Below are 59,095 nucleotides of genomic sequence, written 5' to 3' on the forward strand. Positions count from 1 at the left end.
AGAAAACAAAGATGCTAAACTGACAGTTGACAGGTAGAAAACAAAGATGCTAAACTGACAGTTGACAGGTAGAAAACAGAGATGCTAAACTGACAGTTGACAGGTAGAAAACAAAGATGCTAAACTGACAGTTGACAGGTAGAAAACAAAAATGCTAAACTGACTGTTGACAGGTAGAAAACAAAAATGCTAAACTGACAGTTGACAGGTAGAAAACAGAGATGCTAAACTGACAGTTGACAGGTAGAAAACAAAGATGCTAAACTGACAGTTGACAGGTAGAAAACAAAGATGCTAAACTGACAGTTGACCGGTAGAAAACAAAGATGCTAAACTGACAGTTGACAGGTAGAAAACAAAGATGCTAAACTGACAGTTGACAGGTAGAAAACAAAGATGCTAAACTGACAGTTGACAGGTAGAAAACAGAGATGCTAAACTGACAGTTGACAAGTAGAAAGCAAAGATGCTAAACTGACAGTTGACAGGTAGAAAACAAAGATGCTAAACTGACAGTTGACAGGTAGAAAACAAAGATGCTAAACTGACAGTTGACAGGTAGAAAACAGAGATGCTAAACTGACAGTTGACAGGTAGAAAACAGAGATGCTAAACTGACAGTTGACAGGTGGAAAACAAAGATGCTAAACTGACAGTTGACAGGTAGAAAACAGAGATGCTAAACTGACAGTTGACAGGTAGAAAACAAAGATGCTAAACTGACAGTTGACAGGTAGAAAACAAAGATGCTAAACTGACAGTTGACAGTTAGAAAACAAAGATGCTAAACTGACAGTTGACAGGTAGAAAACAAAGATGCTAAACTGACAGTTGACAGTTAGAAAACAAAGATGCTAAACTGACAGTTGACAGGTGGAAAACAAAGATGCTAAACTGACAGTTGACAGGTAGAAAACAAAAATGCTAAACTGACAGTTGACAGGTAGAAAACAAAGATGCTAAACTGACAGTTGACAGGTAGAAAAAAAAGATGCTAAACTGACAGTTGACAGGTAGAAAACAGAGATGCTAAACTGACAGTTGACAGGTAGAAAACAGAGATGCTAAACTGACAGTTGACAGGTGGAAAACAAAGATGCTAAACTGACAGTTGACAGTTAGAAAACAAAGATGCTAAACTGACAGTTGACAGGTAGAAAACAAAGATGCTAAACTGACAGTTGACAGGTAGAAAACAGAGTTGCTAAACTGACAGTTGACAGGTAGAAAACAGAGTTGCTAAACTGACAGTTGACCGGTAGAAAACAAAGATGCTAAACTGACAGTTGACCGGTAGAAAACAAAGATGCTAAACTGACAGTTGACAGGTAGAAAACAAAGATGCTAAACTGACAGTTGACAGGTAGAAAACAGAGATGCTAAACTGACAGTTGACAGGTAGAAAACAGAGATGCTAAACTGACAGTTGACAGGTGGAAAACAAAGATGCTAAACTGACAGGTGGAAAACAAAGATGCTAAACTGACAGTTGACAGGTAGAAAACAAAGATGCTAAACTGACAGTTGACAGGTAGAAAACAAAGATGCTAAACTGACAGTTGACAGTTAGAAAACAAAGATGCTAAACTGACAGTTGACAGGTGGAAAACAAAGATGCTAAACTGACAGTTGACAGTTAGAAAACAAAGATGCTAAACTGACAGTTGACAGGTGGAAAACAAAGATGCTAAACTGACAGTTGACAGGTAGAAAACGAAAATGCTAAACTGACAGTTGACAGGTAGAAAACAAAAATGCTAAACTGACAGTTGACAGGTAGAAAACAAAGATGCTAAACTGACAGTTGACAGGTAGAAAACAAAGATGCTAAACTGACAGTTGACAGGTAGAAAACAGAGATGCTAAACTGACAGTTGACAGGTAGAAAACAGAGATGCTAAACTGACAGTTGACAGTTAGAAAACAGAGATGCTAAACTGACAGTTGACAGGTGGAAAACAAAGATGCTAAACTGACAGTTGACAGGTAGAAAACAGAGATGCTAAACTGACAGTTGACAGGTAGAAAACATAGATGCTAAACTGACAGTTGACAGGTAGAAAACAAAGATGCTAAACTGACAGTTGACAGGTAGAAAACAAAGATGCTAAACTGACAGTTGACAGGTAGAAAACAAAGATGCTAAACTGACAGTTGACAGGAGAAAACAAAGATGCTAAACTGACAGTTGACAGGTAGAAAACAAAGATGCTAAACTGACAGTTGAAAGGTAGAAAACAGATGCTAAACTGACAGTTGACAGGTAGAAAACAGATGCTAAACTGACAGTTGACAGGTAGAAAACAAAGATGCTAAACTGACAGTTGACAGGTGGAAAACAAAGATGCTAAACTGACAGTTGACAGGTAGAAAACAAAAATGCTAAACTGACAGTTGACAGGTGGAAAACAAAGATGCTAAACTGACAGTTGACAGGTAGAAAACAGATGCTAAACTGACAGTTGACAGGTAGAAAACAAAGATGCTAAACTGACAGTTGACAGGTGGAAAACAAAGATGCTAAACTGACAGTTGACAGGTAGAAAACAAAAATGCTAAACTGACAGTTGACAGGTGGAAAACAAAGATGCTAAACTGACAGTTGACAGGTAGAAAACAAAGATGCTAAACTGACAGTTGACAGGTAGAAAACAAAGATGCTAAACTGACAGTTGACAGGTAGAAAACAAAGATGCTAAACTGACAGTTGACAGGAGAAAACAAAGATGCTAAACTGACAGTTGACAGGTAGAAAACAAAGATGCTAAACTGACAGTTGACAGGTAGAAAACAGATGCTAAACTGACAGTTGACAGGTAGAAAACAGATGCTAAACTGACAGTTGACAGGTAGAAAACAAAGATGCTAAACTGACAGTTGACAGGTGGAAAACAAAGATGCTAAACTGACAGTTGACAGGTAGAAAACAAAAATGCTAAACTGACAGTTGACAGGTGGAAAACAAAGATGCTAAACTGACAGTTGACAGGTAGAAAACAGATGCTAAACTGACAGTTGACAGGTAGAAAACAAAGATGCTAAACTGACAGTTGACAGGTGGAAAACAAAGATGCTAAACTGACAGTTGACAGGTAGAAAACAAAAATGCTAAACTGCCATTTACAGGTGGAAAACAAAGATGCTAAACTGACAGTTGACAGGTAGAAAACAAAGATGCTAAACTGACAGTTGACAGGTAGAAAACAAAGATGCTAAACTGACAGTTGACAGTTAGAAAACAAAGATGCTAAACTGACAGTTGACAGGTAGAAAACAAAGATGGTGTTCAAATGAGCGGACTGTTAAAAATAGGAATCGGGGGATTACTTTTCACAAGTAAGATTTAACTTGAACGTACTATTGGTTGTATTTTGTGAAAAGAATATTAGCACAGAGTTGAGAAGGAGCAAATATCTTCAATAGTACTGAAATCCTAGCTGCTAGCAAACAAGAGTATGACCATAATAGAATTGCTTGTCAATGAAATTAATTACATTTAAAAATGTCATTCTTGAATAACATAAAGTTGAAATAAATGATGAAGATAAAGATTGTAAAAGCCAACAGGGGTAAAAGTTAGGAGCACAGTCCAGATTGTGTCGGGGGTGTAATATATGTTAGCTAACTAGACAATCAGATGGACAGTGGCTATACAAGTCTAAATTTAGTCTAGCTTTCCAACCCAATTTTGTGTAGCCCACCTTCGTGAAATGTGTGGGACTTTTATCCAAAGCGACATACATAAAAAATACATATAAAACAATCACTGTAAACATTATCATTTAAGGGAAGAATGTAATACAAAATATCAATACAAAGTGTCAAGACAGAATAAACTCTCTGTTGCTGCAGCAACAGAGATACAGTCTATAGATATCTAATGTATTCATACATTGTTTATGTAGCATGTATATATAACCTAATCATATTGCTTCTTAAATTTAAAAATAGCTGACCCTTCTCTGTAGTTATATTCCCATTTTTGATCTGGGACGTCTGGTCACTTATAGCATATAAGAATATTATATCACTGTTAAGCAAACTATGAATAATAAAACATGTGTCCTTTATCATAGCTACACGTATGACAAAAAAACACGTGAAAATCAGTGGTATTCAGTGAGGTAAGATGAATTAAATGCGCTGACAGTTCATTGCTCCTGCCAAAGGAATTGTACTGAGTGGAGCGGATCACCACTCCAAGATGGCGGCCCCGCGTCTCGTCAGCGTCAGTAGGCAGTAGCGCTCAGAACATGTCTATGGCTATGGGCAGTGTCGCACTCACACGTCGGCTGCCACCAACGAAGAAGAATACTAGCGGCTATACGCTGAGGGGCAGTGTCGCACTCACATGTAGGCTGTCACCAACGAAGAAGAATACTAGCGGAAGTGTAAAAAAGGGCAAATAAAGCACTGGTCTATTTGCGCCGCGTCAACTTTAAAAGATTAATTTTTAAAAGAACATTTCATTTCATTTGTCACACTACCAAACCTTTCTTCGCCTCGGCCCCGACCCCTGCTACAAGATGGTTAACCGGCAAACAAGTCTGTGGATGGGTGATGTATGTTCCCTGTTAGCTAGCATGCTCACATCATTCATACTTCAAACTTCAGCAATTTCACATTCATTGCATACAAAGACCGTCTTTTCACAGACACCATAGTGGACTTAACTTTGGGGCTTTATCGTCACTCATAATTCAGCTACTTGCGTGTTATGCCCGCCGCTTCATGAAGACGCATCAGTCCTTCACTAATAATCTGACATTCCCCCGCGAGCCCAAAGAAGGGACAAGCGGTATATAATGGATGGATGGATTACTGTCATCAAATGTACTAAATATTGCATTCTCAATCACAATCTTTTTCCAGCCAGGGTCGCATAGAAGAACTATTGAAGGCTGCGGGGCCACTTCCATTAGCTTAGCTTTGTGAGTAACACAGCAAAGTCAACGTAATGATGCCTTAAATCAAGCATTTTCAAAGCTGAAAATACCTAAATGAATAAGAAATATCCAAAATACAGTAGGATTGGCCGCTATACGGGACCAAAACAATTAGGCCGCGCTGTTCAGTATCCTTGCCACTGATTGGCTCAGCCTCAGGAATGTTCAGTATCCTTGCCACTGATTGGCTCAGCCTCACGAAGCACGACTAACATTAAAATGACAACTTTTTTTTAGCTGATGTTGCATCACAGAGTCATATATGACACATGTTAACTGTTGGCATGCTAAGGTTAGAATTTAAGTTTGGCTCGCACATTTCTGCGTTTAGTTTTTTGTGTCTTGTTCTACCCTAACTGTGTTTATTTTCACTTGAGAATGTGTCTTGTTCTACCCTAGCTGTGTTTCTTTTCTCTTGAGAATGTGTCTTGTTCTACCCTAGCTGTGTTTCTTTTCTCTTGAGAATGTGTCTTGTTCTTACCTAACCGACAGGAGTTTTTGTGTAAAAGTAGACAGTTTTATGTCGTCCACAGCTCCTTTACCACATGGGGTCCCCCAGGGCTCAATCCTTGCCCCAATTTTATTTGCGCTTTACCTTCTCCCCCTTGGTTCTATTTTTAGGAAGTACAGTATTGCATTTCATTTTTATGCCGATGATTGCCAGATTTATTTTCCCATGGCACAAAATAACACGGTTCAACGTCTTATTGACTGCCTGCACGACATCAAAGTCTGGCTTTCAGCTAACTTCCTGAGCCTAAATGAAGATAAAACATAAGTTATGTTGTTCGGTCCAAGTCGCTCTCCCTCCCCCAACGTTGACCTCGGCACTCTGACCCCGTATCTCAGCGACTCTGTCACAAACCTGGGGGTAAAGTTTGACTCAGATTTTAAATTCGAAAAACAAATCAGCAGCGTCGTTCAAAAAAGCTTTTATCAATTACGCCAAATAGCGAAAGTGAAACCGCTTCTATCAAGACATGATCTTGAGAAATTAATCCACGCCTTTATCTCGACTCGTCTTGATTATTGTAATGCCCTGTATGTAGGCATTAGCCAGGCCTCCCTCGCCCGCCTGCAGCTCGTGCAGAACTCTGCTGCTCGTCTGCTAACACAGACCCGCAGACGTGAGCACATCACCCCTATTTTAGCGTCCCTTCACTGGCTCCCTGTGCGTTACCGAATCAATTTTAAACTCCTTTTATTTGTTTTTAAATGTCTAAACAACCTCGCGCCAACCTATCTCTCCGACCTCCTTCAGCCTTACTGCCCCACCCGATCCTTAAGATCAGCCGATCAGCTGCTGTTGACGGTCCCTGACACTAGGCTGAAGCTTAGAGGTGACAGAGCTTTCGCCGTTGCTGCTCCCAAGCTCTGGAACGACCTACCCCTGAGTGTTAGACAAGCCTCCTCTCTTCCTGTTTTTAAATCTCTCTTAAAAACATACTTTTATTCCATGGCTTTTAACACTGAGTGATATCCATCCTGCAATGGCGCCCCATAATACACCTGCTGTGATCCTGTTTTTATGTTTTTATGTTTTTATTAATTCTATTTTAATTATTTATTTTTTATCGTGTTCTGTTTGTGTTGTGTTGTGTTTGCTCGGTACTCGTTTTATCTTTTAACCTGTTCATTGTACAGCACTTTGGCTACCCCTGTGGTAAATTTTAAATGTGCTTTATAAATAAAGTTGATTTGATTTGATTTGATTTGTTCTACCCTAGCTGGGTTTATTTCTCTTGAGAATGTGTCTTGTTCTACCTTAGCTGTGTTTATTTTCTCTTGAGAATGTGTCTTGTTCTACCCTTGCTGTGTTTCTTTTCTTTTGAGAATGTGTCTTGTTCTACCCTAGCTGGGTTTATTTCTCTTGAGAATGTGTCTTGTTCTACCCTAGCTGTGTTTCTTTTCTCTTGAGAATGTGTCTTGTTCTACCCTAGCTGGGTTTATTTTCTCTTGAGAATGTGTCTTGTTCTACCCTAGCTGGGTTTATTTCTCTTGAGAATATGTCTTGTTCTACCCTAGCTGTGTTTCTTTTCTCTTGAGAATGTGTCTTGTTCTACCCTAGCTGGGTTTATTTCTCTTGAGAATGTGTCTTGTTCTACCCTTGCTGGGTTTATTTCTCTTGAGAATGTGTCTTGTTCTACCCTAGCTGTGTTTCTTTTCTCTTGAGGATGTGTCTTGTTCTACCCTAGCTGGGTTTATTTCTCTTGAGACTGTGTCTTGTTCTACCCTAGCTGTGTTTCTTTTCTCTTGAGAATGTGTCTTGTTCTACCCTAGCTGGGTTTATTTCTCTTGAGAATGTGTCTTGTTCTACCCTAGCTGGATTTATTTCTCTTGAGAATGTGTCTTGTTCTACCCTAGCTGGGTTTATTTCTCTTGAGAATGTGTCTTGTTCTACCTTAGCTGTGTTTATTTTCTCTTGAGAATGTGTCTTGTTCTACCCTTGCTGGGTTTATTTCTCTTGAGAATGTGTCTTGTTCTACCCTAGCTGTGTTTCTTTTCTCTTGAGATTGTGTCTTGTTCTACCCTTGCTGTGTTTATTTTCTCTTGAGAATGTGTCTTGTTCTACCCTAGCTGGGTTTATTTCTCTTGAGAATGTGTCTTGTTCTACCCTAGCTGGGTTTATTTCTCTTGAGAATGTGTCTTGTTCTACCCTAGCTGTGTTTCTTTTCTCTTGAGAATGTGTCTTGTTCTACCCTAGCTGGGTTTATTTCTCTTGAGAATGTGTCTTGTTCTACCCTAGCTGTGTTTATTTTCTCTTGAGAATGTGTCTTGTTCTACCCTAGCTGTGTTTATTTTCTCTTGAAAATGTGTCTTGTTCTACCCCTAGCTGGGTTTCTTTTCTCTTGAGAATGTGTCTTGTTCTACCCGAGCTGTGTTTATTTCTCTTGAGAATGTGTCTTGTTCTACCCGAGCTGTGTTTATTTCTCTTGAGAATGTGTCTTGTTCTACCCCTAGCTGGGTTTATTTCTCTTGAGAATGTGTCTTGTTCTACCTTAGCTGTGTTTATTTTCTCTTGAGAATGTGTCTTGTTCTACCCTAGCTGGGTTTCTTTTCTCTTGAGAATGTGTCTTGTTCTACCATAGCTATGTTTCATTTCTCTTGAGAATGTGTCTTGTTCTACCCCTAGCTGGGTTTATTTCTCTTGAGAATGTGTCTTGTTCTACCTTAGCTGTGTTTATTTTCTCTTGAGAATGTGTCTTGTTCTACCTTAGCTGGGTTTATTTCTCTTGAGAATGTGTCTTGTTCTACCCTAGCTGTGTTTATTTTCTCTTGAGAATGTGTCTTGTTCTACCCTAGCTGTGTTTATTTTCTCTTGAGAATGTGTCTTGTTCTACCCTAGCTGTGTTTATTTTCTCTTGAGAATGTGTCTTGTTCTACCCTAGCTGTGTTTCTTTTCTCTTGAGAATGTGTCTTGTTCTACCCTAGCTGGGTTTATTTCTCTTGAGCATGTGTCTTGTTCTACCTTAGCTGTGTTTATTTTCTCTTGAGAATGTGTCTTGTTCTACCCTTGCTGTGTTTCTTTTCTCTTGAGAATGTGTCTTGTTCTACCCTAGCTGGGTTTATTTCTCTTGAGAATGTGTCTTGTTCTACCCTAGCTGTGTTTCTTTTCTCTTGAGATTGTGTCTTGTTCTACCCTTGCTGTGTTTCTTTTCTCTTGAGAATGTGTCTTGTTCTACCCTAGCTGGGTTTATTTCTCTTGAGAATGTGTCTTGTTCTACCCTAGCTGGGTTTATTTCTCTTGAGAATGTGTCTTGTTCTACCCTAGCTGTGTTTCTTTTCTCTTGAGAATGTGTCTTGTTCTACCCTAGCTGGGTTTATTTCTCTTGAGAATGTGTCTTTTTCTACCCCTAGCTGTGTTTATTTTCTCTTGAGAATGTGTCTTGTTCTACCCTAGCTGTGTTTATTTTCTCTTGAGAATGTGTCTTGTTCTACCCCTAGCTGGGTTTATTTCTCTTGAGTATGTGTCTTGTTCTACCTTAGCTGTGTTTATTTTCTCTTGAGAATGTGTCTTGTTCTACCCTAGCTGGGTTTCTTTTCTCTTGAGAATGTGTCTTGTTCTACCATAGCTATGTTTCATTTCTCTTGAGAATGTGTCTTGTTCTACCCCTAGCTGGGTTTATTTCTCTTGAGAATGTGTCTTGTTCTACCTTAGCTGTGTTTATTTTCTCTTGAGAATGTGTCTTGTTCTACCCTAGCTGTGTTTATTTTCTCTTGAGAATGTGTCTTTTTCTACCCCTAGCTGGGTTTCTTTTCTCTTGAGAATGTGTCTTGTTCTACCCGAGCTGTGTTTATTTCTCTTGAGAATGTGTCTTGTTCTACCCCTAGCTGGGTTTATTTCTCTTGAGAATGTGTCTTGTTCTACCTTAGCTGTGTTTATTTTCTCTTGAGAATGTGGCTTGTTCTACCCTAGCTGGGTTTCTTTTCTCTTGAGAATGTGTCTTGTTCTACCATAGCTATGTTTCATTTCTCTTGAGAATGTGTCTTGTTCTACCCCTAGCTGGGTTTATTTCTCTTGAGAATGTGTCTTGTTCTACCTTAGCTGGGTTTATTTCTCTTGAGAATGTGTCTTGTTCTACCCTAGCTGTGTTTATTTTCTCTTGAGAATGTGTCTTGTTCTACCCTAGCTGTGTTTATTTTCTCTTGAGAATGTGTCTTGTTCTACCCTAGCTGTGTTTATTTTCTCTTGAGAATGTGTCTTGTTCTACCCTAGCTGTGTTTATTTTCTCTTGAGAATGTGTCTTGTTCTACCCTAGCTGTGTTTATTTTCACTTGAGAATGTGTCGCGGGCCAATTAAAAAAAAAAAGGAAAAAGAAGTATCTGCCAACTGTGCTTTGGACACCCTGTTAAAGGGGAACATTATCACAATTTCAGAAGGGTTAAAACCATTAAAAATCAGTTCCCAGTGGCTTATTTTATTTTTCGAAGTTTTTTTCAAAATTTTACACATCACGCAATATCCCTAAAAAAAGCTTCAAAGTGCCTGATTTTAACCATCGTTATATACACTCGTCCATTTTCCTGTGACGTGACGTCACATAGTGATACCAACACAAACAAACATGGCGCATAGAACAGCAAGCTATAGCGACATTAGCTCGGATTCAGACTCGGATTTCAGCGGCTTAAGCGATTCAACAGATCACGCATGTATTGAAACGGATGGTTGTAGTGTGGAGGCAGGTAGCGAAAACGAAATTGAAGAAGAAACTGAAGGTATTGAGCCATATCGGTTTGAACCGTATGCAAGCGAAACCGACGAAAACGACACGACAGCCAGCGACACGGGAGAAAGCGAGGACGAATTCGGCGATCGCCTTCTAACCAACGATTGGTATGTGTTTGTTTGGCATTAAAGGAAACTAACAACTATGAACTAGGTTTACAGCATATGAAATACTTTTGGCAACAACATGCACTTTGAGAGTGCAGACAGCCCAATTGTCATCAATTAATATATTCTGTAGACACACCCTCATCCGCGCTCTTTTCCTGAAAGCTGATCCGTCCAGTTTTGGAGTTGTCATCAGGCCAGGGAAGCTAGGGTCGATATTCTTCTCTTGATCATCTTCGGTGGCATAAGGGACGGTGTGAGCCAAGACATCCAGGGGGTTTAGCTCGCTCGTCTGCGGGAACAAACTTCCGCCATTGCTTGCCATGCTACCGAGGTCCTTTGTCCCTGAATTGCTCACACACTCCGGCAGATTCAATGGGGGTCTGGCGGCAGATTTCTTTGACTTTATCGTTGGAAATGCATCTGCTTTGAGTGTCGCAGGATATCCACACATTCTTGCCATCTCTGTCGTAGCATAGCTTTCGTCGGTAAAGTGTGCGGAACAAACGTCCAATTTCTTGCCACTTTCGCATATTTGGGCCACTGGTGCAACTTGAATCCGTCCCTGTTCGTGTTGTTACACCCTCCGACAACACACCGACGAGGCATTATGTCTCCAAGGTACGGAAAACACTCGAAAAAACGGAAAATAACAGAACTGATTTGACTCGGTGTTTGAGAAAATGGCGGATTGCTTCCCGATGTGACGTCACGTTGTGACGTCATCGCTCCGAGAGCGAATATTAGAAAGGCGTTTAATTCGCCAAGATTCACCCATTTAGAGTTCGGAAATTGGTTAAAAAAAATATATGGTCTTTTTTCTGCAACATCAAGGTATATATTGACACTTACATAGGTCTGGTGATAATGTTCACCTTTAAACATAGCTAACTGGGGAAAAAGTGCGCACCTGTCCTTTTCGTACCGATGAATACTTCTTGTTATGATTGATACAATGTTTGTACATGTGTTTAGTTGGAGCAATACATGGATGAATACTTCTTATTATGATAAATGATAAATGATAAATGGGTTGTACTTGTATAGCGCTTTTCTACCTTCAAGGTACTCAAAGCGCTTTGACACTACTTCCACATTTACCCATTCACACACACATTCACACACTGATGGAGGGAGCTGCCATGCAAGGCGCTACCAGCACCCATCAGGAGCAAGGGTGAAGTGTCTTGCTCAGGACACAACGGACATGACGAGGTTGGTACTAGGTGGGGATTGAACCAGGGACCCTCGGGTCGCGCACGGCCACTCTTCCACTGCGCCACGCCGTCCGTGATTGATACAATACTTGTACATGTGTTTAGTTGGAGCAATACATGGATGAATACTTCTTGTTATGATTGATACAATACTTGTACATGTCTCTCACTGTGTTTAGTTGGAGCAATACATGGATGAAAACTTCGTCAGGCAGGCCTTCCTTGCTATGGGAGAGTCGCCGTCTGGAGTCAGAATAATTGCTCACAAGATAACGGGGTAGGATTCCTTGCTTGGCCCCTTCTGTTGTCAAGCTGTGTGGAAGTGTAAACATTGACTGTGCATGAAGTACTTTCTGTTCTACGTTTTTTTCAACTGTCACGTTTTTCAGCGGTTCTGCCGGATACTGCTTTGTGGAGCTGGCAGATGAAGCAAGTGTTGATAGCTGCATCCAAAAACTCAATGGAAAAGGGATTCCTGGATCAAACCCGGTCAGTCATTGTTTACTTCTGACTTGTTAGTACAATCTTCAATAGAATACTGATTTCATGTCCAATAAGTGTATCTGACCTTCCTTGGGTTTATTCAACCTAATTATTCATTTCCAGAGAGCTAAGGACCGAGGGGCCGGACTTCTCCCTTCACTATTACTCTTTTTGTGTCAAAGCTCCAGATCATGAACACATAGTATTGTCTTATTCTTATTCCACAGTATTGTCTTATTCTTATTCCACTTTCAAAATGTTTGGTTCATTCGTGACAGGCGTATTCCTAAATAATCCCACATTTATTGGAATTCCACATTTTCCAGGACATTTTTTTACGTTCCAAATGATTGGGCAATTTTTTTAACTTTCACATTTCCACGAAATTTGCATGTTCCCTGCTAATATTAGTCAATTGCTAGCATACCAATGTTAGCATGTTCGCAAGATAGTATGCTAGCTTTTTTTAAGCTATTGTTTCAGGTATAACCCTCAGAGTCAGATATTTTGGTATTAGATGCATACTTATTGGTAGCATGCTAACATTAGCATGAAATATTTACCTCAGCCATATAATTTGGTACTTGACAGTATGTCATATTTTCTGTTACATTATGCTACCTGGCCAGCATGCTAACTGTTAGCCTTTCAGTTCAGATCCGGCTTCAGAATTCACACGCAATTTCTACTGAAATTGCAATTTCTAGTTTAGTATACTGTTTGTATTGATGACAAGCAGCGTGCTCTGCAGTGGATGTTTGACTTTTATATTGATGACAAGCAGCGTGCTCTGCAGTGGACTTTTGTGCGTATATTTTGTTGTACAGTTATGGCATTTGGAGGAAAAAAACCTCTACAGTATAAAACAGGAGTGATCTGCTGTTTTTAAAGACCCTGTTAAAGACTTCTGGTGTTTTTATGGAATCTGCTGCCAAAATGTTAGTCTGTTCCAAGTTTTTTCAACTGAACTTGCAAGGCCGTCTGATTCCATTCTTAGGCTGCTTTTGGCTGTTCACATCCCGCTGATGCTTCTTGTATTGTGTTGACATTTATTCTTCTTTTGTCAAATTATCAACAGCTTGTTCGACATTTGTTTATTACAAATATTTACCACTAATTTAAGCATATTTGAACATTTCAAATGACGGTTATTGTGACCAAAATAGGGTATTGTCAAATGTGCTGAAAAAGTACACACACTAGAATAAATAGACACGCTGTTAGAAAAGCCACTATTTTGCATATTTTGTGTTTCTTTAGCTTCACTGAAACCTTTTTAGTTTTAGCATCTGTTTTAAAGGGGAGCATTATCACCAGACCTATGTAAGCGTCAATATATACCTTGATGTTGCAGAAAAAAGACCATATATTTTTTTAACCGATTTCCGAACTCCAAATGGGTGAATTTTGGCGAATTAAACGCCTTTCTATTATTCGCTCTCGGAGCGATGACGTCACATCGGGAAGCAATCCGCCATTTTCTCACTTTGGTCGGTGTGTGTTGTCGGAGGGTGTAACAACACGAACAGGGACGGATTCAAGTTGCACCAGTGGCCCAAAGATGCGAAAGTGGCAAGAAATTGGACGAAATTTGTTCAAAATACGAGGGTGTGGGGAAAGCCGACGAAATGGTCAGTCGTTTGTTCCGCACACTTTACCGACGAAAGCTATGCTACGACAGAGATGGCAACCGTCCCTTATGCCACCGAAGATGATCAAGAGAAGAATATTGACCCTAGCTTCCCTGGCCTGCTGACATCAACTCCAAAACTGGACAGATCAGCTTTCAGGAAAAGAGAGCGGATGAGGGTATGTCTACAGAATATATTAATTGATGAAAACTTTATTCAATACTTGCGGTTTTACGTACATTTTTATACATAAACTGTGTTTACCAATAATTTAGCTTAAAAACATTACAACACTTAAAAACAAACACATACCAATCGTTGGTTGGAAGGCGATCGCCGAATTCGTCCTCGCTTTCTCCCGTGTTGCTGGCTGTCGTGTCGTTTTCGTCGGTTTTGCTTGCATACGGTTCATACCGATATGGCTCAATAGCTTCAACACACCGACGAGGCATGATGTCTCCAAGGTACGAAAAACAGTCGAAAAAACGGAAAATAACAGAGCTGATTTGATTCGGTGTTTGTAATGTGATTGAGAAAATGGCGGATTGCTTCCCGATGACGTCATTGCTCCGAGAGCGAATAATAGAAAGGCGTTTAATTCGCCAAAATTCACCCATTTAGAGTTCGGAAATCGGTTAAAAAAATATATGGTCTTTTTTCTGCAACATCAAGGTATATATTGACGCTTACATAGGTCTTTTGATAATGTTCCCCTTTAAGCCGCTGAAATCCGAGTCTGAATCCGAGCTAATGTCGCTATATCTTGCTGTTCTACCCGCCATGTTTGTTTGTGTTGGCATCACTGTGTGACGTCACAGCAAAATGGACGGGTGTATATAACGATGGTTAAAAGCAGGCACTTTGAAGCTTTTTTTAGGGATATTGCGTGATGGGTAAAATTTTGAATTTTTTTTCGAAAAATAAAATAAGCCCCTGGGAACTGATTTTTAATGATTTTAACCCTTCTGAAATTGTGATAATGTTCCCCTTTAATGGCTAAGCTTTTATTTTTGTAAATGTTGGTTTGTACTATAGCACTTTAAAGGAGAACTGCACTTTTTTACAATGTTGCCTATCGTTCACAATGATTATGAAAGACGTGACGACAGATGCATTTTTAAAAAATGAATTGTGTTGGCCCTGTGATGACGTGGTGACTTGTCCAGGGTGTACCCCGCCTTCCGCTCGAATGCAGCTGAGATAGGCTGCAGCGACCCTGAAAGGGACAAGCGGTAGTGAATGGATGGATGGAATTGTAAATATGAAATAAACATATACACAATGGGAGGTCCTCTATTCCGCCCATAAAAGGACAGAAGATGTCTGAGTAGGTATTCTGACAAGTTGGTACACTTTGACAGCCATTTAGGACCCCAAACTGAGGAGAAGGAGACAAAAAGGGCTTGTTCTCACCCTCCTGCACTCCCACCCCGTTCCTTCGCCAGGATTATGAGTCATTTTTCATCTAAAGGGGAATATATGAACATACTAGCAGTAATGACAGCAGCAGTAAGTGATGTTTTATCATGTTTGTTGGCTCTCAGGAAGTCCGCAGTGAGTAATAATCAGTGGTGAAGAAAAAAAAAAGCGAACTTTGTGATGCGTTTTTGAAATGATTGCGCCTCATATGCTTAAAATGATGAAAATAGGTCAATATTAAATGTTACTACATTACATGTATACTTAAATCATGTATATAAAACCTTAATGGAGGTGTTTGCATGTTTTTTCAAAGGCTTTATAGGTGGAATAGAGCCATTCCTAAAGGCTCCATTGTTAGCTGACTTTTGATTGCATTTATTTAATATTTAGAATGAAAAAAAACATTTGTTCAGCGGTCCTTAAACGCATCGTAAAAACATCTCCGTCTTCAGTACAGAAGAGCACCGCTTGTAGGTTTAATGTGCACAATGAAATATCTTAGTTGCTCAAACAATGTGTTTATATACGTTTATATGTCATTTATTCATGAGGAAAGACCTTAATGTTGTTTTTATGTTAACATTTAAGCTAGCGAGCTGGTGCCAGTTCGTCTGTGAGTTTATCAAAGTGCTGTACTCAATGACGGTTTCATTTAGTGGGGAGTTTTACCATGGCCATAATATTTACCGTTTATTGTTACATCCCTAGCAAAAGATAATGAAACACCAATTAAGCATCAGTGTCTGTTGCTGTGTTTGCGGCCAAGAGTAGACTAAAGGGCAGGGCACTAAGTTTATGATTGATTTTACAATGATTACATCCTTATTTTTATTCTGACAAAATATTTATTTTTCGTTTTTGTCAATGTTTACAAACTCAGGAAAGAAGTCACTGGCTTTCAGGGCAGAAAGCAAAGGAGTTAAATGATAGTAGTTTTTACTTAGTAGTTATTGTGGACTGTTGACTTGGTTGTGCTTAAACAGCTGTATGGAAAACATGTTGTGCTTAATCAGCTGTATGGAATACATGTTGTGCTTAAACAGCTGTATGGAATACATGTTGTGCTTAAACAGCTGTATGGAATACAAGAGAATAAGAAGTTAGATGAAATACTGTCTTGATATTGTTCCACTGTCAATAATACATTTAAAAATTGCAGTTTGGAATCAGCATCATTAAATATTTGTGGGAATCCCCTTATTATGATGCTAATAATTGCAGGTGTACTGTTACAATTACAGGTGGTATATTTGAACATGTAATAAATATATAGTTTTACAAATGTGGCCCGGGAGTTAAATGTAATGGCACTTGGTGGTGCAAAAATGTAGCGCTACTGAAATACTGTTGCTGTGGACCGGCCTGTATCTGTTGTACTTTGTTTGGAGAGTCTAACTGAGGAGGTATGTAAAGCCAAATAAGCATAATAACATCTCTCATGGTTCCCAGCAATATCAGAGTTATACTACAGGCCTTTGCTGTGTGTGTGTGTGCTTAACTGCTTTCTCTTCTCTTTAACAGCCTAGGAATTTTAAACTCAATTTTGCCTCCCATAACAAGCGCTCAGACGCAGGGTAAGTTCAACTTATGAGTCAAGTGCCAATAATCAACTACTTAGAAATATAGGTAACAGTTCCAGTCCAAAATGCACATACAGTACACTCCTCACTATGTTGAATGACTTCATATATTATTTCAACGCTTCTTCTTCCATGAAGTAATGTACAGTGGGGACAATTTAGTAATGATAACAATGTACAGTGGGGACAATGAAGTAATGATAACACAATGTACAGTGGGGACAATGAAGTAATGATAACAATGTACAGTGGGGACAATGAAGTAATGATAACACAATGTACAGTGGGGACAATGAAGTAATGATAACACAATGTACAGTGGGGACAATGAAGTAATGATAACAATGTACAGTGGGGACAATGAAGTAATGATAACACAATGTACAGCGAGGACAATGAAGTAATTATAACACAATGTACAGTGGGGACCATGAAGTAATGATAACAATGTACAGTGGGGACAATGAAGTAATGATAACAATGTACAGCGGGGACAATGAAGTAATGATAACACAATGTACAGTGGGGACAATGAAGTAATGATAACAATGTACAGTGGGGACAATACGCAGATTTTGTAAGTTCATCCTCTCACCACAGTGCTACTCAATTATTTTCAGTTAGAAGAAAACATTTGCCCCCCCAACTCTCCGCCGGGCCTATAAATAGTATAATGTGTCTATAGAATTGTTGTAAGCACACCTCTGCATTACACTGTATCCCAATTAACATTGTTTTTAGTCTGTAACAGAAAATATTTAAGATGCTTCCATTCACCTAAAAATGGAAAAAAGTAAATCACTCGTTATTTAAGCTGTAAACATTTGGATGGATGGCATTTGATAGTGAAAAATAAAATGAAGTAAAGTCAATAAATAATGACACGCCGCAGCAAAACCACAGAAAATATTCCAAAAGGCAAGACTAAAAGCACAGGCTTATATAGTGATTGCAAACAACACCACAGTTGACATACTTCACACAAAAGTCATCATTTCTCCCTATTTGTTGCTCCAAAGCTAATGAAGATTTTGGCAAAGTGAGTTTTTTTTTGGTGTGTGTGTATTTTGTGACATATATTCAGCCAGCGTGAGTGTGTCACTAAACAAGGCCTGAATATAGCGCCAATACGGCCGCAAATAAGCCCCAAAATGATACTTTGACGAAATAAAAGCATGTTTTATTGTAAGTTTATGAGCTGGAGTATCCTTAGAAGTATATTTCGACTATATTTTGGTTGAGTTTGTCAGGAAAAGTAACGGCAGAAGGACTGGATGGCATGCTTCCTCGGTAAGAAACATGGCGCCTGGTTGACTTGTCTTCTCAAGTTCACTGGGTGCTAGGAAGTCACTTTTCAAATGTTGTGTTCGGGACACTGAAAATAAAAATGTTTTTGCCGGACCTCACGCTATCACTAAAAGTTTTTATGCATGTTAACTAACCCAAAGATGCGATCTAAGTGAGAGAATAATAATAATAATAAAGAAAGCAATTTCAATAGCAAACATGACATTTCTGGACTGTTGAAAGCTTCCAAAATCATCACACATAGTTCCACCACACTGATATCAACATAGTCAATACCATGCAGCATATAAAAGTCCTATTAATTGCCCTCCTCTTCTCTCAGGCTTGAGTTCTCAGTGTTTGTGGGTGACTTGCCCTCTGACGCAAATGACTACCAGCTCCACCAAATCTTTAAGAAGTATTCCTCCTGCAAGGGAGCCAAAGTGGTCACTGACCAGTATGGCTACTCCAGGTATGGAAGCTTAGAGTTGTACCTAACATATGTGTATCAAGGCTTGCCAAGTGTGATAAACAATAATGTTTCTGTAGTTACTGGATATGCAAAAGGACATTGACAATTTTCTACATTTACATTCGCTAGAAGCCTGAAGAAATGTTTTCTTGTTTTCCGCTAAAACTATTGTTTTTCCCATATAGGCTAAGCCAGAGCAACTCACAATTCAAGTGATGCTACCTGATGTTTAAAGTAAAAGCACAAGTTTCAGTTCTACCATAATAATACCCATCTATATATATTTATTTCTCAATATAAGCTGCTATCAAATGCCTAGTAAGGATTATGCTGTGGTACGGCGAGGCAGTCTGACATTTCTTTGTCTGCAGAGGTTACGGCTTTGTCAATTTTGGTGAGGAAAGTGAGCAGAAGAAGGCAATCGAGGAGTGCCAGGGCACAACTCTTGGGGGGAAAGCACTCACTCTCAGCATTGCTTTGGCCAAAAGGTAAGATTATATGTGTGCTTTTTCATTCATGCTTATTCAACCAAAATAACAATTGATGTGGCATTTGAAGAATAACCTTAGTATTCTGTATACTTACCACATTTGATTTGAAATGAACAACTCTTTTGTAAAGTTTGTCTGTGACCCCAGAGATTGGCCTGGTGGTGGCTTTTAGTCTTAAAGATGTGGAGTGTTTAAGCAGGATATGTAAAAACACCTGTAAATGCTCTCATAAATCATTGTCCAGTTGCACCAAACAGCAGAGATTGCATACTGTACAACCTACTCCCTAGGGCCTATCAATATATATCGCCATGGACACGTAATCGTTATCAATTAAAAATGCGTTTGATAAAACGTTAGATACCATACCATACCATACCATACCATACCAACTTTATTTATAAAGCCCTTTAAAAACAAGCACAGTTGAAAAACAAAGGGCTGTACACCCCAAAGAAATAGAGGCAAAGGACAGACTAAAAAATAACATTTAAAACAGAAATAAACATACACATTTAAAAAGCAAATATAAATTACCCTAAGAACAGTTTGTTAGATAAAAACCATTTCAAAGAGTTAAAAGATGACTTTTTCCCTTCTTCGTCGGAAGAAACCGGAAGTTGCATGTAGAAAGGCACTCGCTCTTTGGTAACCAAGCAACGCAGGAAGTGGTCACTGATCAGTGGGAGTGACTGTCACGTTGTTGATTCTTTGCATGGAGCGAAAATAGAAAGTATAACTGAAGAAATTGTGGATAAAATAAATACCTCAACAGTATGGCAGTTTTTTTTTATTTTTAAAAAGGACCATAGTCCAATCCAATCCACTTTATTTATATAGCACATTTAAACAACAAAATGTTTCCAAAGTGCTGCACAACAATATTAAACACAATTAAAAACAGTATAAAATAAATATGATTATAAACAATTTTAAAGGGTAAAACCAATTAAAACAGTAAATAGAAATCAAAATTTTAAAACACAGAGGACAACAGAGGACCACACAACTCACGTAGTGTTAAAAGCCAAAGAATAAAAGTGGGTCTTAAGACGAGACTTAAAACACTCCACTGTGGGAGCAGTTTGAACATGGAGGGGCAGAATGTTCCAGAGCTTAGGGCCGACCACAGAGAAGGCCCTGTCTCCCCTGGTTTTAAGTCTCGTCTTGGACACCACGAGCTGGAGCTGGCTCTCGGACCTCTGAGCGTGCGCAGGATTGTAAGTTTGGATGAGGTCCGAGATATAATGAGGTACCAGTCCATGTAAAGTTTTAAAAACAAACAGCAAGGTTTTAAAATCAATTCTAAAATGAACAGGGAGCCATTGCAAACTCTCAAGGATTGGGGTTATATGCTGGCGTCTTCTGGCACCTGTTAAAAGTCCTGGACTAACTGCAACCGGGAGAGAGCTTTTTGGCTAATGCCAGCATAAAGTGCATTGCAGTAGTCCAGGCGACTTGAAATAAAAGCATGCACTACTTGTTCAAAAAGGTTAAAAGATAAAAACGGTTTTACCTTTGCTAAAAGACGAAGATGATAAAAACACGATTTTAAAACGCCATTGACTTGTTTGTCAAGTTTAAAATCGCTGTCTATAGTGACGCCAAGGTTGGTGACTTGTCAGACCAATGTGGTCTGTAAATAATGCTGGAATACCACACCAGCTGCACTCACTCTTTAGAGCACAGCTGTATCTTTTTTGCCCTAAACCTGCAGAAAATACTTTTTCTCTGCTTTCTGTATGTCTACATTTTCAGACGTTGAACTACTTTGTTACACTTTCTTAAGCATTTCTTACATATTCCTTAATTTTGCACCTTCATTTTAATAGGCTATTGTTAAGTGTTCAATGTGATTTACAATTGTGTTTACATTGAGTGTTTTCCATGCTTGTGTTGACATTTCCTTTCTGCCTTGATAGCTGAGGGGATTATAATCAGAGTCATTTTCTATATCGCACAGAGACAAACCCGCGATATAACCAGTATATCCATATATCGCCCAGCTTCTTCTTTCATTACAGCACGTCCCCTAAACGTTAAAACACCGTGAATGAGCACAACACCGAGGAGTTCTTAGTTTCTCTTCTCACTCCATGCAAAGAATCAACTGCGAGACAACAAGATGGCGCAACCAAACTGATAGTTGATACTGTTGGCATTACTCCCACTGATCACTTCCTTCGTTGCTCGGTAATTGATATTGTTTACAAGTCTATCACGATATATACTGGTATAGTTTTATCTCCCAACCTTAGTCAGAACTCATTAGATAGTTATCCATCAATTATTAAGTTAAAATCTGATTTTATAATCGGCCCTGAAACTTAACCGCAATGATGGCCCTGATGAAGCTTTGCCAACCACTTTACTTTAGATCTTGAGTTTCCAACCCATCCATAGGAAGAGAGAACTTGAGAACTTTTCTTGCCAATTGGGTGTACCTGAATAATACCACTCATTTGTTTTGCAGCCAGAAGACACTAGACACCAGAAACCTGACTCAGAATTACCAGAGCAATTACATCCAAACTCCATACAGTGGTATGGGGCAAGGTTACTACTCTCAGTGGGGCGGTTATGGTCAGTACAGCGGCTACAACAATGGCGGTTACAACGGGGGATACAACTACAACTACGGGCCCTACGGATACCCTCCACACAGCCACATGATGCCGCCGCCTCCTCCTCTGGGGATGCCACCCACATCTGCTGACATGACAGGGGGTGTAGAGGTTGGTGACTTGCAGTTACAATGCTGCTTAAATGAAAAGCTAACAATGCATTTGTACTGTATAGGCCAGGCACGGTCAAACTAGGGCCTGCTGGCCAAGTTTTCAAAAACTACAAATATCCAAGCAGTTAAAGACTGAATATGTACAATTGACTTCATCCACGGTACGGCAAAAGGGGAACCAGGACAGCAGGTCAATGTGGGGTGGTTTCATCATCAACCTTAAACCATGAGATGCCCAGGATGGTAGCTACTGGGAACAAGCCTTCGGGACTACTGTGCTTCGGTGTTCGTATTAGGCGCAGTATGACCGTGATGGCAAGTGGACTAAAGTACAACGGTGAGTCGCAATTGTCGCACAATGCTTAACCATATCGGTGGAAATACAACATTGTACACATGGCAACACGTTCACGCCGATGCAAAAACAAGGGAAACTCGACAAGAAGTACATGTGCTGGTCGTTCAGACGGCACATGATTCCATGAGGGGAAAACATTTATGGCGCTACCCTTTTTTATTCTGGACAATGCTGGATTTCAGAACATGCCTCGTTGAAAGGAATGTCATTTATTTAAAACGAAAAAAGGCATTATTTTTTGCATTGGAAAAAAATATAGAACTGTGACACTTAAAGTAGCAGTAGAGTGGAAAAACTATATTGAAGCTATTATCATATATATGTAATATAGGACTTCCAAAGTAAATGATATGATCAAAATAGTATCATTCTCATGAAGATTCCCCAGTCATTTTGAGAGCTAATGAGCTAGCCATTGTTGGCGGGGGACTCCCAACGACCTCACCACGTGTTCATTATTTCATCAGACACCTATTTCAATGCTCAATCAGTTACATTTACTTGCATCAACAATAGAAATATACTGCAACACAATCACCAAGCTCTTTGGATTACGTGAAGGCAAGAGTTACATTACTCAAAATCATTTTCTTTTGAAGCTCATACAGCAGGTCATCAGGTTCAGTAATGCTTACTACATTTCACTCTGATCTATGTGAAGCATTGCTGTTCAAATAAGCATCATCATACAACAGCTGTTCTAATGTTCAGGAGGCGTTAATAAGCATTCTAAGATCATCTCTACGTGTGAACACTTCATGAGTTGTTCAAATAAGCATCATCATACAACAGGAGGCGTTAATAAGCATTCTAAGATCATCTCTACGTGTGAATAGTTCATGAGTTTTTCAAATAAGCATCATCATACAACAGGTGTTCTAATGTTCAGGAGGCGTTAATAAGCATTCTAAGATCATCTCTATGTGTGAACACTTCATGAGTTGTTCAAAAGGCACAAGCTATTTTAAGAGATTAGTGAATCTAAAATGGTCCAAATCACAACAATGTCACGTCATGGCGTGACGTAGGAACCACAGATCCCTTCCCCATCAACAACAATACAAATCATGCAGACTTGGCGAGGGCCAACAACAATTACTTTGTGAAAAATTATCATCCATAAACTTATATTGTTGAACCTGAATATAAGGAGGATGATCTACAAGTTTTAGAAGCTGTGTGCTAAACAAATCCAGCTTTAGTGAAACACTATAGCATCATGTAGCAGTGTTGCTAAGTGCTGAACAAGGAATACAAACATATTTAAACAATATCTTACTGTACGATGTCTGCTCTCACTGTGATGACTGATAAGATGTTCATATCTTTCTGTTAATATCAAAAATTCATCATGATGCACACAAAGGGTTAACAAGGAAAAGTCTCTCTGTAGACACTGTCTTTGGTTTTGTGTGTTTGTTGTCACAGATGAACAACTGCTAGATTTATGGCTCAATCCTCCTATTATGCAGATGAGAGGCAATGTAGAATAACTTTGATGTTGAAGCAGCAGGACTCACAGTAAAGCAGCAGAGCACTACTGAGCTGTGTTATCAGTCTGCTACCGAGCTGTGTTATCAGTCTGCTACCGAGCTGTGTTATCAGTCTGCTACCGAGCTGTGTTATCAGTCTGCTACCGAGCTGTGTTATCAGTCTGCTACCGAGCTGTGTTATCAGTCTGCTACCGAGCTGTGTTATCAGTCTGCTACTGAGCTGTGTTATCAGTCTGCTACTGAGCTGTGTTATCAGTCTGCTACCGAGCTGTGTTATCAGTCTGCTACCGAGCTGTGTTATCAGTCTGCTACCGAGCTGTGTTATCAGTCTGCTACCGAGCTGTGTTATCAGTCTGCTACCGAGCTGTGTTATCAGTCTGCTACCGAGCTGTGTTATCAGTCTGCTACTGAGCTGTGTTATCAGTCTGCTACTGAGCTGTGTTATCAGTCTGCTACTGAGCTGTGTTATCAGTCTGCTACTGAGCTTTGCTATCAGTCTGCTACTGAGCTTTGCTATCAGTCTGCTACTGAGCTGTGTTATCAGTCTGCTACTGAGCTGTTATCAATCTGCTACTGAGCTGTGTTACCAGTCTGCTACTGAGCTGTGTTATCAACTTGCTACTGAGCTGTGTTATCAGTCTGCTACAGAGCTGTGTTATCAGTCTGCCACTGAGCTGTGTTATCAACTTGCTACTGAGCTGTGTTATCAGTCTGCTACTGAGCTGTGTTATCAATCTGCTACTGAGCTGTTATCAATCTGCTACTAAGCTGTGTTATCAATCTGCTACTGAGCTGTGTTATCAACCTGCTACTGAGCTGTGTTATCAACCTGCTACTGAGCTGTGTTATCAACCTGCTACTGAGCTGTTATCAACCTGCTACTGAGCTGTTATCAACCTGCTACTGAGCTGTGTTATCAACCTGCTACTGAGCTGTTATCAACCTGCTACTGAGCTGTGTTATCAACCTGCTACTGAGCTGTGTTATCAACCTGCTACTGAGCTGTGTTATCAACCTGCTACTGAGCTGTGTTATCAGTCTGCTACTGAGCTGTGTTATCAATCTGCTACTGAGCTGTGTTATCAATCTGCTACTGAGCTGTGTTATCAATCTGCCGCCAAAAAGTAGTTTGTTTGCGTTAGCGATTATAATAACAACATGGCTAATATTTGGTTAAGGATATGTATACAGGGTATTGTTGTGGGCGGAATAGAGAGCCCCCATAGACAAACTATTTATGTATTTATTTACAGCTCAAAAAGAAAAACGTGTCATATAGTTATGGTGAATGATAGACCGCACATTTCTCTCCAATGTTTGCAGTTTTTCCCTGTATGACTGATCTAATAACATGGTCAGAATGCAGAAGCGTTACTCCAGTGACGTCAATCTCCGGAATATTCCAAATGAATTTGTGGCATTTTCTGATGTTGAGACATAGTTTGCGGATTGTAAGCACAACTGGATATGTTTAATGGATACAATGAAAGACAATCAGTCAACTTGTTTTTCCACTCTACTGCTACTTGAACTATTGAATCGTATTGAAGCTTTCATTTTTGGTGTTGTTGCACCACTAATGTGCACTAATTGCTTTGTAAGTAGAAAAGTTTGCACGGTGAAGCAAATTCCTCTACAAGAAACAAGACAAATATGAATAATGGCTGCCAGCCTAGACAAAAGTCCACTTTCTAGTGGAGGTTTGTACATTTGGAAGGTGCTATGCAGTACTGTATATCAAACATGACTGTGTCCTTATTAACATGTTCATCAAATCACAAAGGGGTGTAATGTTAATGGAAGTGTAACTTCTTTAAAAAGTTGCCGTTAAATCAGCATTTAGGTGGCAACAATGAATAATGTCAGCTCGAGTTGATGCTAAGAACAACGTCTGACAATAGAACTTTCAAGTGGCTTGAAATATATCAAATACTTTGTACTGTGCAGTACTAAGACAGCTAGGTTCTGTCCTTGCTCATTCACACATGTTGCATCTTCCTCAGGTGTGGTAAATGTTGCATCTTCCTCAGGTGAGCCATGAAGACACAGGAGATGGAAATGGAGAGGGGGAGGATGCAGAAGGTAATCCGCCAACATTATGCAAGACATCAATGCTTGAGCTCATTTATTGATCCTTCAAAACAACTGTTTTCTATTTCAAATGATGCATATTGTAATAAGACCCTCTCTTAGGAGGAAATATACTTGTAATAAGACCCTCTCATAGGAGGAAATATACTTGTAATAAGACCCTCTCTTAGGAGGAAATATACTTGTAATAAGACCCTCTCTTAGGAGGAAATATACTTGTTATAAGACCCTCTCTTAGGAGGAAATATACTTGTAATAAGACCCTCTCATAGGAGGAAATATACTTGTAATAAGACCCTCTCTTAGGAGGAAATATACTTGTAATAAGACCCTCTCTTAGGAGGAAATATACTTGTAATAAGACCCTCTCTTAGGAGGAAATATACTTGTAATAAGACCCTCTCTTAGGAGGAAATATACTTGTAATAAGACCCTCTCTTAGGAGGAAATATACTTGTAATAAGACCCTCTCTTAGGAGGAAATATACTTGTAATAAGACCCTCTCTTAGGAGGAAATATACTTGTAATAAGACCCTCTCTTAGGAGGAAATATACTTGTAATAAGACCCTCTCTTAGGAGGAAATATACTTGTAATAAGACCCTCTCTTAGGAGGAAATATACTTGTAATAAGACCCTCTCTTAGGAGGAAATATACTTGTAATAAGACCCTCTCTTAGGAGGAACTATACTTGTAATAAAACCCTCTCTTAGGAGGAAATATACTTGTAATAAGACCCTCTCTTAGGAGGAAATATACTTGTAATAAGACCCTCTCTTAGGAGGAAATATACTTGTAATTAGACCCTCTCTTAGGAGGAACTATACTTGTAATAAGACCCTCTCTTAGGAGGAAATATACTTGTAATAAGACCCTCTCTTAGGAGGAAGTATACTTGTAATAAGACCCTCTCTTAGGAGGAAATATACTTGTAATTAGACCCTCTCTTAGGAGGAAATATACTTAAAGTAAAGTTAAAGTTAAAGTACCAATGATTGTCACACACACACTAGGTGTGGCGAAATTATTCTCTGCATTTGACCCATCACCCTTGATCACCCCCTGGGAGGTGAGGGGAGCAGTGGGCAGCAGCGGTGGCTGCGCCCGGGAATCATTTTGGTGATTTAACCCCCAATTCCAACCCTTGATGCTGAGTGCCAAGCAGGGAGGTAATGGGTCCCATTTTTATAGTCTTTGGTATGACTCGGCCGGGATTTGAACTCCCAACCTACCGATCTCAGGACGGACACTCTAACCACTAGGCCACTGAGTAGGTAATAAGACCCTCTCTTAGGAGGAAATATACTTGTAATAAGACCCTCTCTTAGGAGGAAATATACTTGTAATAAGACCCTCTCTTAGGAGGAAATATACTTGTAATAAGACCCTCTCTTAGGAGGAAATATAATTGTAATAAGACCCTCTCTTAGGAGGAAATATACTTGTAATAAGACCCTCTCTTAGGAGGAAATATACTTGTAATAAAACCCTCTCTTAGGAGGAAATATACTTGTAATAAGACCCTCTCTTAGGAGGAAATATACTTGTAATAAGACCCTCTCATAGGAGGAAATATACTTGTAATAAGACCCTCTCTTAGGAGGAAATATACTTGTAATAAGACCCTCTCTTAGGAGGAAATATACTTGTAATAAGACCCTCTCTTAGGAGGAAATATACTTGTAATAAGACCCTCTCTTAGGAGGAAATATACTTGTAATAAGACCCTCTCTTAGGAGGAAATATACTTGTAATAAGACCCTCTCTTAGGAGGAAATATACTTGTAATAAGACTCTCTCTTAGGAGGAAATATACTTGTAATAAGACCCTCTCTTAGGAGGAACTATACTTGTAATAAGACCCTCTCTTAGGAGGAAATATACTTGTAATAAGACCCTCTCTTAGGAGGAAATATACTTGTAATAAGACCCTCTCTTAGGAGGAAATATACTTGTAATTAGACCCTCTCTTAGGAGGAAATATACTTGTAATAAGACCCTCTCTTAGGAGGAAATATACTTGTAATAAGACCCTCTCTTAGGAGGAAATATACTTGTAATAAGACCCTCTCTTAGGAGGAAATATACTTGTAATAAGACCCTCTCTTAGGAGGAAATATAATTGTAATAAGACCCTCTCTTAGGAGGAAATATACTTGTAATAAAACCCTCTCTTAGGAGGAAATATACTTGTAATAAGACCCTCTCTTAGGAGGAAATATACTTGTAATAAGACCCTCTCATAGGAGGAAATATACTTGTAATAAGACCCTCTCTTAGGAGGAAATATACTTGTAATAAGACCCTCTCTTAGGAGGAAATATACTTGTAATAAGACCCTCTCTTAGGAGGGCTGACTTTTCCCAGATTATTTAGTTGAACATGATGAGAGGTGACTAGTACTAAACAGGAGTAGACATGAGAGGTGACTAGTACTAAACAGGAGTAGTTTTAAGTGAGGTGTAATATGTTTTAAGTGAGGTGTAATATGTTTTAAGTGAGGTGTAATATGTTTTAAGTCAGGGGTTTTAAGTCAGGGGATTAAAATGCATGAGAATGTTTTATATTCTGAACGTTATTTTTAACACTGATTACCAGCGGAATTATTCGTGATTTATCGTGTTAAGCAATGTCAGCTAAGAATGATCTGAGAGCCAGCTGCAGACATCAAAAGAGCCACATCTGGCTCTAGAGCCATAGGTTCCCTAGCCCTGTTTTAAGTGATGTGTAAATGTGTTGCAGTGGCAGTGGAAGAATGTGATGTGGAGCAGTGGAACAAAGACTTTATGCAGCGTAGTGAAGAGCTCTACAACGCCATGATGGACTGTCACTGGGAACCACTGGACTCTTTTGACTCCGCCATACCACTCTTAAGTTGATCAATTCACTTCCTCATTGGCAGTTAAGTCTGAGAGAACTCTCCTCACCACCTTGCTACTCAAGTTCAGTCAACAGCAAACATTGTTTTGAAATGAAATGATTACCGTATATTACCAAATAGTAGCCCGGCTGTTTTGTTTCACAAAATCGATTTTGGAGACAGGCGTTTAAAAGAAGCAGGCTGCTTTTATTTATTTTTGCACCAGGCCATTATTTGGTTACAATGGTTACTGTCCAGTATTTTTTTTTCGTACAAAAAACTTTAAATGTAAAAGCTATTGTAAACATACAAAGAAGAGATCAACATGAGGTAGGCTATCAAAAGACAAGAGATCAACATGGCAGTAGTGCAACAATTGTCAAATAGAATACCAATACTAAAAATAAACTTTTTAAATAAAGCAGCCTACCGGGAAAAATTAAATTATGATACCAAGTACTCAAGTATAAAGCCCACCATCAAAACAGAACAATAATACTGTCACTTAAATAAAATAAAGGCTACAGTACTTCAAGTTTTAAATAAAGCAGCATACAGGAAAAATAAAATGATGGTACCAAGTACTCTATAAAACCATCAAAACAATAATACTGCAACCCCAGTAGCATTTTAATCTAAATTATGCAAATAACAGCCCATGGGCAGCTATTAGGACATGGGTGGTTATTAGGAAGAGGCGGTTAATTCACAAAATGGGGTCAGCGGCTATTAGGACATGGGCGGTTATTTGCCCAAGGGCGTTTATTTGGTAATATACGGTATTCAATCTAATGGGGGGGTGTTTTTAACTTGGGTTGCTCCAAACACCACTCGCATGTGTGGACACTTTCCAAACACCACTCGCATGTGTGGACACTTTCTAAACACCACTAGCATGTGTGGACACTTTCTAAAGCAACCCTACAACGCCTAGAAATATGTCTATATATACATATATGTATGTATATCATGTGTATATATATATATGTATATATATATATATATATATATATATATAGTACAGGCCAAAAGTTTGGACACACCTCCTCATTCAATGTGTTTTCTTTTTTTTCATGACTATTTACATTGTAGATTGTCACATCACAACTATGAATGAACACATGAGGAGTTATGTACTTAACACAAAAAAAGGTGAAATAACTGAAAACATGAGGTAGTCACCTGAAATAGTCTTCACTTCACAGGTGTGCTTGAAGCTCATGGAGAGAATGCCAAAAGTGTGCAAAGCAGTAATCAGAGCAAAGGGTGGCTATTTTGAAGAAACTAGAATATAAAACATGTTTTCAGTTATTTCACCTTCTTTTGTTAAGTACATAACTCCACATGTGTTCATTCATAGTTTTGATGTGACAATCTACAATGTAAATAGTCATGGAAATAAAGAAAACATTGAATGAGGAGAAGGTGTGTCCAAACTTTTGGCCTGTAGTGTATGTATACATACATATATACATATGTACAGTATATGTGCGTGTATATATATATATATGTATATGTATATATATATATATATATATATGTATGTGTATGTATATGTATGTATATATATATGTATGTATATATATATGTATGTATATATATATATATGTATATATATATATATATATGTATATATATATATATGTATATATGTATGTATATATATATATGTATATATATATGTATGTATATATATGTACACACACACACACACACTCACACACACATTTGCAATCAAAGTGAATTTGGAGTCCCTTGGTCTGTTTTTCAAAATAAAAAAATAAAATGTTGGTATATTTGTATTCCACAGTGAGATTGAACATTGTATATAATACAATATTAAACATGATTGTATATAATACAATATTATACATGATTGTATATAATACAATATTATACATGATTGTATATAATACAATATTATACATGATTGTATATAATACAATATTATACATGATTGTATATAATACAATATCGTACATGAGGTATGTGGACATTTATCTTCTTGACTTGAGTAAAACTTTTGTATTGCTATTCTGTCTTGGTGGTCCTTCTTACTCAACATATATGTCATCCCAAAGAATTTGGGATTGATCAGTGTCTTTTATTCCCTGAGAGAAAGACTAACCCTACGCAACAATATATATATACACTGCTCAAAAAAATTAGAGGAACAGTTTTTTATCAGGGTATGGCATGAATTCAATTGCACTTTTCTGATAAGGTTTTGGTCAGGTACGTGGCAGAGGGGGTTGTTAATCAGTTTCAGCTGCATTGGTGTTGATGAAATTAACAACAGGTGCACTAAAGGGGCAACAATGAGATGGCCCCCAAAACAGGACTGGTTTTGCAGGTGGAGGCCATTTCAAGTTCCTCCCTCTTGATCTTTTTTAACTGTTTTTCCACAAGTGTTGGCTTTAGCTCGAGTCATTATCACGCCTGGGAGCATGAGGCCATTTCTTAACCCTCCTGAAGTTGTGCAGATTGTCCTACTCCTCCAGGATGGCACATCCATGCGTGCTGTTGCAAGAAGATTTGATGTGTCTCCCAGTACAATCTCCAGAGCATGGAGGAGATTCCAGGAGACAGGCAGTTACTCTAGGAGAGCTGGACAGGGCCGTAGACGGTCCTCATCCCATCAGCAGGACCCATATCTGCTGCTTTGTGCAAGGAGGAACAGGTTGAATGACCTCCAGCAGGCTACTGGTGTGAATGTCTCTGCCCAAACAGACTTCACCAGGGTGGCCTCAGGGCACCACGTCCTGTAGTGTGCCCTGTGCTCACTGCTCACAACCGTGGAGCTCCATTGGCATTTGCCATAGAACACCAGAATTGGCAAGAGTATGCAAACAGTATCTGGAGGATGAAGGAATTGACACAATTGAATGGCCCTCACCATCACCTGATCTAAAGCCCATAGAACACCTCTGGGACATAATGTTTGGGTCCATCAGGTTGCTCCTCAGACTTTACACTGATGCCCTTAGACAGATCAATCAATCAATCAATCAATGTTTATTTATATAGCCCTAAATCACAAGTGTCTCAAAGGGCTGCACAAGCCACAACGACATCCTCGGTATAGCCAGATCTGGGAGGACATCCCCGTGGTCTCATTAGGAGCATGCCACCATGTTGTCAAGCATGCATACAAGCACGTGGGGGCCACACAAGATATTGAAAAGAATTTGGAGTTGCAGAAATTGAATTTAGGCAAAATGGACGAGCCTGCCACATCATTTTTTCACTTTGATTTTTGGGGTGTCTATATACTGAGCCCTCTGTAGGCTGAAAACTTGTATTTCCATCAAAAGATGTGGCATCCTTTTGCCTGAGACATTAAACTGTCCATATCAGTGTAGATATCCCACATTTTTTTTTTCAACATTGAAATCTGATGTGTTTTCAAAGTGTTCCTTTAATTTTTTTTAGCAGTGTGTGTGTATATATATATATATGTATATACATACATTTATAAGTGATGTTAGTTCAATGAAGAGTTGTATTATTGATGTTGAGTGTGAGTAAATGACTGAGTGAGTCTAAGTTTCTCCTAATGTGATAATATGTAAATATAATAGCTGAGTTGTAGCAAATAGCTAAAACATGTAATATTTTCAGAGATATTTTAGTATTGATATGTTTGAACATGTTGTTGACATTGTCTGAAGGTGCACCTTTTTATGTTCTTGAATGCATTTGAGTGATGTTGAGCAGAACTTGGGTGGGTGGTCCCTTAGCCCGCTGGAGGGGTCTTTGCGCCTTACAGTCTTTGTCGCCCTCTGGTGGGCGAAATGCATAACTACAGTTTTCCTGGGCGTTTTCTGTCAGGTCCTAGGCAAAAGACCTAAAGCTCTGGTGCAGGGGTGTCCTAACTTTCCCCTCTGATGGACACTGAACATCTGTACTGTACTGTACAATCTACTAATACAAGTCTCAGTCAATCAGAGGATCCTGTTCCTTTTGGATATATTCCAATACTAAGTTTACATTTTTTAAATCAATAAAACAGTCTTTGTAGTATCAGCAGGGGTGTGTGGTTGTTTTGGAAAACTCTACACAACTTGTGTAGAGTTTTCCAAAACAAGGCAAAAGCCTTCACCCAAACAACAGAAGAGCCTTAATTATGTCCAAATGTGACTTTGGCTCCCATTTTTCCCCCGGAGGAGAGAAGTGGAATCGCAGCTGAAGGCCGTCCAGCAATCAGGAAGACACACCTGAAGCAATCAGGAAGACTCACCTGAAGCAATCAGGAAGACTCACCTGAAGCAATCAGGAAGACTCACCTGAAGCAATCCGGAAGACTCACCTGAAGCAATCCGGAAGACTCACCTGAAGCAATCAGGAAGACTCACCTGAAGCAATCAGGAAGACTCACCTGAAGCAATCAGGAAGACTCATCTGAAGCAATCAGGAAGACTCACCTGAAGCAATCAAGTCCACTCCTGGAAGTCTGCAGCTCCAGCTCAGACTTCAGTACAACACTGTTCTAGGAGAGTGTGCCTAGTGCAGTACAACAAACACTGTTCTAGGAGAGTGTGCCTAGTGCAGTACAACAAACACTGTTCTAGGAGAGTGTTCCTAGTGCAGTACAACAAACACTGTTCTAGGAGAGTGTGCCTAGTGCAGTACAACAAACACTGTTCTAGGAGAGTGTGCCTAGTGCAGTACAACAAACACTGTTCTAGGAGAGTGTGCCTAGTGTTTACAGAGACCAGGGTGGCTGAGTCTTTTTCACCTTACTACTATTTCATGACAAACGAGACAATCAAGTGGAAAATAAAAGGAGAAAGATAGATTAGTGTCATGAAAACAAAGAGTGAAGTCCCAGCAGTAAAACCCACTTCAAGTTAGGGGAGAACACAAACAAACAAACAAACAAACAAACAAACAAACAGCACATAACTTGACAGTGATAAAGTTTGGACGCATATTTAATTACCACGTCATATTTATGGTGAGGAATTACCACGTCACACCCGGCTGATTGTAAAGGAAACAAACATGGCGTCTTTTTGTCATTTCTCCCTGCTTCAAACACCCAAGGATCACATAACCTCTTGCTTGAGGACTCAAACCTTGCTTTCCTCCACCCGTGGGCATTGGCGTTGCTAGGCCTATTTTAGGGGGGCTCAAGCCCCCCTAAAATATTCTTAAGCCTCCCTAAATAATTTGGTGTTAAAAAAAAAAAAAAAATCTTTTTTTTTTTTTTTTTTACAAATACATGCCGACATATTCATTATAAAGTGGCCCGAATATGAGTTTAAATAAATAATCATATAACCTGTCATTATTCACTCAGTTTCCCCTCACTTCATAGCGTAAGGTAGAGAGCCCCTTTAGTGCGTCAGTATCCAATCCATTCCACTTGTTCATATTCAGGGACGGCGTGGCGCAGTGGAAGAATGGCCGTGCGCGACCCGAGGGTCCCTGGTTCAATCCCCACCTAGTACCAACCTCGTCATGTCCGTTGTGTCCTGAGCAAGACACTTCACCCTTGCTCCTGATGGGTGCTGGTTAGCGCCTTGCATGGCAGCTCCCTCCATCAGTGTGTGAATGTGTGTGTGAATGGGTAAATGTGGAAGTAGTGTCAAAGCGCTTTGAGTACCTTGAAGGTAGAAAATCGCTATACAAGTACAACCCATTTATCATTTATCATTTATATAGAAAATGCCGACATCACTCAAAATCCAGTCCACATTTTCTCTGCGACCTTGCTTGCGGTCCTTGGACTTGTTCATATAGAAAATGCCCACATCACTCAAAATCCAGTCCGCATTTTCTCTGCGACCTTGCTTGCGGTCCTGCAGGTGTACGAAGCACACAGCACTGCAGAACAAGAACGTGAACGAATGCAAAATGGACATAAGAAACTTTTTCAAGAAAGTAAGTATTCATCACTGCTTGTATTAAAATGTATTAGCTCCACTTTACACCAGGTCTGTGTTTGACAAAAAGTTACATTCCCACTCTAAAACAATGCTGCTACTTAGTTAGCTAGTTAACCTGAAATGCATCATGAAGGTCCTGGTTATTTATAAAGTTAAATGTGCACTCTTTTTTTACCATTTGCTATCTTTGGGGTTACTTCCTCCTGGAGCATCAGCTGTGTTTCTCACTTTACACATGGAGGAGAACAGGAGCTGAGCTCATTCACGTATGACTATCATCAGTAGATAATAATAATAATCACTCCACAACCCCTATTGACCTGTAAGAGTCAGGGCAGAGGAGCACAGAAAGTGAGAGGGGAGAGGCCTCTACTGGAAAGGTGAGTAGGAGAATAATGATACATATAAATAAATATTAAAACAATTTTTTTTTTAAATGGCTTATCGATAAGCCATTTGTTTTATTTATTTCTGGGTGGATCATGTTGACTATTGGTCCTCCTAATTATCAATCATTCTGGTGATGTTACATAAGGACATATACATATATATATATATTATTTATTTATATAATAGATTGTATTTGTAATCTACTTTACATTTGATTCCAAATCTCAAAGTGCTACAGAATTACATATATATATATATATATATATATATATATATATATATGTATATGTCCTTATGTAACATCACCAGAATGATTGACAATTAGGAGGACCAATAGTCAACATGATCCACAACATCCTCTATCCATCCATCCATTTTCTACCGCTTATTCCCTTTAGGGTCACGGGGGGAGCTGGAGCCTATCTCGTATACCTTTAAGTCTTTCATATATATATATATATATATATATATATATATATATATATATATATATATATATATATGTATATATATTGTTGCGTTTTGGACCAGTTTTTCCTCCCAGGGAATTCAAGTTGTCCAATTCGCTCCCAAGTTCTTTCCGACACTTAAAGCTGAGTTGAAAAACCACCAGAGACAGAATAGGTATTTTGTTGTATATATTCTCAAAGCTTTGACAACATATAAATATGATTGAGACCAGTCTAACCCTAGAACCTTCTATTGCGCACACCCAAAATGGTCTGTCTTCCCGATCCCATCACCCTCTCTCTCCTTCCCCCTCACTAGCCATAACAAAAGCACAACGTCTCAATAGCCATAATACATTCCAAAGAACTCAAGGTTATCACACATAGTATGCTTGCTGACAGAGCATCAAGAGAATAAATGGAAAAGACGAGCTGTTTTCAAATATGACTAATAAATGAAAGAAGTACAACTTAAATTCGGATATATGTAAATATCTGCCTCCGACAATTCCCCCTTCAGATCTTCTAAAAAGATCTTTATCACTAGTACAACACTTCTAAAATACGCCCCTCTTTGAGCAAGCTAGAAAAAATTAAAAGCATAGTTACATGGGAGATAAACGGATGGAATCTATGTCAATGTCGTCACTCTCAGGGAAGGAAACTAGCATTTCTCGAAAGTCACCACTTTGCCTGACCCCCTTCAGTGACATAGCAAACCCAGGTTGTTCAGCAAGCCCCTCAACAGCATCACGAGTCAGGTTGGTCAGTCTCAACAGATTATAAAAAACATAGTTAATGCGTTCTACATTTTTAGTAGCAGTCACAGGGAAAATAGCACCAATTATAGGAAGGTTCTCGAAACCTGCACAGGATTCAAACCACAATTTATGTTGTGGTGGGACCCTCCTTGGTTGTCCAATTGCATCAAAGTAAACACCCTCAGGGTTTCTCATCAAATCAAAGGAGCCCGTTACACTCCTCCGAGATAAAACATGGCGTCCTCTGCGGGAAGTTAGAGAGGCCGCTGAAACAGGAGTTCCAAGGGGTGCTAATTTGGTACCCTCTAGGGTGACTGGGGTCACCAGTCTAACCATAGCACAAAGCCCAACGACTGACGTCGGGATTCTAATGTACAATCTGTGCTCCCCACAATACCAGAATAAGTCAGCTCGTGCCCAAGGGCCTATCCTTGAGCCATCTATCAGGGTGGTGCACCAGGAGGAGGTAATGTCACCCAATTTGTAGGGGGATGAAGGGGGTCCTGTAAATTGAAAACACGTGTATTTCAGCTTTTAGGCCACAAAGGGAAGAAGTCGGGTGAAATTGTCAACAGGAGGGTGCACACTAACCAACAAATCACAACCTGGCGGTGTGGGTTCAGAAAACAAGGAGATAAGACAGTTTGAGCCATTAGTGTCAGTCAACTCAAAAGGGGCAGGGTAAGTGTGGGGAAAGGGACGTCCACCTAAGCCACAGGTTGCCTGCACCTGCTCCTAAGGTCAAAGCTACCAGGTCTTCAAGGGGGCAGAGGTAGTTAACGCCCTCTCAAGGACATTCATTTTAATAATTCCTTTAGGGTCTGTACCTGTCTGGTCAACCCCCAAAACAACATAAAAGGGACTAGGTATAACACCTCCTGGCAATTGTAGGGGAAAGGGGGTTCTGGGACCGATCAAAGTTCCTCTGAAAGGTCATCCCTCTCAGAATAACTTTGAATTGTGGAGGTATGTTGGCATATTAAGGGTCATGGTAGTCTAAGAGCCCTGTGTAGTGGGTTACCTGCTTCCATAAGGGGCACCACTTACCAGAGTATGTTGTCCGCATCCGACACCAATAGTTCAGGTTTGAGTCGTAACAAAGATGGAGGTTACTAGCACGGTAAGAACTAATTTTCCCCTCGCACTTAATCACACTACACAGGTCAGAAAAGTAAGTCTTGCTGTCCCCCTTGACCAAGTCTATTTCAAGTCCGCCGTACGTTCTAAGACACTTGTCAGTCACTGTCGTCGGGAAAGAAGAATTGAGACACAAGGTCAGTAGAGCAAGCCCAAACACCAGTCCGTCAGTGAATCCTACTGGGTATAACATCCTGCCTTTCAGAAATCAAAATCAGAGTAATTCAGGTATCGAGACAGGGATAAACATCAAACTTTTCACTTAATGTAACGACACAAATAGTATGCTGAAAGCAAGCAAGAAAAACTAAGAAACATCTAGCATATGGTGTTAGACTGGTCTCACAATCAATGGTATAGAATATTGAAGTTGATCAGAGTATTGTAGGTAGAAAATCTGGAAGATCTACACGACGGTAGACGGCAGCTCAACGGAGAAAGGTGTCTCTCAGCGTCGTCTTTTGGGCCCCTTCCGTGGCAGGCTCCTCCTCGGGAGTGCGGAGGTAGAGGTGGTACCAGGTGTCCCCGGTACCAGCTAGTCGAAGGGCGTGGGACGTCCGTACCACGACCTGGGCTCCGTAAACTTGCGTTTGATGACCTTGATCTTGACCCTCTCAGTGGACGGAAGGGAATCTGGAGTGGAGGGCTGTCTTCCTCGAATCTGTACAGAAGAACTGGCACACAAATTCTGCATTTTGTGTAAAATACCATTTTGGTTTTACGCTGATTCCTTCTTCCAGGGGGGTGTTGATCCTGGGAAGGGGCTGACCTGTATGCAGTTCATAGGGTGAAAAACTCAAAGGGCGGTAAAACAGTTTTATTCACGGACATTCGAATGATCATTAACGCTAATTGCAACATGTCAATCCAATTCAATTTGGTCTGTGCACAGATTTTAGCCAATTCGTTTTTGATGTTCTGGTTCATCCTTTCAACCTTACCTTGGGACTGAAGATGGTACCCCCAAACCGAACCTGTGTTCTAGTCCAAGAGCATTTTCGACCAAGGCTAAGTGAGTAATTTTAAAATGGGTGTTTTGTCTGACCTAATCTTTTTGGGGGAAACCATGTCGGGGAATTAGGTCATTCACAAGCCATTTAATTACTGATTTTGCATCCTCTTTTGAGGTTGGGGTTGCTTCCGGCCAACCTATGTGATTGTCAACACAAGTCAGCAAGTATCTTTTCCCTTTCACCGGATTGATCATATCAATGAAGTCAAAAACTATACACGGTTCACCCTCACCTCCTCCATATTCCGAATTGATTTACTAAACTATCGATGTGCAAAATCGTTATTTTCAAGTTAAATTTACAAACTTACAACAATTTAGTTATAACTTCTTCCCCACAGGAATATTGTTAAAGCTATTTTGTTGTACGGAGTTTGAATCCAAATGTCTGAATCCACCCTCACCTCCTCCCCCTTCTGTTTCTGAAAAAGGAACTGTGTCAGTAATACTATCACTTTCAGAAACATCTAAGAAAAAGGTCAGCTAATAGTCAAGTACAGCAAGAGCAGGGGCGGAGGACAGGTCATGTTTGAGGTCAATAAAAGTCATTTCAGTCTCTGTGGACCACTGGAGGGTGGTATTAGGGTAGGGGACCCCTTAGCGAAATCAGAAATAACTCAAACTCAACTAAATCCTAAATGTTATGTACCTTATTCAATATGGTGAAAGCTTCAAAATATGCCTATATTTATATCGACACAAATACTAGAAAAACACTAACCTTATGGCGGATGCTTTTCGCAATAGTAATTTGACATTTCACCACGCCTGGTGGCCACAATAACAAATTAAGTCAAGCTCATGTTGTAGAAAGTCGAATGATGCGGACACGTTTGTTACTGAATACTTTCTATCAGACTTCTGTCATGGTGACTGTGTGTATGTAATAAGCAGAATGTGTCGTTTTAGCTCAGCTGTTGTGTAGCTGCTAGCTCCTTGTAGCCTACAGCCGGGGTGTCCAAAGTGCAGCCCATAGCTATGTGTTTAACAGAACAGAAAACTTAAACAATAGAAAATGTGGTATTTGTGTGTCGGTGCAATGAGTGGCAGCTACGCCGTGTTTTATCATTGGACCTAAGTCTTTGGTTTTGTAGGCGGGGCAAAGAGCAAGGGAACAATGTGGGACAGCAATTGTCCATCTTATACTATGCTAGTTGTAGCAAAGATATGTCAACATGAGCAGCCACACCTTGAGTTCCAACATATATAAATATAAAGGAGTCAAAGGCCTCCTGGCATGAACATGAGGCGAGTCGGGTGGCGGTACACACGGAAGCATCTCAGTCAGCCAGGGTTTTCACTGATAGAGCAGTTGGAGATGTCAGCCATTTCTGGTGTTTCAGGCTGTGGTAGGAGCTCATGGAGGAGCTTTGGTAGTGGTGTCGCAGCTTGGTGGTTGAGCCGTCAGGTAACACCAGGAAGGTTCCTTCTGTGCGATATTGAATGTCAGGGTACAGTCTGTAAAGGAGGTCATTACCAATTAGGCAAGGTGTGTGCAGGTCAACCACGAAGGGGTGCTTCAGCGTATGTCCAGCAATCTGAACCGGAAGAGGTTTGGTGACCGGTAACATTCTTGTGACCTCAGCGAAGCCTTCGACCTTCAAAAAGGAAGCACACAGTTTCTTTGGTACCTCTGCATTCAGAAATGAGTGGGTGGCACCAGTGTCAATCACAAACTGATAACATTGTCCGTTGACACTTATGTCCAGCAGTATTTCCTGCTGGGGCTTCTGCCTTGGGCGTCCTTTGCCATGCCTGTATGATGTTTTGGCTGCAATTGGGAGCCTGTCTCGTTCAGAGGAGTTAGGACATTCACGTTGCCAGTGACCCGGCTGGTCACAGATGAAACAGTTTTCACCCTGTCTTGGCCTTAAAGCACCGTGTCCACCACCCGAGTCCAACCGTCTGGTCACACGTCTGTTGAGGTTTCTTTCCTCCACCTGCTGGGACTCAAAATCAAGGTCACCCACTGCCGAATATACCCTAGCTGATCTTTGACCTTTTGGTTCTTTTAACTTTTCATCTTCAGCGATCTGTAATTTAAGTAGTTGTTTCCTTGTTACTCTACCACCATCCTGCTCTGTCCAATTTTGCATGTGATGAATAAGATGTCCCTGCCCTGTGTTGTTTTTGGCACTGTGTATATCAGGGTTAGCTTTGTTTAAAGTGTTTAGCCAAAGGTTCCCTCCCTGAGGTACAGGTGGGAAAGCAAGGTCAACAATGGCTTGCATGTCTGTGACGGCAAAATGTTTATTCTGAAAGTGGCCCCTAATAGCAGCTTTATGTGTCAACAATGTCTGGTATGCACGCACGAGGTTGCCATCTGCCGGAGGAAAATGGTCAGACGTGCCGATGTCTTAGAGAGGGCGTGTGAGTACCTCCCTCTCTTGGCACCCGAGAGAGCTTAGTTTCTGTTTCCACCACCAGGGCTCCTCCTGTGACTGTCAACAGTGGGTACAAAGACGCTTCCGGCTTTACGTCATAGGGCGGTGGCTTAGTCAAAGTCTGGGTGGGTCGTTTGAATAGTTTCGCAGAAGTGCGACAGCCCGTCCATTTAAAGTTAAAGTTAAAGTTAAAGTACCAATGATTGTCACACACACACTAGGTGTGGCGAAATTATTCTCTGCATTTGACCCATCACCCTTGATCACCCCCTGGGAGGTGAGGGGAGCAGTGGGCAGCAGCGGTGGCTGCGCCCGGGAATCATTTTGGTGATTTAACCCCCAATTCCAACCCTTGATGCTGAGTGCCAAGCAGGGAGGTAATGGGTCCCATTTTTAAAGTCTTTGGTATGACTCGGCCGGGATTTGAACTCCCAACCTACCGATCTCAGGACGGACACTCTAACCACTAGGCCACTGAGTAGGTTATTTGATCTTATTCTTCTCTTTTTATAACACTTTTCAGATGCTAACCTAGCTCAATGCTAACCTAGTTCAATGCTAACCTAGCTCAATGCTATGCTAACAGTGTCACACCTCTCCGGCCCACGTCCAACGTGCAGCACGTCACACAGCCTCGTCACACCGACACATCTCTTATCTCATCTCTTTTTCTTTTTTTCTTTTTTTTCTTACTGCGTCTCACTTTACCATAAAACTTCCAGTTACTTTTCTTTATTTACCAAACCTTTGAGTTCACGACTTTTCGAGTATTGTAAACTTCCTCTTAACCCTTATTTTTCAAACGTTCTCCTTTTTTTCTTTTTTCTCTTTTTTTCTTTTTAACCTCTACCTGCCAATTTCATTGTTGACAACAGTTGGTTCATCACACTACCCCCCCCCCACCGCCATCACATTCCGTGGCCATCTCGTCTATTTTTTCTCAATCTTCACCTGTGCTCTTTATTGTATCAAACAAAAGGACTTGAACCCAGAACTCTTTTAGGGGAGACCAAACCCCCAGGGCGAGCCACACCCGACTATTTGCTTACTCGTCAGTGAAGCAGCCCGTCACGGTAATCTATCTTTATCATATTATTCAAACGGACTCTAACCTAAGAATATAACATACGAAAGGACTTGAACCTTCCAACTTTATTGTATTATTCAAACGGACTCTAACCCAAGAATATAACATACAAAAGGACTTTAACCTCCAACTTTATTGTATTATTCGAACGGACTCTAACCCAAGAATATAACATACAAAAGGACTTTAACCTCCAACTTTATTGTATTATTCAAACGGACTCTAACCCAAGAATATAACATACAAAAGGACTTGAACCTCCAACCCTTCTAGTCACAGGTGAAAGATTTAAGACGCAATGACATGAGTTGGCCACCATATGCAATGACGGACAAGGCAAAATGCAACCAATCTATCAAAATGTCCACTCTGTGTCTGGGGTACAAACAGTGTTTGACTTACATACTTCAAGACAGACTCTTAAAGCAGATTTTAGAAAAAGGCTCTGCTTACCTTGTTTTTGTTTGGCCACTCGTGAGTCTGTCCAGAAGAGTGTAAGAGGTGTCCAATTCTCAGCGTGTCGCCCGGACGAGCCCCCAATTTGTTGCGTTTTGGACCAGTTTTTCCTCCCAGGGAATTCAAGTTGTCCAATTCGCTCCCAAGTTCTTTCCGACACTTAAAGCTGAGTTGAAAAACCACCAGAGACAGAATAGGTATTTTGTTGTATATATTCTCAAAGCTTTGACAACATATAAATATGATTGAGACCAGTCTAACCCTAGAACCTTCTATCGCGCACACCCAAAATGGTCTGTCTTCCCGATCCCATCACCCTCTCTCTCCTTCCCCCTCACTAGCCATAACAAAAGCACAACGTCTCAATAGCCATAATACATTCCAAAGAACTCAAGGTTATCACACATAGTATGCTTGCTGACAGAGCATCAAGAGAATAAATGGAAAAGACGAGCTGTTTTCAAATATGACTAATAAATGAAAGAAGTACAACTTAAATTCGGATATATGTAAATATCTGCCTCCGACAATATATATATATATATATATATATATATATATATATATATATGTATATATATATATATGTATATATATATAAGAAAAACCCAGACACCATCTTTGTAGTCATTTTTCTCCTGCGTGGACTTCCGTCTTCCTTTACAATGAGTGAAGCTGCACGAAACCTTGTGTCTGCAATTGTAAATAATTTAGTTTTTAAGTTTTGTGTTTCTTGTAGAATCCATATAAAGTAATATACATTAGCCTATTGTTAAAATAATGAAAGAAACATCATTAAATATATTTGTTTTATTGTATTGATACATTAATAGCTGTTGTATTGTTATAGGATGGCTTGTTAAATATTTCATAGGATTTTCAGAGGGAGGAAAAACCAAGACATTTAATATAAAATGTAAAATGAATAAACACATAAAAAGAAAAAAAAATGGTTAAAAGCCATCGTCCCGGAGAGCATTAAATTTCGTCTCGTGAATTTTTTTTCCCGTCCCCGGGACGACGGGACTACGTTAATCTCAAGCCCTGGAAGTTACATTTTGTTGTTTGCATTATTTGTTTCAGCATTGAAATTTGAAGATGGTCCCTCAGCTCTTTGACAGCTTTGGCTCTTTTTCAGATCAACAGACGAACTCTAAGTCTTTCTTATTTACAGTATATATAAACGTTTCTCATTTCTATTCAGACTTCCATATATATTTAATTTCCTTAACGGCTTGCCATAATAAAAATATATATAAATATATTATATATAAGCCAAATTATCCCGATCCAGATATTACTTTAATTCAAGTAATTAAGTTATATTTCCAGGGCTTGAATTTACAACCATTTTAGTCACATATGTGCCCAAAATGTAATCTGTGCAACTTCAAACTATTTGGGAACAAACAATTATTGTATTGTGAGCGAAAGTGGTGGCATTAGCCCAGTGGTTCTCAAACTCTTTTTGTCATCCCCCACTTTGGACAAGGGGGAGTTTTCAAGCCCCACCTGCCCCCATCGCCCCAACAGAACGCTAATGCCAAGCTTAACATTTTCAAATTTATTGAACATCAAGTAACATCATGTTGTATACATTCAAACTCAATAACATAAAATAACATCAGGTTCAATAATAAATAAAACAAAAGTGTTATAACTTGCATCAAGTTCAATAATAAATCAAAAAAAGTGTTATAAGTTGCATCAAGTTCAATAATAAATCAAATAATGTTATAACTTGCATGAAGTTCAATAATAAATCAAATAAAAGTGTTATAACTTGCATCAAGTTCAATAATAAATCAAATAACTTGCATCAAGTTCTGTTAAGGTGTTTGAGCTTCGTGGAGTTCTTTATGCGTGCACATGAGTGACACTTTCATCGAGTCTGTTCAACGTCCTCTCACACGAGGAGACTTTATTATTCTTCTTCTTCTCGAACATAACACACAACACCAGCTCCAGAGCGCCCCAAGTGGGGAACATGCGCTATAACAGCCAACCTCCACAACAAGCCACACAGAGTAAGAGCGCAGATCAATCTTAACACCCCCACTCGCTATTAGCTCACTGTGTTAAACTAATTTGTAAACAAAATATCAAGAACATCCCTCACCATCCTGTTTTGCCAAGATTCCTTCTTTTAGTCTTTGTTCTGATGTACCTTTTAGGTATCTGAATACATGTTTCACTGTATTCCAATGTTCCATAGTAGGTTCATTAAAGTGTTGGGATAGTTTACTCACAACAAAGTTTATGTCAGGTCGAGTGCATGTTGATAAGTAAATTAAACTTCCCACTGCTTCTCTGTACTGTCTTGGTTGTTTCAACTTTTCAGCATTTTCTGCGTAATCAAGTTTTGGTTCACAAGGAGTTTCTCTTGGTTTACAATTTTCCATATCAAACCTTTGTAAAACCTTTTTCACATATCTCTCTTGTGACATTTTGACTAGTCCATTTGTTTGTGCAAAGTCTATTCCTAAGAAATGTTTTAGGATTCCCAAATCCTTCATTTTGAATCTCTGAGTTAACATTCTTTTTACATCCTGCATTGATTTTTCACTTGAAGCAGCTAAAATAAGGTCATCTACCCAAATAATAAGTATTACCTTTTGACCATATTTTTCTCTTGTGTACACACAATGATCTGCTTCATTTTGCACAAAGTCATTTTCACATAAATGGGTGTGTAACACTGTATTCCAGTTTCTGCCCGACTGTTTGAGTCCATACAATGATTTGTTCAGTTTACATACCAGTTTTTCACCAGTGTTAGAGTTTTTCTCGTATCCTTGTGGTTGTTCTAAATAGATTTCACAGTCTATGGGTGCGTGCAGATACGCGGTCTTCACGTCCATCTGATGTAAGATTAGGTCCTCCTGTGCCGCCTTCTGCATGAGAATTCTTACACTTAACATGTCAGCTGTCGGTGAAAACGTCTCTTCGTAATCAGTTCCTACTTTCTGGTCGTATCCTTTGGCAACAAATCTCACCTTATATTTATTGGATCCATCTGTGTCTGTTTTGAGTGCATAAACCCACTTTGCTTTTAAAGCTCGCTTACCTGGTGGTAAGTCAGTCAACTGGAATGTGTCATTTTCCACTAGTGAGTTCATCTCCTCATCTATGGCGTTTTTCCAGTGCATTGACTTGGATGATAACACGGCTTCCTGATAAGTTTCTGGAATGTCACAAACTGCTCGATAACAGAAATCAACGCATGTTTGTAATCTGTCCAATGAATCATCAGTCTCAAAATCTTGTAAATAAGCTGGCTTTTGTTTTATCCTGAATGGATTCTTTCTGATTTCTGTTTCGGCATTTGCCGCTGACTGTTCCACATCTTCCTGCTCATTTAAATCCTCAGTTTTGTTTTCAGGTTGAACTCTGTCCTCATCCTTCTGGTCACTGTCACAGACTGCATTGTCTCTGTTGCCAATGTCATGTCCTGCGTATGGCTCCAAAGTTTGTGTCTCTCTCTCTACACTTGTTTTGGTTGCGAGTCTCACCAATCTGATCTTTTGGACCTTTTCCATTTCTGGATAATATACAAGGAAGGCTGGGCTGTTTTTATCATATCCTATGAAAATGCCCTGCTCACTTTTGGAGTCTAGTTTTCCTTTTTCTTGTTTGTAACTAAAACATGTAGACCCAAACTTTTGCATTTGTGACACATTTGGTACTTTTCCTGTAAGTAACTCATATGCTGTTTTCTTTGTCCGTCTATTGTAACACCTGTTTCTAACATGAGCTGCTGTTTGAATGGCATAGTTCCACAAATAGTTTGGTAGTTTGCTTTCTATCAGTAAGCATCTAGCCCTGTCAAACAGTGTTCGCCATTCTCTCTCTGCTGTGCCATTTTGGTGTGGCGAATAAGGCGCTGACGTCTCATGTCTTATTTTGTTCTTTGTTAGTAACATTTGGAACTCTCTGTTTGTAAACTCAGTGCCGTTGTCTGAACGTATACACTTCACATCTCCATAGGGTGCTACATCTGCTAAGAACTTTTCTGTTACAGCTACTGCATCACTTTTTGACTTAAGAAAATATACTAATACAGCACCTGAATAGTCATCTGTGAAACATTGTGCGTATTTGTGTCCTTCTATGCTCTCAGTTTTCATTGGCCCTGCTAGGTCTGTATGGATTAACTCCAGGGGTTTATTTGCTTTAGCATCTAGCTCCCTATTTCTCGTTTGGGTAAACTTGCCTTTTGTACATATTTCACACATCTGATCTGGCTTAACAACATTTCCCTTAATTACCATACCTTTGACCACAGTTTGGAGTTTGATTACATCATCATAGTTGCAGTGCCCTAGAATCTCGTGCCATGTTTGTACGTCATGACAAACTTTACACTGATCTTCATTTGCATCAACAGTTGGTAGATAATATAGCTTCTCATTTTCGTTTATGTTAAATCTGTTACCATCTTTAGTGATCATGTGGCTCTCTCCTTTCTTGAAAGTTATGGTTGCTCCTCCGTCGGCTGCTCTCGCCACTGAAAAGATGTTGTGGGGATATGAGGGCATGTACAGAGCATTTCGTAGTTGTGCCCTGTGCTGTCATCCATCGCTGTCCACTAGATGTATCGTTGCTGTTCCTCTTCCTTGGGCCATTCCACTGCATCTTGTCCCATCAGCTTGTTCCACTGAATGAGTCCCTGGTTGAAAAGTGTTGTCAAAGCTTGTAAAGTTATTTACATAATTTACAATGTGGGATGTCGCTCCTGCATCCACCATAATGCCTTTCATCTTTATTTTGGGTGCTGACTCACTTTCTTCTTGTGCTGCTTTGAAGAGGTAATCACTGGATTGTTCATCAGTAACCTTTCTGACATTGTCTCGTTTATCTTTCTTTTTGCATATGGTTTCTTGGTGTGTGTTGCTCTTACAAAAGTTGCACCACACTTTTCGGATACACATTCTTGCTCTGTGTCCTTTTAATCCACATTTGAAACATGTCAGATCTCTATCTTCACTTCTACTTTGAGTGCTGCTGGTGTACTTCTTCTGGTAATTTCTATCTTGTTTTGTGAACGTTTTCATCACATTGTCTGTTGGCTCAGCAGTACTAATTTTCTCTGACTCTTCGTAAATACGTAATCTTCTTTTGAAATCTGTAAATGTCACATTGTCTTCATTTTGCGTTACATGTACAGCTAATGGCTTGTAAGAGTCAGGTAGGCCTCCAAGAATCATGGCTATGATCAGACTATCACTGAGAGTCTCATCGGCATCACGAAGTGCTGTAATCAGGTTTTCTGCTCTGATGATGTAGTCCGTAGTTGACTCTCTGTCTGCGTTCCGTAGTTTTGTCAAGGAGGTGTACAGGTTGATTATTCGTGGCTTGCTTTTTCCTGAGTAATGGTCCCTCAGTATTTTCAGTGCTTTCCTGCCATCGTATGCAGCATCATGTCTTATTAAAGACAAGCTTTTATCATCGATCAACCTGATGAGCTCTGCATAGCAGTCTGGATTCTTTATTCTGTCCGCTGCTGCTTGCTCTTCTCCTACTGGTTCATTTAGAACAGTGTCTTTCAACTTTAAAATATGTAAGTGTCCCAAAAATTTCGCTTCCCAAAGGTCATACTTGCTTTCGGATCCATCAAAGTACAGTTGCGGGGATACTGCTCCAGTAGTACGAGCCGCCATATTTGTTTAAGCTCCGCACTTTAGCGCTATGCTATGCTAATTAGCTCAAACTTTACCGCGGTTACTTCTTCTTCGAGGGTACACGCTACTTTATTGGCTAAAGTCACTTTTATGCTCCGTGTAATACTTCACGTTTGCAATACCTTTATCCTTGGTCAAGCAGTTCTCCTCTGTTAGCTCAAGTCCACACCTGCAAACTTTCTTGGCTTCTCTGTCTGTGCGTCGACTCAACGCTACCTGGCCTTGTTTGCTTGAGTTGGCTGGAATCTCTGGGGTTCCTGGGCCCATAACCTGTTAAGGTGTTTGAGCTTCGTGGAGTTCTTTATGCGTGCACATGAATGACACTTTCATCGAGTCTGTTCAACGTCCTCTCACACGAGGAGACTTTATTATTATTCTTCTTCTCGAACATAACACACAACACCAGCTCCAGAGCGCCCCAAGTGGGGAACATGCGCTATAACAGCCAACCTCCACAACAAGCCACACAGAGTAAGAGCGCAGATCAATCTTAACAAGTTCAATAATAAATAAAATAAAAGTGCCACTTTGCAATCTTTGCAAAAAAAGAGGAGCTATGCATTTGGCAAGACAGGGCAAGTAACAGCACTTTGCTCCGGGAGAGCCACTTTGCTTCACTGTGAAACAGCACGGCTGTATGATCAGCTCCCATTTCCTCACACAGTGCAGAGAACAGTCGCGCTTTCAGTGGTCGTGTTTTGATCAAATTTACCGCGCTCACATCTGTTAAAACCTCATTGAGTTCGGGGCTGAGCTGCCTTGACGCGAGTGCTTCCCGGTGAATGACACAGTGTGTCCAATACGCATTTGGCGCAACCCTCTTTATTAGAGCCTGCAGCTTGTTTCTTGACCCTGCCATGGTCATTGCGCCATCAGAGCAAAAGCCCACACGGTTTTCCCATTTAAGGTCGTGTTCTTTGAGGAAACTGTCCATTATCTTGAACAGCTCATCAGCAGAGGCTCTATTTTTGATGTATTTGCAAAACAGCAAATCCTCGCACAGTGACCCGCCATTCACAAAGCGGACATATGCGATAAACAGGCAGTCTTTATTGCTGTCAGTAGCTTCGTCCACTTGTAAAGCAAAACGACTTTCTTTTAATTTGTCTACGAGTTGTTCCTCAAGATCACTTGCAATGTCGCATATACGTCTCGCCACTGCGTCGTTTGACAGTGGGACAGCTTTTCATTTTGCTGCGCTTGTCTCATCAAATTTGTTCCGCTTAGCCCCGCCCCCATTAGTTACTGTTGCTATGTCTGTCAAACTTTCGCTCCTCCCTAGAAATTTAAAGCCTACAGGAAAAATAAGTAATTTACATTCATTTATATAGCAGATTTCACAGACAGAATCACAAAGTGATTTACAGTGTGTATAGAAAATGAAAGCATAGTAAAAAAAAAATCTAAGAATATAATTTAAAAAAAAATAAAGTGAAATATCCTCCCGTTCCTTGCGCCCCACCTGTCATGTCTCTATTCCCCACCAGTGGGGCGCGCCCCACACTTTGAGAAACGCTGCATTAGCCTCTATTTTGTGAAGTAATAACATAGAGGCTAATGCCATGACTTTCATTGTGTTTCAGTGTATCTTGAAGGATCATGCAAGTAATTGTTTCTTGTTGATGCTGTAAACAAAATGTCACTGTGCAAACCCATGTTTGTTGTTGTACTGAACACAGATTGAAAATAAACTGACTGAAATAATAATAATAACAATGAATAAAATCTAAGTCTTTGTTAGCCGTTTGTGAGGTTTTGTGTTCGTGCGCTACGTTCGCTCACATCCTGTGCATCTCCTGGGGGCTAAGCCCCCCCTGTCCTTAAAAGCTAGTGACACCCCTGCCCGTGGGTATGGTGTCCACGCCAGGGATGTCACCTTTAAAGCCAAGCTTTATGTCAGCTTCATGTCCAAACTTTTTGCAGTGGGGGCCGCATTGGGCTAAAAAAATGGTCCGAACGAGAGAATGTTTTGCATTTTCCCATCATGCTTTGTAATGGATTGTAATTCTGAATCTGACCTTTGTTTTTTACAATAACCACACATTGTCTTATATTGTGTTATGTGTGACCATGTCTGTGGGCAATTTGTGTTGGTTACATTTGTTTTGCACCATGATTAGGGAAGGTTGTTTGCATTGGGTTACATAAGTGAATGCTGCGATTGTCTTCAATCAAAGCATGATAATTGTTATAGATCCGATACTGATACTTTGTGCAAATACAGCATACCTTACGTGTCTGCTAACATTTTAAAAGTTGTGTAAATAATAATAATATATCCATCTACAAAAAGAGTAAAAAAGTAAGAAAAAAGCAAAAATCGGAATGTCATGAAAAAAAGTTGCATTTCTTAAACTAATCATTTATATACTTAGTCACCTATAACACTAAATTATGTCTATAAATATATGTTATATATATATATATATATATATATATATATATATATATATATATATATATATATATATATATATATATATATTGGTGGAAGAAATGTAGACACCCCGTAACTAAAATATTACAAGCTCTCAAAATACAAATAAAACACTCTGAAAATATAAACAAAGTTTAGGTAGTTAATACAAAATTAAATAATACTAACTTATGAATGAATTTGAAAACATAGAACAACAATAATAAACATTGTTAACTGAATATGAATATTTTGTCACAGGCAGAATTGTTGACACAGTTTATGCAGTTACACAATCTTATTAGTATTATATTGTATTCTTACATTGGAAAAAACAATAGTAAAAATGTAAAGAAAAAGAGCAAAAACTGTCACCACCTGCTGCCACCTTGTGGTTTGTATTAAGTTTTCCTTTTGTTGGTGCAGTTGACCTTGTTGACCTTTACTTCATTTCTCCTTCCCCTTAGAGTTCCTGTGTTCCCATTGTGGGCGGAGTTGTGAGATGTGCACAGCTGCTCCCAATTTACCCTGATGCGATTTAAGCAGCACCTTGGCAGCTGGATGGCACTTGGTGATTCCACTCCTCGGCTCTCCACTTCTGATGGCTTCCATGCTTCGAGTTTCTTGCAGCTTGTCCTTCTGGCCACTCCCGGTGCCATCCAGCTTGGTGTCTACGTCGGTGGTAGCACGTCTTGCAACTCCGACCCAAGTTTGTTCTATTTTTATATAATAGTTTTTGTTTTATCCACGGTGCCCATTTTGAGTTCTCCTTTTTGCACCGTCGCCTTTTGTTCCCTCCAGTAAGGAGCGCCTTTTTGTGAGTATAATACTTCAGTAAAGAACTGTTCAACTCACCTTTTGTCTGCATCCTTGGGTTCCTCTCCTACTGTGTGTGTGGAGCGCATTAAGACTGTTAGCTCACTTGACGGGCGTCACCTGGCTAATATTACGCATCAAACACACACCACATCCCTCCTTATTTCGGGAAATCACAGTGAGAGGGTTAGTTTTTTGATAATGCCTTCTCGTTCAGCACCCGTAGTTCTTGGACTTCCTTGGTTGCAACGTCACAGTCCTAGCATAGATTGGACCACACTAAAGATTAGTAATTGGAGTATTTTTTGTCATAGTCACTGTTTGCGCTCTGCTTCGTCTCCTACTAAGCCTGTTACTCTTCCTAGTCCTCAACCCTCTGATCTTTCACTGATTCCTGAAGAATATCATTCGCTTAGTGATGTGTTTTGTAAAGACCTGGCTACGTCGCTACCCCCCCACCGCCCATATGACTGTGCCATTGACCTCCTTCCAGGGTCCCCGCTACCTTCTTCACGACTATACAATATTTCGCGTCCCGAACAGCATGCTATGGAGGAATACATCTCCTCTTCACTCGCCGCCGGACACATTCGTCCCTCTTCCGCTCCCGTGGCGGCTGTTTTTTTTTTCGTTAAGAAGAAGGATGGAGGGTTGCGACCCTGTATAGACTACCGAGCCCTAAACAAGATCACTGTTAAGAATAAATACCCCCTTCCACTACTGGAGTCTTCGTTTGCGCCTCTGCATGGGGCGGTAGTATTTACCAAATTAGATCTACGTAACGCGTATCACCTTGTGCGCATCCGTCAGGGCGATGAATGGAAGACCGCTTTTAACACTCCTCTAGGCCACTTTGAGTATTGCGTCATGCCGTTCGGCCTCACAAATGCTCCCGGTGTTTTTCAGTGTTTGATCAATGATGTTCTCCGCGACATGATAGGTCGTTTCGTAGTAGTGTACTTGGACGACATACTTATCTTTTCACGCTCCATTGAAGTACACCATCAGCATGTCCGTCTGGTCTTGCAGAGACTTTTAGAAAACCGATTATTTGTTAAACCGCAAAAATGCACGTTTCATTCTCCCACAGTGTCGTTTCTGGGGCTGATTGTAGAGAGGGGGCAGGTTAAGCCAGACCCAGCTAAGGTCCAAGCTGTGGTAGACTGGCCTACGCCGTCATCCAGGAAGCTGTTGCAGCGGTTTCTAGGGTTCGCAAACTTTTACCGACGTTTTATTAGAGACTTTAGTAAAGTAGCGCAGCCTTTAAATAGATTAACGTCCTCTAAAGTTCCTTTTGTGTGGTCCTCAGAGGCTGACCAGGCTTTTCGACGCCTTAAATCTCTTTTTACCTCTGCTCCTGTATTAATCCACTGTAATCATGATCTCCCATTTTTTGTTGAGGTGGACGCATCTGACACCGGTGTCGGGGCTGTGCTGTCCCAGCATTCCAGTGCCGATCGGAAGCTGCACCCCTGCGCCTTCTTTTCCAAACGCCTTTCACCTGCAGAGAGGAACTATGATATTGGGAACCGAGAGCTTCTGGCAGTGGTACTGGCCCTACAAGAATGGAGGCACTGGCTGGAGGGTGCTAAACATCCTATCATCATTTATACGGATCATCGTAACCTAGCCTACCTCCGCTCTGCTCAACGCCTCAATCCCCGCCAGGCTCGGTGGGCCCTATTCCTCACAAGGTTTGACTTCTGTATCACTTTTCGCCCAGGGTCACTCAATGGTAAACCTGATGCCTTGTCGAGGATGTTCTCTCCCCCAACAGAAGACACTCCCCCAGAGACCATCCTTCCCCAGTCCCGGATCCTTGGCGCATTACAGTGGGAGGTTGAGAGGCGTGTGTCGGAGGCTATGAAGAACTCCCCATCTCCTGTTGGCTGCCCCCCTGGTCGCCTTTTTGTGCCGAGAACCCTCCGTCCAGAAGTCTTGTCTTGGGCTCACACCTCCAAGATTGCCTGCCACCCAGGTGCCACACGTACTGAGTTCCTACTCACTCAGCGCTTCTGGTGGCCAACCAGCCACACTGACACGAAGAAATTTGTGGCTGCATGCCCTGTCTGCGCCAGGAGCAAGGCTTCCCATCAGGCTCCTGCGGGGTTGCTGCAGCCCCTTCCCATCCCCTCTCGTCCATGGTCGCACATTGCTCTGGACTTTGTCACTGGTCTACCCATCTCCAGGGGGTTTTCTGTCGTCCTCACCATTGTAGACAGATTCTCTAAATTCACACACTTTGTCCCCCTCCGTAGACTTCCCTCCTCCCTGGAAACCGCCAAACTTCTGGTCACCCATGTGGTTCGTCTTCACGGGATCCCCATGGATGTGGTGTCAGACAGAGGTCCTCAATTTTCATCTGCTACATGGAGATCATTCTGCAACCTGTTGGGGGCCACCGTTAGTATGTCATCAGGATACCACCCGCAATCTAATGGACAATCTGAAAGAGCCAACCAGGACTTGGGGGCGGCCTTGAGATGTGTTGGTCACCAACATCCAGCATTGTGGTCCACCTATCTCCCTTGGGTGGAGTATGCCCGTAACACTCTCATTTGCTCTTCTACTGGCCGGTCTCCTTTTCAAGTGGTGCATGGGTTCCAACCTCCTATATTTTCCTCTCAGGAAGTAGAGTCTGCAGTCCCTTCTGTGACTGCATTCCTGCGCCGGGTGCACCGCGTGTGGCGTGATACCCGTGCCGCCCTATCTCGCACTGCCAGACGAAACCAAACCATGGCTAATCGTCATCGCAGACCAGCCCCTGACTACAAACCCGGCCAAAAGGTTTGGCTATCATCCCGAGATATCACACTGCCAGGAGAGTCGAAGAAACTGGCACCGAGATTTATTGGACCATACGAGGTGAAGCGGATGATTACCCCCGTCACAGCTCGACTCAAGGTACCTAAGTCTTTTAAGTCATACCCAGTCTACCATGTCTCCCGCCTGAAACCCGTCGAGTCGAGCGACCTTAGCCCTCCATCAGTGTCTCCCCCAGCGCCTCTGCAGGTGGAGGGTCATCCGGCCTTCATAGTCAACACCATCCTGGACGCCAGAAGGCGAGGCAGGGGGGTGCAGTTTCTGATCGACTGGAAGGGTTACCCCCCAAAGGATCGTTCCTGGATCTCTCGTTCCCTTATCATTGATAAAACGCTAATTACAGATTTTTATCACAGATTTCCTGAAAAACCAGGAGGTCCGCCAGGTGGCGTCCGTTGATTAAAGGGGGGGATACTGTCACCACCTGCTGCCACCTTGTGGTTTGTATTAAGTTTTCCTTTTGTTGGTGCAGTTGACCTTGTTGACCTTTACTTCATTTCCCCTTCCCCTTAGAGTTCCTGTGTTCCCATTGTGGGCGGAGTTGTGAGACGTGCACAGCTGCTCCCAATTTACCCTGATGCGATTTAAGCAGCACCTTGGCAGCTGGATGGCACTTGGTGATTCCACTCCTCGGCTCTCCACTTCTGATGGCTTCCATGCTTCGAGTTTCTTGCAGCTTGTCCTTCTGGCCACTCCCGGTGCCATCCAGCTTGGTGTCTACGTCGGTGGTAGCACGTCTTGCAACTCCGACCCAAGTTTGTTCTATTTTTATATAATAGTTTTTGTTTTACCCACGGTGCCCATTTTGAGTTCTCCTTTTTGCACCGTCGCCTTTTGTTCCCTCCAGTAAGGAGCGCCTTTTTGTGAGTATAATACTTCAGTAAAGAACTGTTCAACTCACCTTTTGTCTGCATCCGTGGGTTCCTCTCAAACTGTGTTATACTGAGCTGTGACAAAAACATCTGTGTGTAAAAGGAAAAGGTGAAATGTTCTAACTAATAATTAATAGTAATATAGTTTTTTAGCATTTTTAAATAAAAAATCTCAATGTGGCCCCCGCATACTTTGACTTTTCAGTATGCGGCCCTTGGTGGAAAAACTTTGGACACTCATCCGTCCATTTTCTACCGCTTGTCCTGGGGGGTGCTGGAGCCTATCTCAGCACCCCTGATCCAAAATATCAAAAGTATCGATATTTTGATTTGAGGATCCATACGGGGGCATACAGATCTGGTATCGGCAGTATCGATATTTCAGTATCGATCCACGCATCACTAGTGAAGGCCAGAGAGAGAAGAAGACATCTTGGCAGCATACTTGCCAACCTTGAGACCTCCGAATTCGGGAGATGGGGGAGAGGATTGAGATGGTGGGCGCGGGGTTTTGGTGGTAGCGGGGGTGTATATTGTAGCGTCCCGGAAGAGTTAGTGCTGCAAGGGGTTCTGGGTATTTGTTCTGTTGTGTTTATGTTGTGTTGCGGTGCGGATGTTCTCCTGAAATGTGTTTGTAATTCTTGTTTGATGTGGGTTCACAGTGTGGCGCATATTTGTAACAGTGTTAAAGTTGTTTATATGGCCACCCTCAGTGGGACCTGTATGGCTGTTGACCAAGTATACTTTGCATTCACTTGTGTGTGTGAAAAAGCTGCGTATATTTTGTGACTGGGCCGGAGGAAAAGTGGACGTGACGACAGGTTGTAGAGGACGCTAAAGGCAGTGCTTTTAAGGCACGCCCCCAATAATGTTGTCCGGGTGGAAATCAGGAGAAATCCGGGAGAATGGTTACCCCTGGAGATTTTCGGGAGGGGCCCTGAAATTCGGGAGTCTCCCGGGAAAATGTTGAGGGTTGGCAAGAATGCTTGGCAGACGGTCTCAGCCTTTCAAAAGGTGCTTTTGAAGATTATTTGGTCCTTGGATGAATCATTTTGGACATAAATGTACGTCATTATTCATTCACATTGATCGCAGAACCTGAATAAGCTAACGACCCATTTGAGGTCCACTCAGCCCCACTTTGTACGCGGGATCATCCTCAATGAGACCAAGACTCCTGGAGCCATGGCCAACCCTCTGCTGATGAGGCTTCCCCAACACATTTCAAACTGTTTTTACATAAAGTACGTCTATGGTCCCTAGTGTGTGAGTGTTGTACATCTGTGTTGATGAGGTGGTGACTTGTCCAGGGTCTACCCCGCCTTCCTTGTCCAGGGTCTACCCGCCTTCCTTGTCCAGGGTCTACCCCGCCTTCCTTGTCCCGGGTGTACCCCGCCCACCTTGTCCTGGGTGTACCCCGCCTACCGCCCCAATGCAGCTGAGATAGGCTCCAGCACCCCCCGCACCCCCAAACTGGACAAGCGGTAGAAAATGGATGACTGTCTCATGCACCTTGGTCTTCGTATGTTGAAGATGGTCTGTAAAAGTAAATGTGGACACAAGTTCCACTAAAGCACCACCGTGTTGTTGTGGCTGTGGTTCTGTCGGTTCCACTGTGGCATAACCTCGGGTACGTTCTTACAAGGCTTGAATGGAAAAAGGCAGCACGTAATTGAGGGTGTCGGGAGGTCTGAGTTTTGGGGAGGGGGAGAACAAACCTCCTGGTCTTAAAATAGCGTTGATGCAATCCCATCAAGCAGGGCCTCAAGGTCAACAAGAAGGCAGACATAATCCCCAACAGCTGCTCAGTCAATCCCTGCTCAAGTCCCACTCTTTCTCCAAATGGCTGCCATGGAGGATGTCAGACTATAAATCTATAAAAGCTTTAGTTCTACTTCTAGTAACACACCTTTTCTCTTTCTACGCTCATACTCATCAATCTTTTTCAGAACATATTTAACGGGAATATAAATAGTTGTGTTTTATTGAATATTGCCGTCATTTATGTTGCCTCTCGGATGGACTAATGAGTGGACTGAGAAGTGCAGGAAGAGGAAGAGGAAGAGGAAGGCCCCCGAGTCCTCTCTTATTACATAGCCTGTCTTCAACTCCCCAAGGAAGAAGTTCAAGTATCTGAGAGCTAATGAGAGAGAATTCACACCTCTTGGTAAAGAGGCCAACTGGAGCCAGCGCAGAACTTGTTGAGGATTAGCAGCCACCAGAACCTTTGAGCAAGTGCTGAGACACCAGAACCTTTGAGCAAGTGACAAACATGACGGACTCAAGGAGGAGCAGCAGACAGTCTCAACAGCTCCACGCCCTCTGACCTCCTCAATCAGGGATGTCCAAACTTTTGGATTTGGGGGGCCGCATCGGGCCAAAAGCCCACTTATACATAAACATATACATATACATATACATATACATATACTATATCAATATAGTGGATGTCTAATTAATAATTAATATAATTGGATATTAAGAGGATGTGAAAGTTTGAGTCCTACATTGTTTACTTCCATGACGACCTCCTTAAAGTTTTGTAATCAATCAGAAATATCAAGCAGCTAAAATGCACCAAACATGGATAAGTGTGGAGAGTGTTTTGCATTTTTCCCATCATGCATTGTAATGGATTTGAATGGGTTCAATTTAGAATTATGTATGGTGTTTGGACATCATTTTTTATAACATCCACAAAGTTCAGTGAGCGGGTTGCGTTGATTTCCTGTGTTGGTCCCAGTTTGCGCCATGAGTGGGAAAGGTTGTTTGGATTGGGTCGTATAAGTATATGCTGTGGAAATATCTACAAAAAATTTAAGATCATTGACCTGATTTACTCAATTGTCCGCAAGATGGTGGAACATTTGTCGCAATTAGACTATTTCCAATGAAGCTGTTGGCACCCTGCTGGCCATGCTCCTGATGAAACCAAAGATGCCGTAGTTAGGACAGCCGTGTCCTAATTGATACACACACTGTCCTAATTGATACACACACTGTCCTAATTGATACACACACTGTCCTATTTGATACACACACTGTCCTAATTGATACACACACTGTCCTATTTGATACACACACTGTCCTAATTGATACACACACTGTCCTAATTAATACACACACTGTCCTATTTGATACACACACTGTCCTAATTGATACACACACTGTCCTAATTAATACACACACTGTCCCAATTGATACACACACTGTCCTAATGAATACACACACTGTCCTAATTGATAGACACACTGTCCTAATTAATACACACACTGTCCTAATTAATACACACACTGTCCTAATTGATACACACACTGTCCTAATTGATACGCACACTGTCCTAATTAATACACACACTGTCCTATTTGATACACACACTGTCCTAATTGATACACACACTGTCCTAATTAATACACACACTGTCCTATTTGATACACACACTGTCCTAATTGATACACACAACTGCATCTCAGCAAGTAGAGTAAGAAATGTTTTCAATTATGTGACGGACATTTGACGCAAACAAAAACCCATTTTGCTATTCATGCTTATAGCTTAGGGTATGCCAACCAACCCATCCTTTATTTCTGTACAAGTTCTTGTACAAGACACAGAGCGATGAACTGTGCTGTAAAACTTGTTACAAAGAAATAGAGCGAAGAAGTAAAAAGATACAACAGACACCTTCACACCGCTTGTACCAACTTAGCGTTGTAAGGGTTATGAGGCGACAATGTCAAGTTGTGGCTTTAAAAAGAAGTCTCCTTCAATGAGTGGACGTTTGACCTATGATCGGCCATGTCTTCACTGGGTCTTTAGCAGGGCCAAAGAATCTCTGGCTTCCATTTGGCAAGGTGAAGCCGGCTGTCAGTAAGAGGGCCACTCACTTATGCCAATGGAAATAATCTGGCCACTTGTCAGCAGTTGTTGACCTTCTTTCTATCTCTTAAGCTCTGAAGGGTCTGTTATTACTGGTGCTAGCTGTGGCTGTCCACTTCTGTTCTGGGACTGCTTTGGTCAAAACCTTGAATGGACCTGTTGCAATGCCTGAGAAAGGCTACGCTTGTCGGACAAAATGCAAGCAAATGTCAAGATAAAGTTTCCAAAAACAACAATGGTGGTCATAAAAGGCAGTAATATTCATGCCATGACACGTTTTGAAAGAAAAACTAAGCTCAACTGGTTCAACTGCTTGGTCTTCAAAGGTTTATAAGAAACCAGTTTTTGCAAAGTCCTGTGATTTTCTGTTGTTTTTCTTCTTTGCTTGAGGTTTTGAATAAAGAGCCTCTTTTCCATCACAATCTGTGTTTTGTTTTTGGGTTTTTTTCTTACAGCAATCCCAGATTGTGTTTCCACTGCACCTCAAGGTTCAGGGTCTCTTACCAATGATAATGTGGCACACTTTCATGCCTTCTGCCAAAAAGGAAGGAACAAGATACAAAAAAAGAGACTCTTTAAAAATATGAGATTTCCCTAAAAAGAGGCCAAGTCTCTGGACAAGCTTGTCTTGAT

General features: G+C 40.7%; 1 protein-coding gene across 2 annotated transcripts; it reads left to right on the forward strand.

Moving 5' to 3' along the window:
- The first annotated feature begins 4,351 nt into the window (after positions 1-4,351).
- LOC133582706 (tRNA selenocysteine 1-associated protein 1-like) lies at positions 4,352-30,417 on the forward strand. Of its 2 annotated transcripts, none has more exons than XR_009812570.2 (9): positions 4,352-4,562; positions 11,682-11,779; positions 11,892-11,991; positions 16,560-16,612; positions 18,249-18,377; positions 18,749-18,865; positions 21,342-21,603; positions 25,460-25,538; positions 28,291-28,367. XR_009812570.2 is itself a non-coding variant. In XM_061936742.1 (9 exons), the coding sequence occupies exons 1-9, from the start codon at positions 4,527-4,529 to the stop codon at positions 28,425-28,427; spliced, it is 984 nt and encodes a 327-aa protein (XP_061792726.1). In that variant the 5' UTR covers positions 4,352-4,526; the 3' UTR covers positions 28,428-30,417. The 2 variants fall into 2 exon arrangements, 1 of the variants encoding a protein (XP_061792726.1); XM_061936742.1 differs by having other exon boundaries at positions 25,487-25,538; positions 28,291-30,417.
- The last annotated feature ends 28,678 nt before the right edge of the window (positions 30,418-59,095 follow it).

Source organism: Nerophis lumbriciformis, linkage group LG03, assembly GCF_033978685.3.
Source record: "Nerophis lumbriciformis linkage group LG03, RoL_Nlum_v2.1, whole genome shotgun sequence".
NCBI lineage: Eukaryota > Metazoa > Chordata > Actinopteri > Syngnathiformes > Syngnathidae > Nerophis > Nerophis lumbriciformis.

Excerpts from the sequence above, each read along its gene's own strand:
- LOC133582706 (XM_061936742.1), top strand. The coding sequence starts at position 4,527 with ATGGTTAACCGGCAAACAAGTCTGTGGATGGGTGAT. Across the intron at positions 11,780-11,891 it reads ATTGCTCACAAGATAACGGG|CGGTTCTGCCGGATACTGCT; the intron begins GTAGGATTCCTT and ends CACGTTTTTCAG. Across the intron at positions 25,539-28,290 it reads AGAGGGGGAGGATGCAGAAG|TGGCAGTGGAAGAATGTGAT; the intron begins GTAATCCGCCAA and ends AATGTGTTGCAG.